The 72,089-nt window shown below is 47.1% G+C and overlaps 1 protein-coding gene and 2 long non-coding RNA genes across 3 annotated transcripts; 2 read left to right on the top strand and 1 right to left on the bottom strand.

The window, feature by feature from the left end:
- Window positions 1–22,660: 22,660 nt before the first annotated feature.
- Window positions 22,661–30,509, top strand: LOC136523939 (cytochrome P450 89A2-like). Its single transcript, XM_066517468.1, has 3 exons — window positions 22,661–22,733; window positions 25,692–25,699; window positions 28,838–30,509. The coding sequence occupies exons 1-3, from the start codon at window positions 22,676–22,678 to the stop codon at window positions 30,308–30,310; spliced, it is 1,539 nt and encodes a 512-aa protein (XP_066373565.1). The 5' UTR covers window positions 22,661–22,675; the 3' UTR covers window positions 30,311–30,509.
- On the top strand, window positions 22,737–25,233 carry LOC136524026 (uncharacterized). Its single transcript, XR_010776172.1, has 2 exons — window positions 22,737–23,065; window positions 25,050–25,233. It is a non-coding gene; the product is annotated as an uncharacterized lncRNA (long non-coding RNA).
- A 22,680-nt stretch (window positions 30,510–53,189) lies between the features above and the next one.
- Window positions 53,190–54,333, bottom strand: LOC136484452 (uncharacterized). Its single transcript, XR_010765977.1, has 2 exons — window positions 53,759–54,333; window positions 53,190–53,647 (listed from the first exon to the last, which is right to left on the bottom strand). It is a non-coding gene; the product is annotated as an uncharacterized lncRNA (long non-coding RNA).
- Between the last annotated feature and the right edge of the window lie 17,756 nt (window positions 54,334–72,089).

Raw genomic sequence — 72,089 nt, 5'->3', positions numbered from 1 at the left:
TTTCTCCTTCTCTTTACTTTGAGCATTTACTTTGAGCAATTCAATTCTTGTCTTTATATTCATAGAATTGTCATGCTAGAGTAGGATTGGAACTTAGGGTGCAAAACTTTTGTGCAGTAGAACATTAGAAACACTTTCTAGGCACAAGGGGTAAAGTGGGCTAAGTGTAGGGTTTAGTTATTGCAAAGAATTTTAGAATTAGCCCAATTCACCCCCCCTCTTGGGCATCTTGATCCTTTCAATTGGTATCAGAGCCTCATGCTCACGTATTTAGGATTAACCGCCTAGAGAAAGATGTCTCACGGGGATGGTCCTCCTCCTATCTTTGAGGAAGATGATTTTCCTTATTAGAAAATATGCATGGATGCGTATTTAGAAGCTCTAGATGTTGGAATACTTAGAGCCGCCTCGCAAGGATTCCCAAAACCTCGGGATCCCACACACCTTCAAGGCGATGAAGTGAACTACAAAAAATGGAATGCAAAGGCTAGAAACACCATCTTTAGAGGCCTTTGCAAAGATGTGTTTAACCGGGTGAGAAACCACAAGGACGCCCATGCACTATGGTTGGGCATTTATGCGCTCCATGAGGGAACTAAGAGCGAGCATGAGGAACACTATCATCTTGTAATAAAAAAGTTTAATTCTTTTGAGATGTTTCCTAAAGAGAGTGCTAATGAAATGTACTCATGCTTGAATATTCTTGTAGAGGAAGTCAATGGGCTTGGACTCACTCAAATGCAACCATCTGATGTTGTAAGAAAAATCTTGAGTGTCCTCCCCATTGACAAATATGGGCATATTATGATCGTGCTTCATCAAGGTGATCTTTCCACCACTACACCAACTCAAATCTTGAGAAAGATCAATGCTCATGAGATGTACATGCACATCACACCACAAGATGGCTCATCCTCTACTAAGAAGAAAGACAAAGACTTAACATTCAAGGCTAGCCAAGAGAAGGGCAAAGCAAGAATTGAGTATGAGAGCTCAAGTGATGATGAAGTTGATGATGCAAGTCTTGCTCTTATGGTGAGAAGAACCGCCAAGATGCTAAAGAAGCTCAACAAGAATGGCGTCAAGTTTGATGGCAAGAAAAAGAAGTTCTTCACTAGCACTAGAAGGAAGCCAATCTCCAAGATGGATTGCTACAATTGTGGAGAACTTGGTCATCTAGCTCATCAATGCCCTAAGCCCAAGAAAGACAAATACAAGAAAAAGTACAAGGGCAACAAAGATGACTCAAGTGATGAAGATAAAGATGAGAAGAAGAAAAACAAGCCATACAAGAAGAAAGATGGCAAGAACAAGGATTTCCACAAGAAGAAGAAAAATGGCAAGGCATACATTGTCGGTGATTGACTCATGGATATTGATTCATCAAGTTGCTCATTTGATGATGATAGTGAGAACAAGAAGGTGGCCGCTATTGTGATTGACTCTTCACTATCTTCATCGACACCACCACCATAATCCTCTATACACCTATGCCTTATGGCCAAGGGTGAACGAAAGGTACAAAGTGATGATAATAGTAGTGGTGATGATCATGCTAGCAATGATGATAGTGATAGTGATGATCAATTTGAATCACCTTCATATGATGATCTTGTCAAGTTGCTAAATCGATATACTAAAATTATTAGAAAGACAAGAGCTAAAAATGAAAAGCTAGAACTTGAGAATGACTCACTCTTAGCTAAACATGACATAGTGGAAAAAACTAGTGTTGAGCTTAGAAAAGAAAATAAAACGATGTCATCCAAACTCAAGGAGCTCAAATCATCTAAAAAGGAGCTTAAAGAAAAATATGACAAACGTGAGGGGATACATAATGAGCTCACCACTAGCTACAATATGCTAAAAGAATAGTATACAAATCTCAAGATTAATCATGATAATCTTGTTATCTCTCACAAGTTTTTATCCAATGAGCCACATGATGCTACTAACCATGTTGTTAAGATTGATATAGCTACATCATGTGATGATTTGATAATTGAGAGCATTGAGCAAGCTTCTAGTAGCAAAGGCAAGCAAGTGGTTGAGTCCAACAACTATGATGAGTATGTCAAGATAAAAAATGAGAATGTGAAGCTCAAGAAAGATCTTGAAAAGCTATCAACCACCAACACCATTGTGATAAAGAACCTTGACCATGATAGTGATCTAGCTCTTGAGAATGAGATGCTCCAAGAAGAGAACAGGAGACTAAAGATGGAGAAAAATCATGATGAACTCAAAGAAGAGAATAAGAAGCTCAAGTTGGAAAAAGAACATCTCAAGACCGGCTTGAGCAAGTTTATAAGAGGTCAACATCTTCAAAGTGAGCTACTCATGAACACCATAAAGAAGATGGATAGAAGTGGCATTGGATATTTGGCAAATCAAGAGAAGAAGGCTCAAGCTCAACAACAACAACAATAACACAAGTCAAAGCCAAAGCCAAAGAGGTGTTTTGAGTATGGACAAGGTCACTTTGCCTATGAGTGTCAAACTCCACCACCACAACCCTTGCCCAAGCATGCTAGACCCTTTGCTTTCAATGCTCATTACATGCTTAGGAAGGACTCTAGTGGAAAAATGAAAGTCATGTTCTTAGGACCTCCCAACAAGAATAGGCCTAAGAAAATTTGGGTTGCAAAGTCACTTGTTGAGAAAGTCAAGGGCCCTCAACAAGTTTGGGTCCCTAAACAAGCTTGATCTCATGTGTGTAGGTGAACTATAAGACCGGTGGAAGTCATTGGGTAATTGATAGTGGTTGCACTCAATATATGACCGGTGATCCTTGTATGTTCACCTCACTAGATGAAGAAGTAGATGGCTAAGAAAGAATAACATTTGGTGATAATTCAAAGGGCAAAGTTTAAGGATTGGGCAAAGTGGCAATATCAAATGATCATTCAATTTCAAATGTGCTATATGTCACTTCATTGACCTTCAACTTGCTATCGATTGGTCAATTGTGTGATCTTGGTTTTCAATGCTTGTTCACCGAGAAGGAAGTGGTTGTATCTAAGAAAGATGATGATCAAGTTATATTCAAGGGATTTAGATACAACAACCTATATCTAGTGGATTTCACCTCCAAAGATGCTAACTTGAAGACTTGCCTATTCACCAAAACATCACTTGGGTGGCTATGGCATAGAAGACTTGCTCATGTTGAGATGAGCTCACTCAAGAAGCTTATGAAGAATGAATTGGTGAGAGGGTTGAAGGATGTGAAATTTGAGAAGGACAAGCTTTGTAGTGCATGTCAAGCCAGCAAGCAAGTTGCAAACACTCATCCTACAAAAGCTTACATGTCAACAACAAGAGTGCTAGAGCTCCTTCACATGGACCTATTTGGACCAACAACCTACAAGAGTTTGGAAGGAAATTTCTATTGTATTGTGATTGTTGATGACTACTCGAGATATACATGGGTGTTCTTCCTTCATGACAAAACCGAAGTTGCATCATGCTTCAAGAAGTTTGCCAAGAGAGCACAAAATGAATTTGAAGTGAATCTCAAGAAGATAAGAAGTGATAATGAAAAGAGTTTGACAACACAAACATTGAAGTTTATTGTGATGAAGTTGGAATCAAGCATGAGGTCTCTGTAACATATACTCCTCAACAAAATGGTGTAGTCGAGAGAAAGAACCGGACACTTACCATACTTGCAGGAACAATGCTTGATGAGTACAATACACCCGAAGCTCTATGGGCGGAAGCTATCAACACCGCATGTTATGCATCCATCCACCTATTTCTTCAAAACTTTCTTGGCAAGACACCTTATGAGTTGCTCAATGGGAAGAAGCCGAACGTCTTATTCTTTTGGGTGTTTGGTTGCAAATGCTACATCTACAAGAAGTGGCAACACAGAGGGAAGTTTCAAAGATGTTGTGATATTGGCTTTCTTGTTGGTTACTCATCAAAGTCCAAAGCATATCGAGTATTTAATCATAACACTGGCTTGGTTGAAGAAACATATGATGTGAAATTTGATGAATCTAACGGCTCCCAAGGAGCACATGAGAATCTTGATGATGTAGGCGATGAACCATTGAGGGAGGCTATGAAGAACATTCTAGTTGGAGACATCAAGCCCAAAGATAATGAAGATGATGTACAAGTGATTGACCCCCCTTCTTCATCAAATGTGCCACAAGATGGTGATAAAGATGGGAGAGTAGAAAATGAAGATACTCATGTCTCTCATGATCAAATGGTGGCACAAGCTCAAGATGTTAATGCTCTACAACCTCCCCCTCAAGTGGTTGATAGAAAGAATTCACCCCTACTACAAGCTCACCCACAAGATCTCATTATAGGGAGTCCTTCAAAGGGTGCAATGACTCACTCTCAAAAACTTACTTCATTTATTGAACATCACACTTTTGTCTCTTATGTTGAACCTAAGAATGTAGAAGAAGCACTTCAAGATTCTGATTGGATAAATGCCATGCATGAAGAGTTGAACAACTTTACTCGCAATGAAGTTTGGACTCTTGAAGAGCGACCACAAGGTGCAAGAGTCATTGGAACAAACTGGGTGTTCCGAAACAAGCAAGATGATCAAGGCATTGTAGTGAGAAACAAGGCAAGACTAGTTGCAAAGGGGTTCTCTCAAGTTGAAGGGTTGGATTTTGGAGAGACCTTTGCACCGGTTACAAGACTTGAAGCCATTCGTATTCTCCTTGCATATGCATCGCATCATGAAATGAAATTATATAAAATGGATTTTAAAAGTGCATTTTTAAATGGCTTTATAAATGAACTAGTCTATGTTGATCAACCTCCCGGGTTTGAAGACCCTAGATATCCTAATCATGTTTATAGGTTGTCCAAGGCGCTATATGGGCTCAAGCAAGCTCCAAGAGCGTGGTATGAGCGCCTTCGGAATTTCCTCATTGAGAAGGGCTTCACCATTGGGAAGGTCGACACCACACTATTCACCAAGAAGCTTGATAGAGAAATCTTCATTTGTCAAGTATATGTTGATGATATCATACTTGGATCATCAAATGAAGATTATTGCAAAGACTTTGGTGAATTGATGTCGAAGGAGTTTGAGATGTCAATGATTGGAGAGCTTACATTCTTTCTTGGTTTTCAAGTCAAGCAAATAAGAGAAGAGATTTTCATCTCTCAAGAGAAATATACCAATGATCTTCTCAAGAGGTTCAAAATGGATGAATGTAAGCCAATCAAGACACCAATACCATCCAATGGACATCTCGACCTAGATGAGGGAGGTAAAACGATTGATCATACTCTCTACCGCTCTATGATTGATAGCTTGTTATATTTGACAGCATCTAGGCCCGACATCATGTTTAGTGTGTGTATGTGTGAGATTTCAAGCTAATCCTAAGAAAGCTCATTTAGTTGTCGTTAAAAGAATCCTTAGGTATCTTAAGCACACACCAAGCATTAGTCTTTGGTATCCCAAAAGAGCTAGATTTCAACTAGTTGGCTATTCCGATTTGGATTATGCCGGTTGCAAAATTGATAGAAAAAGCACATCCAGAGGGTGCCATTTACTTGGTAGATCACTAGTGTCTTGGTCCTCCAAGAAACAAAATAGTGTGGCTTTGTCCACCGCCGAAGTGGAATACATTGCCACGGGTGCTTGTTGTGCACAAATACTTTACATGAAGCAAACTTTGCTATACTATGATGTAGTTCTAGAAAAGGTACCTCTTTTGTGTGACAATGAGAACGCAGTAAAGCTTGCTAATAATCCAGTTCAACACTCTCACACCAAGCACATAGATATCCGCCATCACTTTCTTAGGGATCATGTTGCTAAAAATAATATATCACTAGAAGGTGTAAGGACCAAGGGTCAATTGGCGGACATCTTTACTAAACCGCTAGATGAGGCGACATTTTGTCGGTTGAAGAATGAGCTCAATGTGCTTGATTTTAGTAACTTTACTAGGAAATGAGCTTGTGTTGTCCCTTGCATTGTATTGTAATATACAACATGTTTAATTCTTGGTAATGCATTTAGGGCTTGTCTAACATGGTTAAGATAATCGACGAAAAGCATGTGAAGAAGCTTAACCTTGGATCAAACATGACTAGCAACTAGAATTACTTTTAAGTATTGTATTGCATGTGCATGTGTGTTGCTTTGTCGTTTCTTTTTGGTTATCTTCCCATTTTATAGCCTATTTTCTTAAAAAAGAATTATAGCCTAAGGCAAAATATTTGAAAATTATGAGGGTTTGAGAGAGGTCACTCACATCTATCCCAATTGGTGTTTATTTGGATCTTATTGAAGTTGGGACTTGATTGGGAATAGGCAGCACGAAGGAACATTGAAGAATCGCTGAAAAAGGGCAACCGGACGCTAGATCGGGCTCTGCTTCCAGCGTCCGGTCAGTTCATAGGAGGTGAACCGTTGCTGCACAAGAGTGACCGGACGCTGAAATAGTGCTCATCCTGCGTCTAGTTAGATGGTGACCCTATGTCTGGTCAAGCGAAGAAGACGAACTCAGTATCGATTGAACTCTGGCTGCGTCCGGTCAGGGGTAACCGGACGCGTCCGGTCGTGACTTGAGAGGTTTTGGACCTCTTTGTTGTTGACCGAACACCGGGTGGCAGCATTCAGTTAGTGGAAATCGTGCGAATCCAGTACTCTACTCCTTTCCTTTTCTTATCCGACATGGGGGCCACCATATATACCTAATCTCTGTACGCCGATTTGACCTTGCATCGCCCGCACCTGCACCGACTTCACCGTCGCAGCAATCCATGCCCACGCCGCACGCCCATGCCCTAGCCACGCCTCTTCCACCGCGCACTGCTCGCGTCGCCTGCCCACGTCGCCTGCCCACAGCCGTGCCACCATGCACTGCTCGCGTCGTGCCCGAGCCTCCCTTGCCGCAAACAGCACACCAGCGCCGTCGCCTAAGGCTCCATTCCCGCTGTGACCTATCCAGCGCCATCCATTGCCTCATCGTGCCCTAGCCGCGCCGATTTGACCTAGCCACTGCCTCTGTGTCTTCTCGGACACCACATCACAAACCCTAACCCTAGGTGTATTCTGGTGTTGCCCCATGATTCGTTCCTTTGCTCTTCGATCGTCGGTTCGTCAGGTAGCAAGCCATCTCTTTCAATTTCGTATCTACTGCTTGCTTCTTAGGGTTTCGCATCTCTAGATGTATATTATGATTATTTATATATCCTATCTATTCTATCGTGTAGCGAGTCGGTGCTTTTGTGGTTGTCTTTACAGTTGTCAGTGAACTCAGGGCCAAGCCTGTGAGTACGGATCGAGGACAAGCCTCATGAGTGTCAGTTGACAGTTGATTCTTGTCCGTGGCAGTAGTTCTCTTCAGCTCCAGCAATGGCATGAGTCAAAAATGCCGGAGGTGGTCCCGGTGATGAGGATCCGAGGCCTCCGCCCCGCCTATCTGCTCAGGAGAAAGGCAAGGCGAAGAAGACTACGATGAAGAAGCGTAAGTTTGCAGATACTGACACTGAGAGAGCAGCAGTGGTAGCCGCCGTAGAGCATGTAGAGAGAGGAGGAGCTTGGAGTGGTGTCCGTATTGCAGATCAGGTATCTCTAGCCCAGAGGGTCACCATTGAGAGGGTTGAGAGTCATCATGGTAGTCCAGCTGGGACTATCATGCTTGGAGGATGACGTGTTGCTTTAGAGGAGAGTCAGCCTCAGGAGGAGACCATTGAGCAGCAGACAAAACCAGCAGAGCAGTCAGAGGATACTCAGCAGGCAGACCAGACCGAGGAGACAGAGTAGGCACCTCAGCCATAGCTTCGACACTCTGGTCGTACATGCACTCAGGTGTCACCGAGGCCTGAGACACAGAGGAGGGGTTTGTAACACCTCAGTGTTAAGCATGCATTAACATTTTGCAAATCATGAGCATAATCATTATTATGCATTCATACGCATGACATGAAATACAGAATTGAAACATACTAATGAAACATGTATGTTGCATAGTTTTGTTTTAATAGATTGGATGCTATGTTTGTTTTGCCATATGTGTACCTTGGTTGATCACTTAGACCACTTAGAAGTAATTAGGATGCAATTTGGAGCAAGGTGTATATTCAAAGTTTTCTCCAATTTTGCTTTTAAAAACAATCTTCTAAAATAGGGTTTTTGATTTAAATTAACTTTAAATCTATAGTTCGAAATCTCATTAGATTTTGGCCTTACTCTTTTTGGCAAAGTTGTAGAGTACATTTTTCTGAGCAACTTCTATTTTGGGTCCAAATTTTGAAACTTCTTTGAAAAGGTTTAAAATTTCATTTGAATGAATTTGGGAAAGAAAAGAAAATGAAAAACAGTTCTTACCTTAGTTGGGCCGCCGCTCTGCTTCTGGCCCAACTAGGGAAGCTAGCCTGGCCCGCCCACGCACTCGCCCACGCTCCCGCCCATGCGCCTGCGTCCTGACCGCGGCAGACGCCCACCGCCGTGTGGTCGCCATGCGCCGGCGACGGCGGCACCTGGCCGTCCCGGTGGCCCCCGCGCCCCACGTGCTCGCCTATACCTCCGCACGCGCGACTGACTCCCCTGCACTCTCTCCCATTTTCCTCTCACACGCCAGCAGCAGAGCATGCACACGCGCTCGCCTCCACCACCGCCCGCACCAGCACCTCGCCGGAGTTAGCCGTTCCGGCCGCTCTAGTTCGCTAGAGCTAGCTCCGTCTTCACCATTGCTTCGCTTTGCCATCGCGCAGCTGGTGCTCGTGTCGGTACGCCTTGGTAAGCTTTCACCAGCCGTGAATCTCTCACCGGAGTGAGCTCCTCCTCGCCAGAGTGCTCTGCTCCATGGACATCTCCTCTCCGCTTCGCATCCCGCTCTCTTTTCTCGCGCACGAGCACCACACCGCGTCACTGAGGCTCCCGAGCGCCTCCACTCACCGTGCCGTGGCTGGGGACGCCCCACCGGCGATGACCCGCACCGCCGCTCTGCCATGCACGGCAGCGGCCGGCTTCCTGAACTCCTTGGCCCATGCCACGGGCACCGTTGGGTTCGCGCGAGGGTGGGGAGCACGCTGGTCACCTTAGCTGACCAGAGACGTCACCGTCGGCGAGCTCTCGCCGCCGATGATCTCCTCTGGTTTCTGTTCGACTGACGGGTGGGGCCTAGTCGGCCTTAGGGGCCACTGTCAGCCGCATGGGTGCAAGCCTGGGTAGAGATCCGGGTGGATCTAGCGTTTATGCCTCGATTTTCAAAAAGGGGTTTTAAGAAATGATTTCCAGAAAATGTTGTAAAGGCTTCAAAAATCCATAGTTTGCTCATTTTAGCTCCAAATCGAGTGAGACCAATTTTGTTGTGTTTCTTAGAAGTAGATCTACAATATAAAAATGTTGCATGATAGTTTTGGGATACATTTATATAGGGCTTTAGTTAATTCTTGTAATTGTTGTTTTCTTGGAAAATGCTTAATAAATAGAATATACATCAGAAAAATATTATTCCAATTTGGTTGATCTATTCTTGAGATGTACTTTCTGTGAAAATATATGCCATGCTTGTTCTGTAGAAAAATATGGCTATGTGATTTAGGTGCATTTATTTGCTATTTCTTGTAAAATTGCTAGAGCCAAAAATATGAATAAAACATGTAGGTGAAACTTTTGTACAGTGATTGTATGCTATGTAAATCATGGGAAAAATACCAAATCTGTTGTTTGACACTTTTCATAGTACAAAGTATTTTCATGCTTAATTATCAACCATAGCTTGTCATTTTTGTGTAGGCTATTTTACTTATCCAAATGCCATGAAAATTTTATGGTAGTCTACTTAGAGTAGTACTATGCTACTATAATTTTCTCAGATTTTTCTGTGCTACCAAAATAGGTGTTGTTGTTCAAACCTAGTTTCAATTAGGGTTTAATTAACCTTTTTAATGCATGTTTAGTCAATAATGTTTGCTTTGGTGTATCTTTGAAGCATCTTAGTTTGCTGTGGTGACTTGGCATGTTAGTATAGTGGTTGTAGTAGTAGTATAGTAGTACATGTTCTTGGATGATGTTGGCTACCTTGTAGAAGAGCTTTACTTCTACTATGTCCAATAAAGTTAAACATGTTCATCTACATTCCATGCATCATGATCATTACATGTCATCTCTTTGATGCACCTATGCATGAGCACTTATACATCTGCATCATACAGGATCGTAGGAGGAGTTGCTAGTAGCAGTTCAGGAAGAGCAGACCGGGACAGATCCACAAGAAATCCAGGCACAGGAGGTGCCAGAGGAAGAGGAGCAAGGAGAGGACTTGCCCGAGTGCGTGGATCATCAACCTAGTTTGTTCGAATGAGGCAAGCCCCGGAGCATTCTAAGTCTCCTACTTTATAAAAGCAATTCTTTCTATTTATGAGTTTATATATTGTTGCATTAAGTTGTAGGAGTTAATTGAAACCGTTGATGCATTTATTACTATCCTTGCCTACCTTATTACCTTTTTACCCTGTTAGGTCGGGATCGAATAACTACTTAGCCTTACTTAGACCGGTAGTGATCAGTGATTTCCGGTCACCTACATTTATAGGTGGTTATCAGAAGAATTTAGCTATGGAAAGAATGATATCCTAGAATTAACCATGTGTGATGGATAATTGGAGACCGGACAGAAAAGTTAGAGGCCACCAGACAGGGTTCTAGGGTGCTGTTAGTTTTCCGTCTGTGTCGATTAATGACCGATCATTGCTCGTCCCTCTTGTCATGTTGAACGTATGCCTCACATTTAGCTGGCCGAATAAAGTACATTTCGACCGCGAAGCTAGTGACACTATTCGAGCTGGGATAAACTTGGATTGGCAGACTGGTGCTGAAGGGGGTATGATGGGGACGTGAAGAGTGAGCCCAAGGTGTGTCCTGGCTGTCGGGTGGTCCCTGGGTAGTGCGGTCCATGACTGTTATCCCGCGGCTACTTGGAAAGTGTCATTAGTGATCTGTAGCTCACTTGATCGGTGAGTGTGGTTTGTGTGAGGAATAAATCACCAGCTGGTTAGGAATCGATTCGAATCGCCGTCGCTCCTAGATAGTGAGCACTTGACTCAAGCTACAGCATCGTAGTAATTATGATGGAACACTGATGGTTATCTGGATGGTATGGGATATGCTAAATCTAAGTTGGTAACTAGATGTTATTGGTTAATCAAGTGATTGCTATAGTATAGGTGCTTACCTAGATGGATAGGTCATAATAAAGATGATGCAAAGTACTTAAAATGGTTTCTTCATGATAGCTTATGCTTTTTGCAAATGAGTCAGCTAGCCCACTAAAGAAAGCCTTGCATAATCCTTGGTGTCGCTTTATTTTGGTTTAAGATGGGTAAGTCTAGCTGAGTACCTTCTCGTACTCAGGGCGTTGTTCCCATTGTTGTTGTAGATGGTCAAATGTACTACGGTTATTGCATTAACTGCCTGTACCCGGCGATGGGCGACAACTAGGACCAAGGGCAATGGTCACTCCGTATCTCTCATTTGATGCTTTTGTTGGAGATGCCTACCTACTGGCACTGTATCTGAACCAAAAGTGTGTGTGTGGCTTTAAAACTATTTGCTTCCGCTATTTCAGTTTGAACTTGGGTTGTAATAACTTTATGTTCTAAACTCCGATGTATCCAACTATCATTGCGAACTTTATGTAACATGTGACAGTGCTTGCTAAACTTGTACGATCTTAGTTTGTATGTTGATTGGTTTGAAATCCTTCGTGGTTTCATGGACTACCGGGTTATACGGGCTTAAGTTTGCTAAATTATCTGCTTCGGCGGAAGATTTCCTTACTTAATCTCGTATAATTGGTCGGTTCTGTTACAGCTGGTATCAGAGCAAGGTTTAGCAGGTTACTATTCCCATGAGTATTTAAAACCAAAATTGTGTTTAAAACTGAGTTTTAAAACTTAATAGTGTGCCTGTGGTCATATCATGTATGCCCAGTTAAGGACTCTAGGTGGCTTATTTAAGTACTGACTTGGGGGGTCTTTGCATCATATTTCTATTTCGTTGCTCATACGGCGTGCTATTGTATGAGTGCCATTCACTTGAGTGGTAATGTATGGATCCATTGCCTCTACGCCTCGGTAAGTGAGAGTTGTGAGAGCATGATCGGATACACTGCCGATCTAGGGAAGTGCTTATATGATGCTGGATTATTTACATGCCATACGCGTGTTTGTATGAAGGTATCCAATGTGTGGGGAATTCCGTCCTGTGGTGACGATGCTGTCGATAGGACGATGGTTCGGGTAGTTGCTACCATTGTACATGTATCTGGGGATGCGTGTAGAGCGAGTAGATTACTTTACTGCTTTCGTGCATATTTTTCATACTGTCAGGGTTTGGGCTGAAGTGGATCTTTCATAGGTACATAACAGCGCTATCATGTAGTACGTATTAGCTATGATTATGAGAGACCGTTGTATGCCACCGTCTATGCCACTAGCAATTGTTATTTTTCCTAAGTTTGTGAGAACGTATGGAACGTGCATGCATCATGTTGTTACATATCATTCATGGCATTGTTCCTCCCCTTATAAGTTGATTATCTCATTTTGATAAAAAATGATAACTTAACCTTGTTCTCACGTGGGTAAAAAAAATTGCTACAGATGGCACGCACAAAGTAGACCGCTCGCAAGTCCACCAGAGGCAGAGCTCCCCGTCATCAGCTTGCTCCACGTACCCGTTAGCACCACACATTTCTTGGAGAGTTTAGGATGCCTACACTCTTGTGGAGAGTGCTCAGCTATGTAGGCTATCCTGATGAAATGGAGCCCCGCTATTTTTGGACAAATGAGCAGTTGGGGGAAGGTCTCTTGGTTACTGTGGACGCCGTTGTTCATCCCCGAGGTGACGGTTCTGAGTGGACTGGTTGGCGTTATGAGTCAACTGGCAGGACCGCTAAAGAAGTAGCTGACAGGGCAGCCTTTGGGATACTAAGGGATATCATGGATCGTTTTCCTCAGGAGTTGGCAGCCGCTATAGTTGGAGTCTTTCTGAGGGGCAACCCCTCCACTGACTCATGGTAGCAAGCAAGAGGAAGATCTCTGGAGATTGGTGCAGCAGAAGGACAGAACAGTGATAACCCTGCTATGAGCGCCATGTTCACAGTGATGAAGGCTTTCGATGGAGTAGAAGGTAGCCTGAGACGTGTGTCTGGTGCTCTTGGTTAGGCCCGTGATGACCGACTTCAGCGTCAGAGGGATCACAACGTCGAGATTGAGAGGCTCAATGCAGAGATGGCTCAGTTGACTCATCAGAGGGATCAGGTGACCCAGAGGACTGGAGTCTATGAGGGAGATGTACGTGCACTGAGAGAGCAGGTTGAGCGTCTGACCACCACCAACAGGAATGCTAAGCGCATGTTGATCCATGTGCTCCACCGGAGGAATGAAGCCTGGTCTGCAGAAGATGTTCTGAGAGCTCGACAGGTTGAGCTGGAGCAGCAGCTGGCCAATGCAGAAGAGTACAACGACAACCTACATGAGGAGGTTCATCAGCTGAATAACCAGCTCCACCCTTACGTTCCTCCTGGAGTAGCAGAGATGGATCTAGATGAGGACGAGGATCCCGAAGAGCCTAAGGCACCAGCTGATGATGACAACGATGATGTGGATAGTGACAATGTCGACATCTCCGACTTAGACAGCGACCATGATGAGTAGGCTAGTAGTTGTTGCGCTAGCTACTAGGGTTTCGTTTGCGATGACCTTTTGCATGGTTGGCATGTCTGGCATGTAATAATGAGTAGAAAGACTAAGACCTTGAGGTAACGTTGGAAAACTTGGATGTGTTTGTGGCGATATCTGAACGTCAAAAGTCCAGTGTATGTATGCTGGCAATTTGGTTGTAATGGACGCGATGTGTGCGCTTAAGTAATCTAATTAGTGATGTTGTGTTAATTGGAATGACTTATTGTGCCCCTGTTTTATTGTATGAATTTATTCTCTCCAGTGAATTCAGTACGGCATAATTTTTCATTCACCTGCAATTTCTACAACATCACCTAATAATTACTGTTGCTAAAATATGCAGATGCCGAACACTCACCGTACCGTGTATGACGCTGCTAAGGCAGGTGGCAGTGCCACTGGGAATGAGAACCGTGATCCACCACAACCTCCTCCTCTACCGTACACCGCGGAACAGTTCTTCGCATAGTTCCTTGGAAGTCAATGCAACATGGAGGGCATGCAGCAGAACATGGAAGCTGCATTGCGCCACATTGCTGACAACTCCCGCCGTGGGTTAAACCCAGGTGGGCATGAAGCGAATCAGTATAGTAGTTTCAAGGACTTTATGGACACCAGACCACCAATTTTCAAAGAAGTGGCAGAGCCATTGGATGCAGAAGAGTGGATAAACACTATGGAAGATAAGTTTCGTGTTCTAAGGATGACAGAAGTGTTGAAGACTAAGTATCCAACTCATCAGCTACAAGGCCCTGCAGGAATGTGGTGGAAGCACCACCGCACCACTTTTCCCCCTAATGCCCACATTACTTGGAGGGAATTCACTGAGGCTTTTTGTGGAGTTTACATTCCACCTGCTTTGACAAAAATGAAGTTTGGAGAATTTCTAGCACTGAATCAAGGCACCAAGATCTGTTGACTAAGGGTTTAATTCATCCAAGTTCATCAGAATGGGGATGTCCCGCACTATTCGTGAAGAAGAAGAAGGATAACTCCTTACGGATGTGCGTGGACTACCGGCCACTGAATGTGGTGACAATTAAAAACAAGTGTCCTCTACCTCGGATTGATATCTTGTTTGATCAATTATCAAAAGCCAAGGTGTTCTCCAAGATAGATTTGAGATCAGGGTACCATCAGATCAAGATTAGACCACAAGATATACCCAAGACCACGTTCTCCACCAGATATGGTTTGTACGAGTATCTTGTCATGTCCTTTGGTTTGACAAATGCTCTTGCATACTTTATGTATCTGATGAATTTGGTCTTTATGCCAGAGTTGGATAAGTTCATGATTGTGTTCATTGATGACATTCTAGTATACCTAGAGAATGAATAGGATTATGCAGAGCATCTAAGAATTGTCTTGACTAGACTTATAGATCACCAGCTGTATGCTAAGTTTAGTAAATGTGAGTTCTGGCTGAAGACAGTTCCTTTTCTCGGTCATGTGTTATTTGAGAATGGAATCTCAGTGGATCCTAGTAAGGTACAAGAGGTTATGGATTGGAAGGCACCAAGCACAGTTCATGAGGTTCGGAGTTTTCTTGAATTAGCCGGTTACTATCGTTGTTTTATACCGGACTTCTCAAAGATTGCCAAGCCAATGATAAGTTTGCTACAGAAGGATCATAAGTTCGTTTGGACAGAGGAGTGTGAGGCAGCTTTCTGCACCTTGCGGAATTTGCTAACCACTGCTCCTGTTCTGGCGCAACCGGATATAGAGAAGTCGTTTGATGTGTTTTGCGATGCATCAAAAATGGTTTAGGATGTGTTCTGATGCAAGATGGAAGGGTCATTGCTTATGCCTCATGTCAGTTGAGGAAGCATGAGGTTAACTATCCTACGCATGATTTAGAGCTTGCGGCCGTTGTGCATGCTCTAAAGATTTGGAGACACTACTTACTTGGGAATGTATGCAATATCTTTACAGATCATAAGAGTCTCAAGTACATATTTACTCAGTCTGAGTTGAATATGCGACAGAGAAGATGGTTAGAGCTGATAAAGGATTATAATCTGAATGTGCACTATCATCCGGGAAAGGCAAATGTAGTAGCAGATGCCTTAAGTAGGAAGTCACATTCTCTTGCTGTGCAACCGTTGTTTGAAGATGGGTTCAATTTGTTGCATCCTGCTGTGTTGCATAATATCCAGGTTAGTTGTACCTTGGAGAGCAAGATCATTGAGGGTCAAAAAACAGATAAGGGAATATTCCATATCAAGGAGAAAATGAAGAAAGAACTAACCAAGCACTTTAGAGTGGATGAACAAGGAGTGTTATGGTTTAAGGACCGTCTGGTAGTACCTAAAGATCGAGAGCTCAAGAACAAATTGATGGATGAAGCTCATCACTCTAAGTTGTCTATCCATCCTGGAAGTAGCAAAATGTACCAAGAATTGAGACCCTCGTTATTGGTGGACGAAGATGAAGAAGGAGATTGCAGCGTATGTTGCTCGTTGCGACATGTGTTGTAGAGTGAAAGCTCTTCACATGAGACCCGCAGGAATGTTGCAACCTTTGTCAGTACCAGATTGGGAATGGGATGATATAAGTATGGATTTTTATCACTGGTCTTCCCACCACACCAAAGGGGAATGATTCGATTTGGGTGATTGTAGATCGCCTTACCAAATCAACTCACTTTTTACCAGTCAAGAACGCTTTTCGACCCCCTCAGTATGCTGAGAAGTACATTGCAGAGATTGTCCGATTACATGGTATACCAAAGACTATCGTGTCTAACCGTGGGTCACAGTTTACCGCTCATTTTTTGGAGCATCTTCATAAAGGTTTGGGTACTAGCTTGGTTCGTAGTACAGCTTACCACCCACAGACAGATGGGCAGACAGAGCAAGTTAATGTTGTTCTTGAAGATATGCTTAGAGCTTGTGTGTTATTGTCTAGGGGTTCATGGGAATCATGGTTACCTTTGGTAGAGTTCGCTTACAACAACAGTTACCAAGAGAGTATCAAGATGGCTCCATTTGAACCATTGTATGGCAAGAAATATAGGACACCATTGAATTGGGTTGAGCCTGGAGAGAGAAAGTTTTACGGAATCGATTTTGTTGACGAGGCTGAGAAAAAGGTCTGTATTATCCAACAAAACATGAAAGCGGCACAGTCACGCCAGAAGAGTTATGCAGATAAGAGAAGGAAAACCGCTATAATTTCAAGTTGGTGACTATGTCTATTTGAAAGTTACCCCAATGAAGAAGAAACGGTTTGGAATCAAGAAGAAACTTGCTACTAGGTTTGTAGGACCATACAAAATCATAGAGAAGAAGGGTCCCGTGGCTTATAAGTTACAGTTACCAGAAGCGATGGGTTCGATCTTTCTAGTCTTCCATGTATCACAGTTGAAGAAGTGCTTGCGTGTTCTGAAAGAGAGAATAGAACCTCAGGGCATTCGGATCAAATCAGACTTGGAATACCGTGAGCAACCGGTTCGAGTTTTGGACACTAAGGACCGAGTCACTCGGAATAAAGTGGTGAGAACATATAAGATACAATGGAGTCATCACGATGATGGTGATGCGACGTGGGAAACAGGAGAATATCTGCAAAACGCTTATAAGGATTTTTATAACAAATGGTTCGTAACTCAAAATCTCGGGACGGGATTCTTATAAGGGGGAGGGCTGTAACACCTCGATGTTAAGCATGCATTAACATTTTGCAAACCATGAGCATAATCATTATTATGCATTCATACGCATGACATGAAATATAGAATTGAAACATACTAATGAAACATGTATGTTGCATAGTTTTGTTTTAATAGATTGGATGCTATGTTTGTTTTGCCATGTGTGTACCTTGGTTGATCACTTAGACCACTTAGAAGTAATTAGGATGCAATTTGGAGCAAGGTGTATATTCAAAGTTTTCTCAAATTTTGCTTTTAAAAATAATCTTCTAAAATAGGGTTTTTTGTTTAAATTAACTTTAAATCTATAGTTCAAAATCTAATTGGATTTTGGCCTTACGCTTTTTGGCAAAGTTGTAGAGTACATTTTTCTGAGCAACTTCTATTTTGGGTCCAACTTTTGAAATTGCTTTGAAAAGGTTTTAAAATTTCATTTGAATGAATTTGGGAAAGAAAAGAAAATGAAAAACAGTTCTTACCTTAGTTGGGCGGCCGCTCCGCTTCTGGCCCAGCTAGCGAAGCCGGCCTGGCCTGCCCGTGCCCCCGCCCGCGCGCCTACATCCTGACCGCGGTAGACGGCCGCCGCCACGTGGTCGCCATGCGCCGACGATGGCGGCACCTGGCCGTCCCGGTGGCCCCCGCGCCCCACGCGCTCGCCTATACCTCCGCACGCGCGACTGACTCCCCTACGCTCTCTCCCATTTTCCTCTCACGCACCAGCAGCAGAGCACGCGCACGCGCTCGCCTCCGCCACCGCCCGCACCAGCGCTTCGCGGAGTTAGCCGTTCCGGCCGCTCCAGTTCGCTAGAGCTAGCTCCGTCTTCGCCGTTGCTTCGCTTTGCCGTCGCGCAGCTGGTGCTCGCGTCGGTTCGCCTTGGTAAGCTTTCACCGGCCGTGAATCACTCACCGGAGTGAGCTCCTCCTCGCCGGAGTGCTCGGCTCCGTGGACATCTCCTCTCCGCTTCGCATCCCGCTCTCTTTTCTCGTGCACGAGCACCACACCGCGTCACTGAGGCTCCCGAGCGCCTCCACTCACTGTGCCATGGCCGAGGACGCCCCACCGGCGACGACCCGCGCCGCCGCTCCGCCATGCACGGCAGCGGTCGGCTTCCCAAGCTCCTTGGCCCATGCCACGGGCACCGTTGGGTTCGCGCGAGGGTGGGGAGCATGCTGGTCACCTTAGCTGACTGGAGACCTCACCGTCGGCGAGCTCTCGCCGCCGGTGATCTCCTCTGGTTTTTGTTCGACTGACAGGTGGGGCCCAATCGGCCTTAGGGGCCACTGTCAGCCGCAGGGGTGCAAGCCTAGGTAGAGATCCGGGTGGATCTAGCATTTATGCCTCGGTTTTCAAAAAGGGTTTTTAAGAAATGATTTCCAAAAAATGTTGTAAAGGCTTCAAAAATCCATAGTTTGCTCATTTTAGCTCCAAATTGAGTGATACCAATTTTGTTGTGTTTCTTAGAAGTAGATCTACAATATAAAAATGTTGCATGATAGTTTTGGGATACATTTATATAGGGCTTTAGTTAATTCTTGTAATTGTTGTTTTCTTGGAAAATACTTAATAAATAGAATATACATCAGAAAAATATTATTCCAATTTGGTTGATCTATTCTTGAGATGTACTTTCTGTGAAAAAGATATGCCATGCTTGTTCTGTAGAAAAATATGGCTATGTGATTTAGGTGCATTATTTGCTATTTCTTGTAAAATTGCTAGAGCCAAAAATATGAATAAAACATGTAGGTGAAACTTTTGTACAGTGATTGTATGCTATGTAAATCATGGGAAAAATACCAAATTTGTTGTTTGACACTTTTCATAGTACAAAGTATTTCATGCTTAATTATCAACCATAGCTTGTCATTTTTGTGTAGGCTATTTTACTTATCCAAATGCCATGAAAATTTTATGGTAGTCTACTTAGAGTAGTACTATGCTACTATAATTTTCTCAGATTTTTCTGTGCTACCAAAATAGGTGTTTGTTGTTCAAACCTAGTTTCAATTAGGGTTGAATTAACCTTTTTAATGCATGTTTAGTTAATAATGTTTGCTTTGGTGTATCTTTGAAGCATCTTAGCTTGCTGTGGTGACTTGGCATGTTAGTACAGTGGTTGTAGTAGTAGTATAGTAGTACATGTTCTTGGATGATGTTGGCTACCTTGTAGAAGAGCTTTACTTCTACTATGTCCAATAAAGTTAAACATATGCATCAACATTCCATGCATCATGATCATTACATGTCATCTCTCCGATGCACCTATGCATGAGCACTTATACATCTGCATCATACAAGATCGTAGGAGGAGTTGCTAGTAGCAGTTCAGGAAGAGCAGACCAGGACAGATCCACAAGAAATCCAGGCACAGGAGGTGCCCAGAGGAAGAGGAGCAAGGAGAGGACTTGCCCGAGTGCGTGGATCATCAACCTAGTTCGTTCGAACGAGGCAAGCCCCGAAGCATTCTAAGTCTCCTACTTTATAAAAGCAATTCTTTCTATATATGAGTTTTATATATTATTGCATTAAGTTGTAGGAGTTGATTGAAACCGTTGATGCATTTATTACTATCCTTGCCTACCTTATTACCTTTTTACCCTGTTAGGTCGGGATCGAATAACTGCTTAGCCTTGCTTAGACCGGTAGCGATCGGTAATTTCTGGTCACCTACATTTATAGGTGGTTACCGGAAGAATTTAGCTATGGAAAGAATGATATCCTGGAATTAAGCATGTGTGATGGATAATTGGAGACCGGACGGAAAAGTTGGAGGCAACCAGACAGGGTTCTGGGGTGCTGTTAGTTTTCCGTCTGTGTCGATTAAGGACCGATCGTTGCTCGTCCCTCTTGTCATGTTGAACGTATGCCTCACATTTAGCTGGCCGAATAAAGTACCTTTCGACCGCGAAGCTAGTGACACTATTCGAGCCGGGATAAACTCGGATTGGTAGACTGGTGCTGAAGGGGGTATGATGGGGACACGAAGAGTGAGCCCAAGGTGCGTCCTGGCTGTCAGGCGGTCCCTGGGTAGTGCGGTCCATGACTGTTATCCCACGGCTACTTGGAAAGTGTCATTAGTGATCTGTAGCTCACTTGATTGGTGAGTGTGGTTTGTGTGAGGAATAAATCACCAGCTGGTTAGGAATCGATTCGAATCGCCATCGCTCCTAGATAGTGAGCACTTGACTCGAGCTACAGCATCGTAGTAATTATGATGGAACACTGATGGTTATCTGGATGGTATGGGATATGCTAAATCTAAGTTGGTAACTGGATGTTATTGGTTAATCAAGTGATTGCTATAGTATAGGTGCTTACCTAGATGGATAGGTCATAATAAAGATGATGCAAAGTACTTAAAATGGTTTCTTTATGATAGCTTATGCTTTTCGCAAATGAGTCAGCTAGCCCACTAAAGAAAGCCTTGCATAATCCTTGGTGTCGCTTTATTTTGGTTTGAGACGGGTAAGTTAACGCTGAGTACCTTCTCGTACTCAGGGTGTTGTTCCCATTGTTGTTGCAGATGGTCAAATATACTACGGTTACTGCATTAACTGCCTGTACCCGGCGATGGGCGACAACTAGGACCAAGGGCAATGGTCACTCCGTATCTCTCATCTGATGCTTTTGTTGGAGATGCCTACCTACTGGCACTGTATCTGAACCAAAAGTGTGTGTGGCTTTAAAACTATTTTCTTCCGCTATTTCAGTTTGAACTTGGGTTGTAATAACTTTATGTTCTAAACTTCGATGTATCCAACTGTTATTGTGAACTTTATGTAACATGTGACGGTGCTTGCTAAACTTGTACGATCTTGGTTTGTATGTTGATTGGTTTGAAATCCTTCGTGGTTTCACGGACTACCGGGTTATACGGGCTTAAGTTTGCTAAATTATCTGCTTCGGCGAAAGATTTCCTTACTTAATCTCGTATAATTGGTCGGTTCTGTTACAGGGTTCTCGTCTGCCTCCCAGACCACAGGGTTCGCCTCCGGTGACTCACCTTGACCTGAGGGCAGCCACAACCAAGCAGGTGCAGCAGCTCCGTTTCATGCAGTTTGAGGACTGGTTTCCGCCGAGGCGGGATGAGCGTGCTTCAGAGCACTTATATACACCGCTGTAGGAGGATTTCTATAATGCCTATTTGAACAATGGAGTTGCATTCAGATCTCAGAGGGTTTCCTCTATTGAGTCACTTGTTGCAGCTGTAGGCGAGCAGATTCGTCCCCATCTATCATATCTACCAGGGTTGATAGACCTTCTTGGACAGACTGGCCGCTATGTTCCATCATGGGTCCGTAAGTTCTACTCTTCACTTTGGATTGACCCGAGGCACAGATTCATACACTTTGTATTCAGAGGCCGTGACTAAAGGCTGCAGAGCGAAAGGGTCAGAGAGATTTTCAGGATTCCAGAGTCACCCATATGTCTTCACGAGGTTTGCCGATTATGGCCTATCAGCTTCTGTTTTAGGTGCTATAGAGGTTCGATTAGAGGCAATGAAGAATACTAGTTACTGCACAGTGGATCACAGGCCCAACAAGGCGTCTCCAACTGTCGATTGTCACCTACTAGCCACGGATTGATACTACGATGGTATGGTTTGCTTCATACATTCGTGTAAATCGTTGTATCAATCGTAGTACTATTTTATCATGATCAAAAGTTTAATAGAGCAACACCTAACTTCATTTTATTATGATTGTGGTATCAGCTATGGAACCTTCTACCAGTCAATGCTACGAATTAAGGACTACTATGAAAAGTATTATCAATCCATCATTTGACGTCAGCGATGCTTGATCCAAATCCAAATGGCCCTCAATTCTGTACTTGCAACTTGCTGACGAAGAAATGAGAATCCGTTGGCCCTGTTCGTTTCACTAAAGAAAAATATTATTTGTTCGTTGAAAAATACTGCTAAAGTAGTTCGCAAGTAATTGAAGCGAGCAGGGCCGTTGCTGTTCCGATAGTCCCTCCCAAACCCCAAGCACCGCTAATCACGGAAAAAAATTCAATGAGCTCGTGATGTACAGCGGCGCCGTGCAGCACCACTCGCCTGCCGTTGATTCGTCGTAATCCACGGTCCTGATCCCTCGGTGCGAAGCTCCGTACCCGCACATGCTAGGCCCACCTACAGGATAAAGCCTACACAGCAGCCTGGTATGCGACACTGCCGCATAATATTTTTCTTCCGCTAATCACCCCCCACGTGGAACACTCCCCAATTCCCGTATAAATAGACACCTCCAATCCGCCTCCATCCACCCACACCAGGCCAAACCCACACCGTCTCCAGCGCCGGCCGCCGGTACACTCTGAACCGACCAATGGACGCGACGCGACTCTTTCTTGGCGTGCTCCTCCTCCTCCTCCCGGCCGCGCTCTGTTAGAATTGATCTCATCCGTCTTGACCCAACGGTCGAGACGGACCCCTTGACCGCGTCCTGATCGGGGACGTCCAGCCATCTCGTGGCTAGTGGGCCCCCGTCGCACAGTGCCTATAAAGAGGAGGTGGGGCAAACGGCACACGGTACGAGGTTCACCGCCGCCACAGCCCCACTGTCCTAACCCTAATCCGATCCAGAGGGTGGCACTGCCAGCGGCGGGAAGCGCCACTGCCTCCACCACCACCGCCGGTCTCCACCGCTACTCCGACCGTCGCTGCCTAGTGCAGAGCTTCACCAACGAACCAGTGAAGGCAGGGAGCTCCTCCGATGGTCAGATGATCCTACATCTCCCTCTCTCTCTGTTATCTACTCCCTCTGAATCTCAAAGTCACTGATTATCCCAAATAGAAAAGAACTCACCCCACTGGATCCGCACCTAGACGATCTAAAGAAGTTAACAATGGTACCAGAGCCAGTTTTAGTATGGCCGTATGTGGATCCAGATCGGGGCAAAGAAAAGAACAGAACGGAGCTAGATCCGATTTGGATCGAAAGAAAAGGAAAACAAAGGGTTCATCGAACCCTAAACCCTAGCTGGGTGAAGACGGAAGGGGCTCGGCTTCAAGACTGCTTGATCCGAACCCTAAACCCGCGACCAGATCTCGGGGAAAGAATGGATCAAGAAAGAGGAATCGAAACCCTAAAATCCCAGTCTAGTTCGTAGATCTAGATTGGGGACAGGAAAAGCAAAGAATAGAGAGAAAGGGGAGGGGTACCCGTAACCCTAACCCTAACCCTAAATGAACACAGAGAGATGGACGGAGGGGAGGGACCTACCTGGTTCTCTCGTCGCCGTCGCAACCGCCATCGCGCGGGGAGAAAGAGGCCCCGACGGCGCTGCCGATCTCCTATGCGAGCTCGCCGCCGGTCCAGATCAGGGAGCCGCGCCGCTGCTGTCTTGTGCTCGCGCGCGCGCGAACTCGAACCAAAAGGGCGCCGGTCGCAAGGCCATTCGACGGGGCCGCGCGCAGCCGCACGCGTGCACCGGCGAAGGGCCTCACGGCGGCGCCATCCTCTCCCGCCGAACGCTCCCTTTTCCTGGCACCGATACGTCGAGCTCCCTTGCGGCGGCTTGCCGGTGGCGTGAGAAGAGCGGAGGGAGAGAAAGGAAGACAGAAATGAGCTAGGGTTTTGGGGAGGGGCGACCGGCGGGCGGAGTTTTGATCCCGCGGAAGTCACGCATGGCCGTCCGATCAAAATGCATGGCCACGATTCGCCGGGCTGAATGAGGCCCAGGCGGGGCGACGAATTCCCGGCCCAGGCCCAGGTTGCGGCCTGGGCGCGGGGGGGGGCGAGCGTTGCGCGCTGGGTGCTGAGCCGCGGGCCGCGTCTGCTAGCCCACGGGCCGAGCGCGGAGCACACAGAGCTGGGCCGCGGCAAAGCCACGCGCAAATGGGCCGCAGGCCACTTTTCTGAGGTGGGCCAAAAGAATAGAATTGAAGGGTAGCTCATGGTTTTTTATTTTATTTTTCAGAAGCTATTTTGAATAAATAAAGTTAAGTTTAAATGTTTTATCTCTACTCAAATTTGATCCAACGTGATAATTTGTTTAGAGAACAGATGAATAAAGTAAAAATGCTTCTGAAAAGTAGGAAAAGAAATTTTGTCAAGTTTCCGCTGCAAAGTTAAAGGTTTATTGTCTTCAAATTTGAAGAGCAGTTATAGTTATTCAGTAAATGATGAAAAGTTTATCCTCCAGTTAAAATTAGAATCAGCTGGAAAATTTTAATTGGAGGAATAGTCGGTTGATAGTTAAGATAAATTATAATATTGTTATTTTCTGACCAACGTTGATGATAACAATATTATAAGTTTATGAGTTTAAGTTTAAAGTTGAATTATGGTATTGTTATTTTCTGACCAACGTTGATGATAACAATATTATAATTCTATGAGTTTAATGTTTAAAGTTTAAATCTCTGATGAATTTTGCATCAAAGTGACCAATTTTTCAGAAAAAAGATAAAGATCAAGGAATGCTCTTAAACTAGAGAAATGTATTTTCATGTTTCCGCTGCGATAAAGTTGATTGTCTTCTAATTAGATTCGAACCAACGGGAGAATTTAATTTTGAGGAGCAGTACTATGTTTTCAAGATTATTGAATTTCTATACGTTATTTCCATTTCTGCCCAACGGTGATGTGGAATTAATGTAGAAGAATGATGTTTTATTCTATTTCTGCCCAACGGTGATATAGAATAGAACATAAAGTTTTCAAAGTTTAATGAGCATTATTGTTGAATATTTTTCAGACAAAAGACCTCCATGCTTTCATTCTTGAAGGCAGAAAGAGAAATGAGCTGGGTACTTGTGACTCAGATGATGAAATGCCTAAGGGCAAGTTATGTATGAAAGAATGTCATTGGTTAAGGGACTGTGTTCCCTTTAAAGAATGGCTTCAAAAGAAAAGAATTCTAGGATATTGATCCAAGAAAAGAGATAGATCAATGAGAGTCTTCATTGAGAAATGTCTTTTATGTACTCTCTGTGGAGAAGAATTTATTTTCAGTTTCACTTATGAGAGTTGTAAAAGTCATATACATGCTTAATTTGACTAACATTGGATTAAACATGTGTGTTAAAAGAATATTCGGATTTATTTCTGAATTTGATGATTGAACACGAGCCAATACTGGCAATTATGTCCGTTCAAAGGAATATCTCGCATGGCGGGAAAAAGTTTATGATAGTACCCGCATGGCGGGAAAAGTTTGAGAAAATACCCGCATGGCGGGGTAAAGTTGGCATAGTACATATGTTAACCAATCCTGCATGGCGGGAGAATTTGGCGAAGTACTTATCCCGCATGGCGGGAGAAGGATGTGATGACTCATGTGCTCTAAGTGTATCCCGCACATGGAGAGAATTTTGAGGTAGCTTTTATGCTATCATAGTATTGACCGTACACTCTGATTGTGTCATAGTCATTAAGTACTCAATGAGTTTAAGAACAAAAGAAAGTTGCATGTGAACCAAAAGATAAGAATGATATGCAAGCATGACTTGCAGAAGTATTGTTAATAATAGACTATATTGAGTTTGAAGTGTAATGAGAAAAATGTACTCCCATACGAATTTTGTTTGCATGATGTAATCATGTGGATGAAGTAAGTAATCAAAGTTTCCTCATTCACAAGAGTTCTGAATGTTTCGAAATTGTGGTAGAAAAGTTCATACCACATTTCGAGGGGGAGAAATGTAAGATTAATTAAGAAAGACAATTAAGAAAGATACTTTCCCATACTTCAGATAATGCAATGCATACTACGCATTGAAGGTAAAAGTGATCTATAAAAGATGATTGTGATCGTTGAGAAAGTAAGACGATCATAATAATGATACCCCTAAAGTAAAGAAATAGCTAAATTCCTAGACCTTTTATAGTTCCGATGGGAAGATAGCAAAGTCGGCTAGTATTCATACTGGACGAGTTCAGAGTTATCAAGGCGGTGCTAAATGCGCCGTATGAGTTTTTAGCAGATTAAACCCAAAATAAGAAATTTGAAGATACACCATCTTTACAGAAGATGGAGTAATCTGGGGGAGCATGGTATGTAGATAACTAAAGCTTGAATAGAAGTGGGATTACATATCCACTACAGTGTTTAGAGCAACAAATTGCTTAATACATGTTGATGTTGTATGACATATACAACACCTGATGTTAGCTCTTAAAGAAGATGAATAAGTAAACAAGAATCTTATGATACGGGAGGCTATAGAACATTTGCCTTTTGGCAATAAAGAGCAACAATAGCCCCATACGAAAGAAGTGCCACGAGGCCCCAGAAGGTCTCAAAGAATAAGAAAGAAATTCAAATGGAGGATAATTCCACCTCATTTGAAAAGCCATGAGAGAGCGTTCACTCATCTAAATGGCAAGAAGTAAAGGAAGATGAAATGAAATCGATAAATACCAACGATGTTTGGGACTTAGAAGAAATTCCCAATGGAGCCAAAACAGTAGGCTGTAATGGGTCTACAAGACAAAGATGACTCCAAAGGGAATATAGAAAGATATCAAAAGGGAATATTGAAAGCTATAAAGCGTCACTTGTGGTGAAATGATTTACACAAAGAGAAGGAATAGATTATAATGAGCATACAATGATTCTTTTAGAATCATAATGGTGTTAGTGGCACATTACGATTTATAGTTACATCAAAAGGATGTAAAGACACATTCCTCAACGGGGATTTGTATGGAAAAGTTTACATGGCATAACTCAAAAGGTTTTGTCGTAGAAGGAAAAGAACGTAAAGAGATGTTGCCTAAAGAAATCCATTTATGGATTAAAGCAAACTTCAAGACAGTGGTTCTTGAAGTTCGACAGTACAATAAGAAAGTTTGGGTTTTTAAAGAGAATGTAGAGGACAATTGTATTTATGCAAAGTTTAAACATGGGAAATTTATTTTCCTAATCCTGCATGTGGGTAGCACCTTACTCGCTAGTAGTGGTGTTAATCTACTGATGGAGAAGAAGCAGTTCTTGTCCTCAAGTTTCAAGAGAATGATCTTGGTAAAGCGTCATTCGTTCCAGGAATTGGAACTTACCGAGATAAAGGAAAAGGGGTATTAGAACTGTCTCAAGTGTATACTTAGAGAAGATTCTAAAGAAATAAAGTATATATGTGAGTAAACTTGCGCCTGTTTCTAAAGTAAAGGGTAATAGTTTTCGGAACTTTCAGTGTTCCAAGAATGAATATGAGATCGATCAAAAGGACGTCCTATATGCTTCAGCTGTTGGAAGCTTAATGAATGCTTATAAGCAAGAACTTACCCTGACATAGTTCATGTATCCGGGATATTTTGGCAGAAGTCCAATCCAGATATAGATCACTGGAATGGAGTTGAGAATGTTTTGCAATTGTGCAAAGATTTATAGGCCTCATGGTGAGTAAGTAAGAATAAGTACTCTCAAATAGTTGTGGGTACAAATGTTAAATTTTGGCGAGATGTTTAGTGAAACCCACATAGTAGCTAACACTCGTAGTTGGAGTTTTATTGTGGAAAAGCTCCAAAGAAACAGTTGTGGTGTCATCAAGGATGCATACCCACAGTATAGCTTGATATGAGGCTTAAAGGACAGGCGAAGTGGTTAAAAGAACTTACACCCGGAATTGATAATGGTATACAACAGCAATAACCATTTAAGTAGTTCGCTCCTATAACAACGGGTCAAGTGTGCTGCCAAACACATTGACGATAAAGTTGTACGTTGTGAAGGAGAAAGTCCGGAATCATACTAAAAATATTGAACATAAAAGTAACAAGCAAGTGCTTGCGGATCCGCATACAAAAGGCTTACCACCCAGTGTGTTTAGAGATCACACAGTCGACATGGGTTTATGGTATAGCCTATGTTTTCCGGACAATAAAGGGCCCAAAGTTAAAGAATCTGTTTCAGAAGAGAGATGTGTATTGTAGCTGTTAAGTCTATCGGCGATTGACCGTGACGATGAAGCATGCTCTATACACTAATCTGTGATGGAACAAATAAAAGCGAAAGGGATTAAAGTCAAAGTTTAAGGTTAAAGTATGAGTTGAGATCAAGGGGGAGAATGTTAGAATTGATCTCATCCGTCTTGACCCAACGGTCGAGACGGACCCCTTGACCGCGTCCTGATCGGGGACGTCCAGCCATCTCGTGGCTAGTGGGCCCCCGTCGCACAGTGCCTATAAAGAGGAGGTGGGGCAAACGGCACACGGTACGAGGTTCACCGCCGCCACAGCCCCACTGTCTTAACCCTAATCCGATCCAGAGGGTGGCACTGCCAGCGGCGGGAAGCGCCACTGCCTCCACCACCACCGCCGGTCTCCACCGCTACTCCGACCGTCGCTGCCTAGTGCAGAGCTTCACCAACGAACCAGTGAAGGCAGGGAGCTCCTCCGATGGTCAGATGATCCTACATCTCCCTCTCTCTCTGTTATCTACTCCCTCTGAATCTCAAAGTCACTGATTATCCCAAATAGAAAAGAACTCACCCCACTGGATCCGCACCTAGACGATCTAAAGAAGTTAACACGCTCCTCTTCCAGCTCCGCGCGCGGGGCAGGCGCCGCCTCCCCCCGGGCCCACCGTCGCTGCCGCTGCTCGGCAGCGTGGTGTGGCTCACCAACTCGCCCGCCGAGATCGAGCCCCTGCTACGGCGCCTCTTCGAGCGGTACGGCCCCATCGTGGCGCTCCGCATCGGGGCGCGCCTCTTTGTCTTCGTCGCGGACCGCCGCATCGCGCACGAGGCGCTCGTCGACCGCGGCGCCGCGCTGGCGGACCGCCCGACGCTCGCGTCGGTCAAGCTCATCGGCGAGAGCGACAACTCTATCACCCGCGCCAGCTACGGGCCCGTGTGGCGCCTCCTGCGCCGCAACCTCGTCGCCGAGACGCTGCACCCGTCGCGGGTGAAGCTCTTCGCGCCGGCCCGCGCGTGGGTGCGCCGCGTGCTCCTCGAGAAGCTCGGGGAGCCCGGGCCCGACGCCGCGCCGCCGCGCGTCGTGGAGACGTTCCAGTACGCCATGTTCTGCCTCCTCGTGCTCATGTGCTTCGGCGAGCGCCTCGACGAGCCCGCGGTGCGCGCCATCGCTTCTGTGCAGCGGGAGGGACTCATCTACCGCTCTAAGAACATGCAGGTCTTCGCCTTCTTCCCGGCCGTCACCAAGCACCTCTTCCGCGCTCGGCTCGATAAAGCGCGGGCGCTGCGGCTGCGCGTCAAGGAGCTCTTTCTTCCGCTTATCAACGCGCGCCGGGAGTACAAGAAGCGGGGAGGCGAACCGAAAAGGGAAACCACGTTCGAGCACTCGTACGTGGACACCCTGCTCGACATCAAGCTTGAAGAGGACGGTGATCGCCCGCTCACCGACGATGAGATTTGCATCCTATGTTCAGAGTTCCTCGACGCCGGTACGGACACCACGTCCACAGGGCTGCAGTGGATCATGGCCGAGCTTGTCAAAAACACAGCCATCCAGGAGAAGCTTCACAACGAGGTCAAGGCCGCCACGGACGACGACAAGGAAGGGGTCTCAGAGGAGGACGTCCACAAGATGCCATACCTCAAGGCGGTGATCCTCGAGGCCCTCCGGAAGCACCCGCCGGGTCACTTCGTGCTGCCGCACAAGGCGGCGGAAGACATGGAAATCGGTGGGTACCTGATCCCCAAGGGCACAACGGTGAACTTCATGGTCGCTGAGATGGGCCGGGACGAGCAGGAATGGAAGAACCCGATGCAGTTCTCGCCGGAGCGGTTCCTCCCCGGCGGCGATGGCGAGGGCGTGGACGTGACGGGGACCAAGGGGATCAGGATGATGCCATTCGGCGTGGGCCGGAGGATCTGCGCGGGGCTTGGCATCGCCATGCTACACCTGGAGTACTTCGTTGCCAACATGGTGCTGGAGTACGAGTGGAAGGAGGTGCCCGGCAGCGAGCTGGACTTCGCCGAGAAGAATGAGTTCACTGTCGTCATGAAGAAGCCTCTACGCCCGCGCCTTGTGCCTAGGAGGTCTCACTTGAACTAGAACTACTTTACTGTTCTATTGTATGGTTTCTTGTTTTGTGACGTATACTAGGTAAATACCTGTGCGTTGTAACGGGTAAACATAATACCAGGATAACATATGCATAAGTGTTTGTTATACGGTTGCATATAAAAATATTGTAATGGTAATGTTTCGAACATCAATAAGTCTTAATGAAGGATAGATAATTAAAATATAACTCTAGGTTTTGATGCGCAACTGAAACAACAAAGTTCACTTCTTTAGCAATTGAATTTTTTCTAGAATTTTCTTTCTATGCCAATAGTTGGATCACAATCATTTCGTATCCTTTGGCCATCCTTTCAGCCAGCTTCAGCATGCTGTTCCTACCCTTCGTGCTAGGCATCACTGCAGCAAATGATTCTTTCATAAGGATCTGAACTTTTTTGGGATCCAATTGGATAGAGACCATATGGTTTACAGTGTAATGCATGTTACAGACTACAAAGAGCTTACCACCGATGTCACTGGTCAGAAAGTTGCTGGCCATGAAACTGGCAAGGTCCTCGCACTGGCGATCCAGCATTCCCACCCACCAGTGTGCACCGAAGGCGAGCCCCTGCTCTTGAGAGCAGATTTAACTTTCTCCTGAGTTCACGCACAGTTTGTAGATGTTGTGCACAGCCGTCCACCTCGACATGCTCTACCCAGGTCACCTGATATTTGGAGACAGTACAAATCTCATTTTGTTTAGATCGTGCGTTGCAACGGAATACATGGTTTATTGTATGATTCTCGGACATCACTATCTACGTTTATCGAATTTATTAATTGGGCTTAATCCAACCTTAAGTGAATCAAATAAATTTTAAGGTCGCCGTCCTCGGATTGCATGTTTGGTTGGTGGAGATGCACGGAGACGAGAGGCGAGTCTGTCCACTCAAATTATGGAAACTATACATATTGTTCAGCTGCTGATCAATTCCTTCACAATCAGGAGAACAAAAGATCAAGCTTGTGTGGTTATTCATTTCATATAAACCAAAGGAATCAATGTGGGTAAACGTAGAGAAAGATATTAGGAAACTGGTACGAAAGTGTCACATCCGATTTTAAGGATAAAATAGGAAGCATAATCTTATGTGTGCCCAGAGATCAGCCACACACATAAGCCGATAAATTATAGATAGTATCATCAAAGTGTTTATTACATCACGTATAATAAGACAGAGTCTTCACATAAATGTAGCGAAAGTATAAAGAAAAATCTCTCGCGAAAGCTCCATATCACAGGGACGTCAACTGGTTGACCACAAGTCTAGTAATCCTCAGGAAAGTCGTCATTACCATAGCCATCTGTTACTCATCCGGGTTTTTTATCCAAATAATAAAAATAAACAAGCGTAGGGACGTGTCGTACTCAACAAGTGTAACATTGGGTTCATGAGGCTCAAAAGCTTGACACGGTTTTAACAACATTTAGCTTTTAGTTGTCATAGTTTTAGCATAAGAGTAGCAACAAGTTGTTTTAATCCCAAAGTAAAACACATGATCAAAGTAAACATGAGTAATATATAGCAAAAACAATTACTTAATAGTGATCATCTATTCCATAAGGATCCAAGGCCGCTCGTGACCGTGAGCACAGCAGATATACTATTTTTACACTCTGCAGAGGTTGTAAACTTTTACTATGAGTCGTAATACCCATATGCCCGGGTTTATAACTGTCAAAATACTTTCAAGGTGAGCAAACAGGGTTCACTATGAATCCTTTCAAATGTCCGTCTAACAAGTTAGGGCCATTAGATTCATTCAGCAAACAGATATAGGAACCCCCTATCGAATGACACAATTTCATCACGGCTATACACATAAGAGTAGAGGCTGTCCTATACCCGATTCGGCAAGTCATTCTTACGTCATAAAGGTAACCTCTAACAAGCTAGATAAGGTCCTCATACTGAGCTAAAGCCAGAGCCATGTAGCCCTCATAGCTGTACTGTAAGTACTGGATGTTCGCTTACAGATAAGTCCTTAGAGAGGAATCTGAAGCATTTAGAAAGTAGCTAGCCCCCTTTTTTCAAGTTGCTAAAAAGTCATATTTTAATGTTTATTGCATATATCATTAGTCAAGTTACAAGATCATGGTTTAGTTGAGCACTAGCAAAGCTACCCAATGCATATTCCATAGGAGACAAGGTATAAGTTCAAGTCTAGAGAATCCCTATCAAGGTGACACATGCAATATGAATTAAATTTGTCAGGTACCATAAAAAGGGGTCCCCTAAGCAAGAACTGAAAAAAATCGCTTAGACCTTGTAAAAATCGAAGCCAAGAGACAACCACCGGCAAACCCCCACCTTATCCGAGGCTCGGCTAGACCGCCCGGCCCACCTCAAACAATATCCGGGCTCACCCGAAGCGGGCTCGGCCCAGAACGAAACCACGAGGCCTCGGACGAGGTACCGATTCTTCGACTCACCCGAGGCCCCGCGCGTAAGGCCTCGGACGAGGTACCGATTCTCCGACTCGCCCGAGACCCCGCGCATAAGGCCTCGGACGAGGTACCGATTCTCCGCCTCGCCCGAAGCCCCACACCGCAAGGCTTCAGACGAGGTACCGATTCTCCAACTCGCCCGAGACCTCGCGTGTAAGGCCTCGAATGAGGTACCGATTCTCCGACTCGCCTGAGGTCCCACCCGCAAGGCCTCGAACGAGGTACCGATTCTCCGACTCACCCGAAGCGGGCTCGGCCCAGAATGAAACCACAAGGCCTCGGACGAGGTGCCGATTCTCTGCCTCGCCCGAGACCCCACACCACAAGGCCTCGGATGAGGTACTGATTCTCCGCCTCGCCTGAGACCCCGCACCGTAAGGCCTCAGATGAGGTGCCGATTCTCCGCCTCGCCCGAGACCCCGCACCGCAAGGACTCGGACGAGGTACCGATTCTCCGACTCACTCGAGGCCGGCTCGACATCAACCCCGTCGCCTCCGCCTTGACCGACTTCCCTGATAGGATGTCACATCCAACTAACGCGTCCAACCACTCCCGCGATGTCAGTCGAACGACGGCTCGATACAGCGGAGTGGCCGACGAGATGGGAGTCACATTGACGCCATGTCGTCCGAGACAGGACGGGGCAGAGGTTACCGGCTACTGTGCTCGGCACTGTGCCCACGACTGACACCCGTGCTGCACTGTGCTGCCTAACCCCTGCTCCAAGGACAGCGCGGCGTGGAAAGTTAAGTCCGAGTCCTTGTAGCCTCAGAATCGATGTACAAAACTAACTGCTCCCTCCGAGCCTCGGCTACCCGCCTCTGGGCTCCTGTAGCCTCAGGACTCGCGCCCTCCAAGCCCCCCATGATGGTTCAGCCTCTGCACCGACTAGGCCTCGGCTCTCTACGTTGTCAGCACTCTGGGACCGGCACGTCGTCCGTAGTACACGCCATACCCTGCGTCAAGCTGTAGGGGCTCCCACGTCGTGCACAGGGCTAAGCTCCTATATCCTTGGAGTCAGTACACCCGCGCCATCGCATCAACCTGGCCTCGACACTCCGCGCCGGTCAAACATATAGTAACCAGCACGCCTCCAACAGAAGAAGGCACGCACGCCACCACAAGAGCTCCCACGTCGCACAGGATCAGACGTGACTGGCGCGTCGCTCCAATGCACCGAGGACAAGGCCGCTCCATCGACCATGCCACCACAGTGACGAGCTACAGGGCTCGGACATGCTGCCTCCGTTCACAAAACGCCACGTAGCAAATCCATGTACCGCCCCCGTGCCTCCCTTCGACTATAAAAGGGAGTGACCGGGGCCGCTTCTAAAAAAGGAGGACACACACGGGCAAGCAACGCACAACGCTCTGTAACACGCATGCTTCCTCACTGCAAGAGATCAATATCTCAAGCAACCCACGCCACTCTACGTAGAGACCTAGGACTAGCTCCCTCTCTCGCTCAGCTTGTAAGCCCCTACTACAAGCACCTCAGTGCAAGGAATACAAGATCGCTCTCTCAGACTGGACGTAGGGCACCTATTGCCTGAACCAGTATAAACCTTGTGTCTCTTTGCATCACCATCCAGGATTAGGGGCACGTAGTATACTTTCACTAGTTGGTTGAGGACCCGCCGGACACAAAACACCGACAGTTGGCGCGCCAGGTAGGGGTCATACTGTGTGTCAGCTTAGTCATCCCAACAAGTTCCGGATGGCAGACTCCGTGCGACCACTGCGTCTCGGGACGGTGATCTGGTTCGGGAGCCTAGAGTTCATGTCTCTAGGATATGAGTACGATATGGTACTCCTCCCACCCAGAGCCCCATCGACCGACGACGACATCATGCACCAACAGCCCAGGCGTAGGTGGTGCTCGGGCCACCGCTCTCGTCACGCTCGCCAGGCATGACGCGGGCGGGATCACCCCAACACCGCGTGAGCTCAGGGCGATGCACCGCGCTCTGCCAGTATCCCATACCCGGCTGTTGGTACAGAGTCCCTGGCTAGGGACCTATCTAGCTTAAGCCTAGGTAAGGGAAAGACGTTGGTGGCGCGCAGCAACACCCCATCATCAAGCTCTACCCCGCCACCTCCTAAGGAGTCAACTCCGGCGGAGCGGAGCTCGGCGACGACACCATCCATGTACCCCTTCGGGTTGGGCAATGCCGCTGCCGCCTATGCTTCTGCCTATGCTTCCGCTCACGCAGAGCCCCCAGGACGCCACCAACGTTTTACCCTCGACCTCATCGCTACAACCTCAACCCACACCCACGCTGACTCCTCGGAGGAGGATGAGGCGTGGGCCGGAGCGGACTTCTCTAGGCTTTGTGACCCTAAAGCCATGCGCCGCTTCATGGCCGCGAGCGACTACTGCTTTGGCTACTCCGACTCCGATGACGAAGGCACTTACGATCCCACTCGTGAGTGCTTCAACGTTGAGCTCGGGATGCCGAGCGTGAGTGATGAGGACGAAGGGACAGGCAATCGCTCCCCACCCCGCGAGGGGGCCGGCGACGCTGCACCTCCACGCGTCGAGCTCTCGGCAGCGCGGAACAAGAACCTCGCCCTGAGGAACTTCGACGCCTAGACCTAGAGCAGCTCCGTGAGCTTCAGGCCAAGATCGAACAAGACCGATTCCTTCTGCAGTAGCTCTGAGACACTCTCGAGCAAGAGCAGCGGGGTCACGGTGATGGCGGAGCAGCCTAGCAGAGGGCTCGCGACGTTAACCACCACATCAACAACGACGAAGGGGGCGAGTAACCCCCTATCTTCAATCGCGCTAGCCAGAACGTCATGGCAGCAACGATGCTACTCCAAACGATGCCCGAGCCCTCTACCTCGGAGGGGCGATGGGCCCACGGTGAGCTCCGAGACCTCCTCGAGACCGCCATGGTACAGCAGGCCGAAAGTTCTGCCTCTCGATGGCGCGGGGGCGCCTCAGAACTACCCACGGCACCGCCTTAGCAGGATAGAGAGGCCTCGGTTTGTCCCGAGCCTGCTCGCGCACTGACAGCCAACAAGGCCCCCTCGGTGCACGACCGCCTCAGCGACTGACGCGAGGCGCAAGGCGACCACGATGTGGTCAGTAGGCGACGGCGTCACGACAACGATGGGCCCACCCAAGGCTACCACATGCACCGAGGCGGTCGCTACGACAGTGGGGAGGACTGTAGTCCTTCTCCTGGGCCACCTGGCCCTCGAGTCTTCAGCAAGGCCATCCGCGGCGCCCACTTCCCGGCCCGGTTTCAGCAACCGGCCAACCTCTCGAAGTACAGCGGCGAGACCAACCCCGAGCCAATTACCGCCTGGCTTGTCAGCCAGGCGGCGCGGACAATGACCTACTCATCATCCGCAACCTCCCCTTGTTCCTGTTGGACTCGGCGCGAGCCTGGCTCGAACACCTCCCTCCCTTGCATATCAACAACTGGTGTGACTTGGTAAAGGTCTTCGTCGGGAATTTCCAGGGCACATACGTGCACCCCGGGAACTCCTGGGACCTCAAGAGTTGTCGCCAGATGCCAGACGAGTCTCTCCGAGACTTCATCCAACGCTTCTCCAAGCAATGCACCGAGTTGCCCCGCGTCGGTGACTCAAAAATTGTCTAGGCATTCCTCTCCGGCACCTCCTGCCAAGACCTAGTCTGAGAGTTAGGCCGGAACGTACCGACCACGGCGGCCACGCTCCTCGACATCGCCACCAACTTCGCCTCGGGCGAAGAGGCTGTCGGGGCCATCTTCCCCGACAGCGACGCCAAGGGGAAGCGGAGAGACGAGGCCCCTGGGGCCTTGGCACCCCACCTCCCCAAGAAAAAGAAAAAGGGTCGCCAGGGGAAGTGGGAGGTCCTCGAGGCCGATCTAGTCGTGGCCACAGATCGTAAGAATTCCCGAGGCCTCGCCAGAGGCCCCGGGCTCTTTGATGACATGCTTAAGAAGCCCTGCCCTTACCACCAGGGCCTGGTGAAGCACACCCTCGAAGAGTGCACCATGCTCCAGCGTTACTACACCAAGCTCGGGCTCCCCAATGACGATGCCGAGAAGAAGGGCATCGGCAACAGGGATAACGATAAGGAGGACGGGTTCCCCAAGGTGCACAACGCCTTCATGATCTTTGGCGGGCCTTCAGCGTGCCTCACGGCACGTCAGCGAAAGAAGGAGCGCCAGGAGGTCTTCTCGGTTAAGGTGGCCACTCCCCGGTACCTCGACTGGTCTTAGGAGGCGATCACCATTGATTGGGATGACCACCCCGATTATGTCCCAAACCCCGGGCACTACCTACTCGTCGTTGACCCAATCATCGGCAACACCCGGCTCACCAAGGTGTTGATGGATGGAGGCAGCGGCCTCAACATCCTCTACATCAACACCCTGGAGCTCCTGGAGCTCGACCAGTCACGGCTTTGAGGCAATGCCGCGCCCTTCCACGGCATCGTGCCAGGAAAACGCACGCGACCCCTCGGGCGCATCGACTTGCCCGTCTGCTTCGGCACTCCCTCCAACTACCGCAAGGAGGTCCTCACCTTCGAGGTGGTTGGGTTCAAGGGGACCTATCACGCCATCTTGGGGCACCCGTGCTACGCCAAGTTCATGTCGATCCCCAACTACACCTACCTCAAGCTCAAGATGCCGGGCCCCAACAGCGTCATCACTGTCGAGTCCACGTACGAGCATGCATACGACTGCGACGTCGAATGCGTCGAGTACGCTGAGGCTCTCATGGAGGCCAAGACCCTCATCATCAACCTCGACTGACTTGGTAGCAAGGCGCCCGACACCAAGCATCGTGCCAGGACTTTCGAGCCTGCAGAGGCCATCAAGCTCGTCCCAGTCGACCCCACCTGCTCCAACGACCGGGCGCTGAGGATCAGCGCCACCCTCGACAACAAATAGGAAGTCGTGCTCATCGACTTTCTCCGCGCGAATGCCGATGTATTCGCGTGGAGTCCCTCGGACATGCCGGGCATACCGAGGGAGGTCGCCGAGCATGCCTTGGACATCCAGGCCGGCTCCAGACCGGTGAAGCAGCACATGTGCCGATTCGATGAGGAAAAGCGTAGGGCCATCGGCGAGGACGTGCAGAAGCTTTTGGCGGCCGGATTCATCAAGGAAGTGTCCCATCCAGAGTGGTTAGCTAATCCTGTATTAGTTAAGAAGAAAAATGGGAAGTGGAGGATGTGTGTAGACTACACCAGTTTGAATAAAGCATGTCCAAAGGTTCCATTCGCATTACCTCGAATCGACCAAATCATTGACTCCACTACGGGATGCGAAACCCTGTCTTTCCTTGATGCGTATTCCGGTTACCATCAAATCAAGATGAAAGAATCCGACCAGCTCGCGACTTCTTTCATCACCCCATTCGGCATGTACTGCTATGTGACTATGCCATTCGGTCTCAGAAACACAGGGGCCACATACCAACGGTGCATGACCCAGGTCTTTGGCGAGCACATCGGGCGAACCGTCGAGGCCTACGTGGACGACATCATGGTCAAGTCCAGAAAGGCCAGTGATCTCATCGATGACTTGGAGATAGCCTTCAAATGCCTTAGAGAGAAGGGCATCAAGCCCAACCCCGAGAAGTGTGTCTTCGGGGTCCCCCGAGGCATGCTCTTGGGATTCATAGTCTCGGAGCGCGGTATCGAGGCCAACCCAGAGAAGGTCTCGGCCGTGACCAACATGGGACCAATCCGAGACCTCAAGGGAGTGTAGAGGGTTATGGGATGCCTTACGGCCCTGAGCTGCTTCATCTCACGCCTTGGCAAAAAAGGCTTGCCTCTGTACCGCCTCTTGAGGAAATCTGAACGCTTTTCTTGGACCCCCCCGAGGCCGAAGAAGCCCTCACCAAGCTCAAGGCACTGCTCACCAATCCTCCCGTCCTGGTGCCGCCAACCAAGGGTGAGGTCCTCTTGCTCTACATCGCTACAACGACCCAAGTGGTCAGCGTGGCCGTAGTGGTTGAGAGGCAGGAAGAGGGGCATGCTCTACCCATCCAACGACCTGTTTAGTTCATCAATGAGGTGCTCTCCAAGACTAAAACACGCTACCCCCACATCTAGAAGCTGACCTACGCCATAGTCTTGGCTCGACGCAAGCTGCATCACTACTTCGAGTCCCACCCGGTGACCGTGGTGTCGTCTTTCCCTCTAGGAGAGATAATCCAGAACCAGGAGGCCTTGGGTAGAATAGCCAAGTGGGCCGTCGAGCTCATGGGGGAAGCCCAGTCTTTTGTGCCTCGGAAAGCAATTAAATCCCAGGTCTTGGCCGATTTTGTGGCTGAGTGGACCGACACCCAACTGCCACCTACTCAAATCCAGGTGGAATGCTGGACCATGTACTTCGATGGGTCCCTGATGAAGACCAGGGTAGGCGCGGGTCTACTCTTCATCTCACCCCTCGGAGTGCACATGCGCTACATGATCCGGCTCCACTTCGCCGCCTCCAACAACGTAGCCGAGTATGAAGCCCTCGTCAATGGCTTGCATATCGCCATCGAACTTGGAATACGGCGTCTCAACATACGGGGCGATTCGTAGCTCATCGTCGATCAAGTGATGAAGGAGTCGAACTGCCATGACCCCAAAATGGAGGCATACTGCAAGTTGGTACGTCGCCTAGAAGACAAGTTCGACGGCCTCGAGCTCAACCACATCGCGCGAAAATTCAACGAGGCCACGGACGAACTGGCAAAGATGGCGTCGGCATGGGCCCCGGTCCCCCCGAACATCTTCGCCAGAGACCTCCACAAGCCTTCCATCGACTACGCCTCGGTGGCCGAAGAGGGCCCACTGGTCGAGCCCACCATAGGGCCTGAGGCCCCCTCTGTCACCGAGACCCCTGTGGCCGAGCCCGAGGCCATGGAAATCAATGCGGAGCCTCCCGAGGCCAACCAGGGCATGGACTGGCAAGTCCCATTCCTTGATTGCCTCGTTCGAGGAGAGCTTCCTGCAGATAGGACCAAAGCACGATGGCTTGCTCGATGAGCCAAAACTTACGTCCTCAGCAACGGCGAGTTGTACAGGCGAAGCCCATCTAGCGTCCTCCAACGGTGCATCACCACCGAGGCAGGCCAAGCCCTACTTTGGGACTTGCATGTGGGGGCCTACGGGCACCATGCAGCACCTCAGACGCTCATCGGAAATGCCTTCCGCCAAGGGTTCTACTGGCCAACGGTGGTTACTGACGCCACCAAGCTAGTACGCTCTTGCAAGAGATGCCAGTACTATGCATGGTAGACGCACCTCTCGGCCGAAGCCCTCCAAACCATCCCCATTACATGGCCATTCACCGTGTGGGGGCTGGACAAGGTTGGGCCTCTGCAGAAGGCCACCGGGGGCTATACCCATTTGCTGGTAGCGATCGACAAGTTCTCCAAGTGGATCGAGGCTCGTCCGATCACTCGAATCAAATCCGAGCAAGCGGTGCTGTTCTTCACTGATATCATCCACAGGTTCAGGGTTCCAAACACCATCATCACTGACAATGGGACACAATTCACCGGCCACAAGTTCCTGACTTTCTACGATGACCACCACATCCGTGTGGCCTGGTCGGCCATAGGACACCCTAGGACAAACGGCCAAGTAGAACGTGCCAATGGCTTGATCCTACAGGGCCTCAAGCCAAGAATATACAACTGGTTGAAGAAATTTGGCAAGAAATGGCTTGTCGAACTCCCATCGGTCATCTGGAGCCTGAGGAACACTCTGAGCTGAGCCACGGGGTTCACACCGTTCTTCCTGGTCTATGGAGCCAAGGCCATCCTCCCTACTGACTTGGAGTATGGTTCCCCGAGGCTATAGGCCTACAACGAGCAAAGCAACCGCACTGCCCGTGAGGACGCCCTCGACCAACTAGAGGAAGCCCGAGACATTGTGCTACTACACTCGGTCAAGTACCAGCAAGCCCTACGATGCTATCAAGCCCGGCGCATTCGAAGCCAAGACCTGAAAGTGGGCGACCTGGTGCTGAGACTGAGGCAGAGCAACAAGGGCCGCCACAAGCTGACCCCGCCATGGGAAGGGCCATACATCGTCGCCCAAGTGCTCAAGCCCGGGACCTACAAGCTAGCCAATGAGAAGGGTGAAATCCTCACCAACGCTTGGAACATAGAACAGCTACGTCGCTTCTACCCTTAAATTTCCAAGCGTTATATACATTGTTTCTCGAAATACAATAAAGAAGCGTTCTTTAGTTGTTCTAATTTTTTGAGAACCCCCCCCCATCGATGGGGGATCGACGTTACGATAACGCTATAAGGGAGACTCGGCTCTGCCTCTGCAGAACCGAGCCTCCCTCGGGGCCTAGAAGGGGGGACCCCCCCTAAGTCCCAGACACCGTTTTTTAGTCGTTTTTCGAACTCTCGCGTACTCTGACAAATCGATTGCAAAAAACCTAAGGACCGAAAGTCTGTCTCAGGGCCAAAAGGTTAGCTGAGCCGCGAGATGACCTACGCCTCCTGGCTATGGCAACTCCCTCACCACCTTTTACCCAAAGGGAAGCTTAGGCTCCGAGGAAGTTTTTTGCAAGAGATATGTTCAAAGATGAGACAGAGGGTAGAGGCTCGGAAATACAATAAAAAATGATTAAAAAGCATATACACATAAGTACTTTAAAAAGGCCTTGATGGCCACAAGCGTCATGGTACAATGATATAAGTCCTAATCTATTTACATGGCCCCTTTGGCCCAGGTCAAAACTTAGGGTCGCCAGCATCGGCGGTCGGCGTAGGAGGAGCCACCTCCTCTTCGAACAACCTGGCCAGTGCCGTGCTAGGGGCCTCAGCCACCTCCACCAGCTTCATGACCTCCTCCTCAGCCTTCTCGTCATCCTCAGCCATGACGTAACCATCGCTGACAGCCTCAAGGTCGATGCCGGCGTAGTGCGAGGAGACGACGGCCAGGGCGCGCTTGACGCCCGTATGCAGCACCCCCCGGAGCCGCTCGTGGATTCGGCCGCTCAACGCGATCAAGCAGCTCCCGAGGGAGCTACTCAACTCAACCCCCCTGACCTCCAGGGCCTCATAGGCGGTATGGGCGGCGCTCTGCAGCGTGTTGTGCTCCTAGATCTTGGCCTCGAGCACCGCCTGCACTACGACGGAGGCCTCAGCTGCCTGGGTGACCTCCTTCTCCAACCCTACTCCAAGACAGGCGGGAAGGGGTTAAGCACGAAAGAAAACAAGTCGAATGGGGGCGCAAGCCTATGAGACTCACCCTCGGCTTTCTCCCTCCAGTTTTGGACCTCAACCCGAGAGGCCTCGGCCGCCCTAGAAGCCTCCCTCTCCAGCTCTGTGTCGCATCAGGGAGTCAGGGGTCGAACGCAAGAAAAACAAATAAAACAAGGGGCGCCGCTCAACAGGACTCACCCTTGGCCTTTTCCTTCTAGGCTAAGGCCTCGTTCACCTTGACAGCCTCCGCCAGGGCACCTTTCATCAGCCGGTGCGCGCTTTGCTCCGCACCCAGCTCCCCGGCGACGGCCTTGGCAGAGGCCACCACTTGTTCGGCCCGGGACCTGAAGGTGTCCCGCTCGTCGGCCACCCAGGTTAGCTCCTCCTCTAGCTCCTTGATCCGTGCTGCCAAAGGGGCGGCCTGCTCCCGAGCCGTGGCTGCCTCAGCCTTCATATCAGCATAGCGAAGGTGGAGGTCCTCCACCTCCATGCTCTGCACCAATAGAAGCTCATTAGCATTGGCGAGCAGGTCCTTCTGCTATCGGAGCTAGTCCTAGATGTCCCTCTCCCACCAGAGGAACATCAACTTCCTGAGGGACCAAGACTCGAGCTCCTGGATAGGCAGAACAGACATCAAGCACTATGAGAAAACTCCAGAAAAAGACAACACAGCACGATAAAAGAAAGCGCATACCTAGGCAACGCGAGGTAGGTCGTCAGCCACGACGGACAGCGCTGTCTACAGCGACCACTCCACCAGCTGGCAGAATTGCTCGAGGGAGCCCCAGCGCCTCCCATCGTCCGCATCCTCAAGGGCGAACAGAGGCTCCCCCTCAGGACACGTGGGTATCCCACCTGTAGGGCTCAGGTTGTACCCGGACGAGGGCCGAGCTCCCCTCGTCGGAAGTAAGAGCTGGCTGCTCCACGGTGCTAGCCGCGTGGGCGTCCGCCACCTCCTTCCCCCGGGAAGTATCATCACAGGAGATTGAATGAACCTCCACCTCCTGGGCGCTCTCCTGCGACGGCGACGGGTCTTGGACCGGGGGCGTTACTGAAGCTTGCCCCGCCTCTGTCTCCACATCATGGGCCGCTGGCTCCGCCGTGCCCAAGCCAGCCTCCGCCACCTCGGCCTTAGTGGCCCTGGAAGCCTCGGCCTCCGCCACCTCAGCCTCGGTGGTCCTGGGAGCCCCGGCATCCGCCACCTTGGCTTTGGAAGCCCTGGAAGCCCCGGCCTCCGCCACCACAGCCTCGGAGGTCCTTGGGGCCTCGGCCTCGCCCTCGGTGGCCTCAGCAATTGAAGGCGCCTTGGCTTCACCTAACTCAAGGACCCCGGCCTCGCGGGGCGTAGGTGCCTCCTCCCCCGCTTGCTTCATGGCTGCCTTGGTAGCCTCTCCTTGGGTGACCGGCTCCTTCGGGTCGGCCCTGGCCGATGCCGCGCCACGATGTATGGCGGCCTGCGCCTCCACCACCCATCGGGCGGTGGAGCTGGTGCTCACCTTGAGCGCCTCACGTGGCGCCAGGGCGGGCGCTTCCACCTGACACTTCCAGCTGAAGGCAAAGCACTCACAAGGTCAGCATACGACCAAGGAACGAGTGGGAGATGCTGCAAACTCCACTGACAAAACACTTACCTCGAATGGGGACACAATAGCTTCCACACCGTGTCCCTCATCCTCGACAATAGCGGTGGCGACGGCGTTGGCACGGCCCCCGTGTCCGCCGATACCGGCCGGGCCTCACTGGGCTCTGCCCCCCCTTGACCCTCTGTGGAGACGGTTGAGTCGCCCCCGCCATTGCCCGCTCCACCTCCGCCATTGAGCCCATAGGGCTGACAGCGCGCTTCCCCAATGACTGTGTCTTGGGCGTGTTGGCCTCGGCCCTAGGGCAGCGATCGCCAGCCCCGAGGCGCCCTCTCCTCCTCTTCCTAGAGACGCCGGGCCGCTCGCTAATGCCTCGGGCGCCATCTCCCTGACGTCAGGGAGATGGTCTAGAGGACCCCGCCCCGCCTCACTCTCGTCATCATCGCTCGAAGAGTCCATCGACGACAGTGACGGAGACGGTTCCTCCGAGAGACCGCCGTGCCTCTGTTGCCGGCGATGTTTCTCCAGCTCATCGCGCTCGAGGCTCTTCCTCTTGCGCCTTGCCTCCTCAGCATCCTTCTGCTCCTTGTACGCCTCGGCATGTGCCCTGTTCACCACCCGCCGCTCTGCGTCCTCGGGAACGGGTGGCGGGGAGGCTTGCACATCCCTCATCCCCTGCAGGAACGGCAAACGCAAATAAAGGAACAAATTGAAAATGTAAGGAGCAAGGAGGCCTCGGGGGCCACAGCGACGTGTGACTCACCAGAGAGATGTACCCCCATGACGGGCGCATCGAGAACGGGGTCAGATCACTGCTCCTCTACCGCCCCTCCACCGTCTCTCTCACCCGACGTAGAACCTCCTCGTCGGAAAGGGTGACGATGGACAACCGGATGCCGACGATCGCCTCACTCGGTGTCATCTCGAACAGGCGCTGCCGCTGAGCCATCAGCGGCAGCACCCTCCGATGGTGGAAGGCCACCATGACCACGGCCGCCATGAGGTCGTGGCTCCATAGCCTCTCTAGCACCTTTAGAAGTGGCTGCAGCTTGGGCTGATCAGCCAACGGGACACCGTACCTCCACTTCTCCGGCTGGCTCTCCACAAGCCGCCCGGTATAGGGGGGAAGCCCGCTGTCATCATTGCAGAGGTAGAACCAGTTGTTGTACCAGCGGCGGTTGGACGACACGAGCTGGGCCAAGATGTAGAAGGGCTACCTGTCTTGGCGCACTTGGAGAGTGCAGTCGCCGGCCCTCAATGCCTTCCGCATGCCCGTCGTGCCCGCTGGCTTGGTGTTGAGCCCCGCCCGGAAGAAGTGGAGCCACAACTCCCAATGGGGGGTGATGCCCAGGTACCCCTCGTAGACGGCAACGAAGATGGCTGCCTACGCGATAGAGTTGGGGTTGAAGTTGTGGAGCTCCATGCCGTAGTAATGCGGGAGCGCCCGCATGAACCGGTCCGCCGGCAAGCCGAGACCACGCTCATGGAAGGCCACGAAGCTCACAACGTAGCCATCGCGTGGCCTCGGCTCTGACTCACCCCTCAGAGCAATCCACTCCAGTCTGTTGGGGTCGGTGACCGGGCGGAGGAGACTGTCGTCGATGAGCGACTGCAGCGTCACCGCAGACCATGGGTGCGGTGGAAAATGGGGCTACGGCGGTAAGGCAGATCCTCTCGGTGACAGACCCCAAGGATCTGCCTGGATGACAACAGTGCCGTTGGCCATGGGTGCGGTGGAAAATGGGGCTACGGCGGTAAGGCGTGCTCTCGCTATCCCTCTCTCTCTCTCCTTTCCTCCCCATTCTTCCTTCTTCTCCCCGGTGCTCTCTTCCTCTGTTCTTAGCAACCGCTCGAGGGCAGAAAGGGTGAACGCAGGCAAGGTAAGGAGGGGCGGGGCACGGCTCGTCATGTATTTGAGAGGGAGGGAAGAGGGCAAAATGGACGGGCGACGAAACCAGGGAAGTTTCCCTCAGATCTAGCATAGTTAATCTGGATCTGACCAAACCACCCACGTATCCACCTTCTTCTTATTAACCGCGCACACACAGTAACGTCCCATCCGCAGACGTCGCGTCGCAGTCGACCACAGCAATGGTAGGCGTCGTTTCGTCTCCCCGAGGAACCACCTCAAAAGGCGCACCCGCCGTCGTCAGCCGATGGGAAGGGAATATCCCCCACCCGATTCCTTTCAGACTAAGGAACTGGGCACCGAGCCCGTTATGGTCTAGGGGTTTGAAGGCTAGGCCCCCGAGGGTCTCGACAGCCGCCCCAGGACAAACAGAGTCAGGGATGACTATGGGCGAGCCCGTACATGGCCAAGGCCCAAGCAAGCAATTGCTTGGGATGCCCTAAGTCATGTCCGAGACCGGCAGGAAGGTCTCTGAATGGGATCCCACCGTAGGGAGGCACCGAGCCCCCGGGGCCAATCGAATGGCCCTGGGACCCACTAGAGAAGCCCTCTAGTACTTTGGGAGTGCGTCTCTAGACCGCTAGCCAACCCCTATCGAATGGGGCACAGGCCTCCACTCGGACTTACTCGATAACAGCTCACCGGAGGTGTCACTGCTCGCGCCCACCGAGGGTAGCCTAGCATACTCCACCCCTCCTTCTGAACAAAAAGGATGCGCGAGGGCCGCACAAAAAAGACAGGGAAACTCCTGATCGCCTTCTTGCTCCGAGTAGAGGCTCGGGGGCTCTTCCTGCAACCAAGCCGAGGCCCAGCAACCCGAACTCGCACTCGGGGGCTCGGCAAACATGATAAAAGGCACTGAGCCTGTTACGGTCCTGGGGTTCGAAGGCTGGGCCCCCGAGGGTCTTGACAGTCGCCCCAGGACAAACAGAGTTAGGGATGACTATAGGCGAGCCCGTACATGGCCGAGGCTCAAGCAAGCAATTGCTTGGGATGCCCTAAGTCATGTTCGAGACTAACAGGAAGGTCTCTGAATGGGATCCCACCGTAGGGAGGCACCGAGCCCCTGGGGCCAATCGAACGGCCCTAGGACCCACTAGAGAAGCCCTCTAGTACTTTTGGAGTGCATCTCTGGACCACTAGTCGACCCCTATCGAATGGGGCACGGGCCTCCACTCGGACTTACCCGGTAACAGCTCACCGGAGGTGTCACTGCTCGCGCCCACCAAGGGTAGCCTAGCATACTCCACCACTCCTTCCAAATGAAAAGGATGCGCGAGGGCCGCACAAAAAAGATAGGGAAACTCCTGATCGCCCTCTTGCTCTGAGCAGAGGCTCGGGGGCTCTTCCTGCAACCAAGCTGAGACCCAGCGACCCAAACTCACACTCGGGGGCTCGGTAAACACGATAAAACCCCTCACTCAACATGAGAAAAGCCCCTGGAGGAATAAATCCACTCCTCCAGGGCCTCAGGGGCTACACCCGGTGGGTGCGCTCGCGCGCACCCACCGAAGCCTCAAGTACGAAACACCATCCTGCCAGGAGCTGCCGCGAGCCAAGTCTCATCAAAACCTCAGGGAGAGCGCTCACACTCTCTCCGAGGCTCGAGGGCTACTGTCGGGTACTATAAAAAGAGGTCCCCTAAGCAAGAACCAAAAAATCGCTTAGACCTTGTAAAAATCAAAGCCAAGAGACAACCACCGGCAAACCCCCACCTTATCCGAGGCTCGGCTGGACCGCCGGCCCACCTCGAACAATATCCAGGCTCACCCGAAGCAGGCTCGGCCCAGAACGAAACCACGAGGCCTTGGACGAGGTACCGATTCTCCGACTCGCCCGAGGCCCCGAGCGTAAGGCCTTGGACGAGGTACCGATTCTCCGACTCGCCCGAGACCCCACGCGTAAGGTCTCGGACGAGGTACCGATTCTCTGCCTCGCCCGAAGCCCCACACCGCAAGGCCTCGGACGAGGTACCGATTCTCTGACTCGCCCGAGACCCTGCGCGTAAGGCCTCAGACGAGGTACCGATTCTCCGACTCGCACGAGGCCCCGCCCGCAAGGCCTCGGACGAGGTACCGATTCTCTGACTCACCTGAAGCGGGCTCGGCCCAGAATGAAACCATAGGGCCTCGGACGAGGTGCCGATTCTCCGCCTAGCCTGAGACCCCGCACCGCAAGGCCTCGGACGAGGTGCCGATTCTCTGCCTCGCCCGAGACCCGCACCGTAAGGCCTCGGACGAGGTACCGATTCTCCGACTCGCTCGAGGCCGGCTCGACATCAACCCTATCGCCTCTGCCTTGATCGACTTCCCTGATAGGATGTCACATCCAACTAACGTGTCCAACCACTCCCGCGATGTCAGCCGAACGACGGCTCGATACAGCGGAGTGGCCGACGAGATGGGAGTCACATCGACGCCATGCCGTCCGAGACAGGACGAGGCAGAGGTTACCGGTCGCTGTGCTCGGCACTGTGCCCACAACTAACACCCATGCTGCACTGTGCTGCCTAACCCCTGCTCCAAGGACAGCGTGGCGTGGAAAGTCAAGTCCGGGTTCCTGTAGCCTCGGAATCGATGTACAAAACCAACTGCTCCCTCCGAGCCTCGGCTACCCGCCTCCAGGCTCCTGTAGCCTCGGGACTCGCGCCCACCGAGCCCCCCATGATGGTTCAGCCTCTGCACCGACTGGGCCTCGGCTCTCTACGTTGTCAGCACTCTGGGACTGGCACATCGTCCGTAGTATGCGCCATACCCTACGTCAAGCTGCAGGGGCTCCCACGTCATGCACAGGGCTAAGCTCCTGTATCCTCGGAGTCAGCACACCCGCGCCATCGCATCAACCCGACCTCGGCACTCCGCACCGGTCAAACATACAATAACCAGCACGCCTCCAACAGAAGAAGGCGCGCACGCCACCACAGGAGCTCCCACATCGCACAGGATCAGACATGACCGGTGCGTCGCTCCAATGCACCGAGGACAAGGCCGCTCCATCGACCATGCCGCCACAGTGACGAGCTACAGGGCTCGGACATACCGCCTCCGTTCACAAAACGTCACATAGCAAATCCATGTACCGCCCCCGTGCCTCCCTTCGACTATAAAAGGGAGTGACCGGGGCCGCTTCTAAAAAAGGAGGACACACACGAGCAAGCAACGCACAACGCTCTGTAACACGCACGCTGCCTCACTGCAAGAGATCAATATCTCAAGCAACCCACGCCACTCTACGCAGAGACCTGGGACTAGCTCCCTCTCTCGCTCAACTTGTAAGCCCTACTACAAGCACATCGGTGCAAGGAATACAAGATCGCTCTCTCAGACTAGATGTAGGGCACCTATTGCCTGAACCAGTATAAACCTTGTGTCTCTTTACATCACCATCCGGGATTAGAGGCACGCAGTACACTTTCACTAGTCGGTTGAGGACCCACCGGACCCAAAACACCGACAAAATTTATTAAAGTTGATAGGAAACAAGGATGATCTCATGCTATACTTGCCTTGAATAAAGTGTTCCTGCTGATCCTGCTCGTCAAAGTAGTACTTTTGATCACCCACGAATTGTTCACCGTCTATACTCGATAATCACAGCAACATACAAGCATCCAGAAGCAATCATGCATAGCAAACAAAGGCTATAGATTAGAACAATACACCAATTAGTATAAAATCAAGATGAAAAGTTTGTAAAACAAATCTACGTCCTGCTACGAACACACAGACGCAAAGATCATGAAAATCGGAGCTAAAACGAAGAAGTTATGAATTAAACAAGATTTTCTTTATTAAAATAATAGATTAAACCTAAACTTGAATTTTAAAAGTTGAAAACATACATAACAGTAGTATGAGCATGTAGACTACGCAATTATAAACCTAACGTAACTTGAACGGATCAAATCGGTGTTAAAACAAAGATTTTAGGACTAAAACAAGATTAGTGGCAAAACTGTAAATAGATAAAAATGTATTTTAGATCTAACCGATAAAACTACGTTTTCAGAAGAAGAAGCATATTTTGAATCTAATCTGAAAGAAAATACGTTTTCAAAAATAGAAAACATATTCTGGGGAATACGTCAAGGACCGCGGGTTTGAACTTAGAATCTTGCGGGGGGATTCTTTTGCAATTTTGCCGGCCGAATCGGTATCATAAAATCTAGACCGTTAGATTAATATCGGACGGCCCAAAACAGATCGGGAGGGGATGGCCGACGGCGGCAAGCAGAGCGGTGACGGCGCCAGCCAAGCATGGCGGTGCGCACGAAACTTAGCCTACGGACAATGGCTGGATGAACCAAAGGCACCGAAAGATAGAAGAAGGAACGGAGAGCTCGGCTAGGTAGCTTACTGAGGCACGGAGCGATGGAGAGCGGCACAGTGCACGGCGTAGCGGGTGGCTCGTCGGCGGCTTGGGTTTGGAGGTGCTGCATCTCGGCGATTTGGCGAGGGCTGCTGCTAGTTCTAAGACGGAATAGAGAGGCGGTGGGGTCGGCTACTATTTAAGGTCGAGGAATCTTGGGTGGCATGGCAAAGCGAGGCGTGGCGCCGGAGGAGTCAGAGTCGGCGGCGGCGGAGAATCCGGCTCGGTCACGCACGAGGAAGAAGAACAGTGCGTCGCTGACACGTGGGGCCAGTTGGTCAGTGACTCGCGCGGGGAAGAGAACGGCGCAGTGCGGATGATGCTGTTGGGTCGGTCTGCTGCGGAGGGAATGGGCCGCCTGCGGAGACTTGGGCTGTAGCGGGGAAGTGGGAGGAAACTAGGCCGCACGGGCGACTGGGCCACGCGGGGAGAACCAAGCCGAGCTGGGCCATATCCAAGAGAGGGAGAAGAGGGAAATAAAATTCTTTTGCAAATTTTGTCAACACAATTTTAAATCCAATTTAAATCCAAATTTAAATTCTTTTGCAAATTTTGATCAAACCAAAGTATCACAAATAAAATATGCAGCAGCATGTATGCACATACATATATGTAAACCTTATATTTGATTTTATTATTAAAAAAGTTATCATTTTTTTCTAAATTTAAATGCTCACAAAATGCATAATTAAATTATTTTCTTCTACTTTAAAATCTTGCAAATTTTAGGTTGTTACAAAAAGTATAAACAAACTAATTCAGTCATGCACCCAAATATTTGAATTTTAACTATTTGGTACCTGTATTTTTTTGGTTTTTAATTAAAAATAATGTATTTGTGCAAGAGAAACAATAAAGTAAGATAAACCTGTAATATAGAGAAAAAACATTGTTGTTGCCTGAAGCACAGCAGATCTGCAATCTACTTAAAAAATCAAATATTAAATCTTTTTGGAAATGTTTTTGTTCTGAAAACTTATTTGTATTGTCATCTAAAATAATTAATTATGAAATTAGTAGTATTTTTTTTGTGAAAACGAAATACTTAGAACATTATTTTGATGTAGTATTTAATCTGGTGATGATCTATTTGTAGTTCACTATAGATGGTATATATAGCTGGCTAGTTCCATCGGACTCATAGAATAGCTTAGCACGTCCATATAGAATAAAGGTAGGGGCTAGATTGAGAAATAGACAAGCACTATGCTGCACATTCAGTCCATGAGCCGTGGACCAGAGGTGGGATGATGCTGCGGTCCACCATGGACCGTGTCCACCTCCAAGGGTTATAGGTTCTTTTATTCGTGACCATAGATCTTAGAATGGACGTCTAAAGATGTCTTTATTTATATCTGTATTTAGATGGTATATCTTGATTTATTTTTCTAAAGGAAAACAGACTTATTTAGGTGTGATGTAAGCATGATGTCATCAAGCTAATAAGGAGCATTGGAGCAGGGCACACACGGGGCTGCTTGTTTCGCTTGCTCTCGTGTTGTCCTGTGCCCGTGGAATGGGCAGGGCGTGCGCCTGCCCGTGCCTACGAGTGGGCTGGATTTCTCGCACGAAGAGAGGCGGACGGGCCCAATGCGAATACAGGAAGGAAGAAAAAAATACAAAAAAGGAAGAAAAAGATACGGATACGTCGGATAAAAACTAGAATCCGAATAGATTTCAGAGTTTGAAGAAAAAATTTGTGGCAAGAAATTTTGCCTCTTTATTATTAGGTATAGATATAGATATAGATATACAGTATAGATCTCATGATCTGTATCTGAACCATAATCTACTGAAAATGTGTGAAAACTAAAAAATTCAATCATGTACAGATTGCAGACCTTTTCGCTCTTAATACTAGTAGACAGAGATCTCTCACAATCTTGTCGTGTTTGGAGATTTGGAACGAAAGAAATGTGCAAGAAACAGGAGAGAAAAACCAGTCCATAAATTAGTTTGTGTTTAGATTTCTTATTTTTGCTACTGTTGTGGTTACAGTTAGCCTGTACTCTTTCCGTCCCTAAATAACTATTGTCATTGGTGTATGTCATATAAGTTTGACTCGATTCATAGAAAATACGTGCAATATTTGTATCTCGAAATAAATTTATTAAAAAACTAGATTCAAAGATCTTTCCAATGATACTAATTATGTACCATAAATATTAATATTTTTTAATATATATTTAGTTAGAGCAAGGCTAATAATATAGCCTGCTTGCTAGCTGTAAGGTTCCTTACAGCCTTCTCTCAGCCCACTCATATAGTAGTTAGCTCTTTACAGTTAATACATGGTTCACTTGTCTCTCTCACATACTTTCTTGGTTCTTGTGCCCAAACCGGCTGTAAGCTTACAGCCCGCTTCTCCTCTCTCTCCTGCCCTCTCTCATCCACCTCAGCATTTAGTCAGCCTGCTATTATACTTGCTCTTAAAGTTGTTTCTCGGGAAGCAAAACTAACAGATATTTAGGGACTAGGAGAGTATCTCTGAACTAATCATAGGAATACATAAATTTTTAGCACCGGTGCATTTTTTTTTTTTTGTTGTTTTTTAGTTGTCTGCATGTTTCCAGAAAATCTAGGACTTATGCACCACCCGCCGCCTGAGTTGACAAATCAAAATCTGAACATCAAAATTGAGGACAAAAGTGCTTTCTAACGATCTCACACGGATGTCCTATGTCTGAATATATCAATAGATGAAACAAAAATTGAGGGTCGCTCATATATTAGACCTGTAGCCATGGTGCACATATTTAAACAAAAATCGATCATATTAATTCTGAGAAGCAGAACACAACAAAACAGTTCAGTCACATGAATAGAGACGATGATTCTGTTTGCTTCACAGGTAATGTCAAATCACCACCACCAATCAAACGAACCAGCAAATCAAAGATCACACGAAATTTTGTTGGACGGTGAACACGGGTAGACAAAGGCCTGAAATTGAGGTTACTCTGAAACACAAGACTGAACTGATCCTATATAGTTATAAGAATCAACAATTACAACTATGGGCATGCCAAGTCCAGGTTCTGAACATGTTGAATTTTATTTAGATAAACAAGCAGCACGCACCTAACCCTGTTTTTTTAATTATTCGTGGGGTTAAACCAGCTGCAAGATGAACTGAAAATGTATGACGCTTGATTGTCCACCGTCCGACACTAAGGAGCAGGAAGTAAGAAAGAGAAATACAGCTCTTGTGTCCACTGATCTGCTGCAGCCTATTCGTTTGGCTGGGCTTGTTCGTTGCTGGATCGTAAAAAAGTACTGCTGGCTGGTTTGGCGTGAGAGAAAAATACTGTTCCGGCTAGAAATTTACGATCGTTTACGAGAGAATAATCCCAGGCGAACAGGCTGCTGAATGACAAGAGTATACTGAAAGATTGGTGCTCAGTTTAATTTTAACAATGTCAATTGACAGTTTCAGTCGTGGTACATGGAAGTTCAGAAAGTGAAAGCAAAAGAATAGCTCAGCCTCTCATACTTCCTGCGATGTTCCACTATCTTGTTTGCATTAGGCTCCACCTTCAACATCACCGAATACCGAATACTAAATGTGGGTTCAAAGAATTACACGAATTCGCGAGGAAAATTTGGGAATCCTATAATAGTATCATCAAGACCTCCCGTCTTGAAACAAAATGTACGTCTGCACCTAGCAAAGCACATCAGTAGGGTTCTCTGGCAGCAGCTTAACCCAAAACTTCTGTGCACCAGAACTCTCATCATGCGTTTCAGCATTTGGAAGGGCCATTTCCTATCAGCCGATAGGTCCCACACCCTCCGACGACACCGCCACCACTACTCCACGGGCCACGGCTGCTCCTACCAAATCTCTCATCTGGGTCATAGTATCACAGAGAGGCTAAGGAATTTAGATCGAGCAGCAGGACATGGAGAAGGATATTGCTTAGGGATTTCAAATCATTGATTCGGGGATATGGAGACTCACCTTTGAAAGATCGCTGGAGCTTGCACCAACAACTGCGCCGTCGCCGTCGCTGCCGCGTGCCCGCGACTCTGTCCCGCCGTAGTTGATTCCGGTGCCGGCGGCTGCCCCGCACGGCCGCACCGAGGCTGGACCATACCGTACTTCCGCCCGGACATTTCCGGCAGCCCGGCATCCCGCTTCGTGGTCTCCCGCCGTGCCATGGCCTCACTGGTGCCGCCGTGCCGTGGCCTCCTCTCTGGCTTCCGTGCGGTGTCCGGTGGCGGCGCGGCGAGCTGGGGGTGAGGGCGACGATGGGGAGTGGCGGATGCGGACGACGGTGGCCGGCCGTGCGTGGAGCGAGGATGCGAGCGCCCACGCGATTGCGATGACGGCTGCGCAAGATCGGTGGTGTCGCGAAACTGCCGGGCGGCAGAATCACAGAGCGAGGTTTTCTTTTGTGTTTTGTCGCGAGGGGATGCCGCGACGGGCGTAGGAGCGCCGGGCCCCACCTATCGGGCTGAGAAGCGAGGTGAAACCGGGCGGTCTTTCACGAATCACGAGGGAGGCGAGGCGAAAGCGCCGGTGAACGATTCTCTTCCATAATTTTTAGTTGTAAAATATATTGTATACAAGGATAAATGCGTTGCAACGGGAACAAAATAATATCACAATGATTTCAAGTTTCAATATGTGTACCACCACATGATGTTTGCAACAATACTCATCACTGTTACATGAGTTTTCTCAAATCATAGCAAGTAGAATAAAATTAATATAGTTAGGTTTTTTATTTAAAATTGAAACAATTAGTTCCTACCGTAACAACCATGCTCATTACGACTATCTATTCTACCATTCATTGTCTGTGATATGCTTAAGATAGTCTTGTGGCTCTACATGAGTTGAAATTCTCCTAGAATTCCCGTCATAATCCAACAACTGGATTACAAAGTTCATTTGTAGCCTTCGACCATCCTGTGCAAAGTCAGATATAGTATTATAGATTGATGACCAACATATTAGGTTTCAGACTAAACTGTGGTAGATAGAAACATGCAAGGCTGAGAGGAATATCTTCAAATAAAAAAAGTGCAAAATCAATTTTGTCGGACAGTGAACAGTGGTAGACAAAGGCCTAAAACTAAAGTTACTCTGAAACACAAGACTAAACTGATCCTATATAGTTACAAGAATCAATAATTACAACTATCATCATGACATGTCCAGGTTCTCAACCTTTTGCTGGATTTTATTCAGATAAACACGCAGTACGCACCTATCCCTGTTTATTGAATTAATCGTGGAATTAAACCTGCTTGATAAATCAGCTGCAAGATGAACTGAAAGAGCTGAACCTTGAAACTGAAAAATTGAATCACAGGGCAAAGATTATGTCAAAAGCTTCAGAAAAAATCCAACATAATTAAGTTGAGGCGATAGCTGGGATATGTGCTCTTGACTTCTTGTGTGATAACATGGCACGGAAAGTCTTGTTCTCTTGTCGGGCTTGTCTTTCTTCTTAACTAATGATAGCTTGATTACTTCCTACCTACAGGCAGATTTATTAGGCATCCCTGTTATTAGACCAGCGCTGACATATAGACCATCAAACCACATCCATATGAGCTTCATGCCAAATCAGGACCAACGCATGGCTTCTATTCTGTTTTATCAAATCTATTTTTTGCAGTACATAATAAATATAAAATACTTATTTGCATCGGAGTTCCTATGCCGGAGGAGGCAGCGATGATGGAAAATCAGATGCATGCAGTCATATTCACTATATGACAACTCGAGATGAATGATATGCATAACCTGATTGATGGATTGTCCGATAATCAATTGTTGTACATATTACCACAAACACACGTGCTACATGTAATGGTTCATGGATCCGGGTCACTATTACTATCGTCTGCAGTACACATCAGTCATTTGTATGTACATTTATTAGTAATTACAGGCATACAATCGATCAGAAGATGGTCTATGATGACACCGATTTTGAATGGTAGGAACAGAATTTTGAAATGCTTAGTAATAAATCCATAACAGTGAATAGGGTGTGCTAACCTCATTACGTGACTCAATACCTTCAGGATTATCAGCACTGAAAAAAATTGTAGACTGAACCAATTAAAATGTGAAATTGTTACATCGCTCTAGAACAGGATATTAGTTTTAGTGGCATAAGCTTAGATAATGGTATTGAAAAATCTAACAGGAAGTTCAAGTATATTACTGAGCAGAGATGACATTGCCACTGGCGTCCCTGAGAACTGAAAGCTCCTTCTTGGAGCCATCATTGCCTTTGGCCCGTGCCATGTCGGCCCTGCACATATGCATTGTCTACATGATCATGCAGACCAAGATACAGTCATGCACAAGTGTGCCAATATACTAACTGTAATAGAAAAGATATCCCTTCTTCTAATCAATGGGTTATCATCATGTGGAGTTTCTCAATTTGGCCATACAAAGCATCGCTGTTGTCATTTCCCTCAATCACAAAGACCATTTCGTTTTTTCAGTCATTCCTGCACTGTTGCGTTCAGTTTTTCAACGCCTTGAGTTCAGTCGTATGAGTGTTTCCATTCTATGTAAAAAGAGGAGGGTGTTGAGTGTGTTACCTTTTGGTATGCGCACTGGATGACGTACTCTCAGATTGTCCTAATCTTTCTTTCATTTGGTTCTCCATCCTACAACGCCAAAACTTCAATTGTCATCCAACTCCCCCACGGACTGTCATCCAACTCCCCCACGGACTGAGAAGATGAGATGCCAAAAGCACAGAATTTGACTACGATGGCAGCCAGAAAATGCGCCGAGCAGAGGCCAGCATCTGCATGGACCTCATTGGCCCGCTGCAAATTGAAATCAGTGGCCACCTTATGGTTTGATCTGACCGGGGTGCATCCCGGCATTGAGGAAGCCTTGCAAGGGGATGGTCTGACAGGCAAGAAGGGATGCTGGAGAGGAATTGAGGAAGGAGACAGAGGCGGACGGCAGGAAGGTAAGAGAACTCACTGATTCCATCTTCCACGAGGTAATTGAAAGTGTTGAAGGTGGGACCGTCCGTGGCCATCACCGAGGGAGCGCTGCCGCCACTAGGAAGCGCAGCTGCCTGCGCCGCCGCCGCCCAAGCGCCTGCCTCTCGGACTAAGGATGAAAACGGTCGGAAACGGTCGAAAAACTCCTAAATTGTTTTCTACGTTTATATTTGAAATACGAAAACGAAAGCGAAAATGGTAAAACCGGACACGAAAACGAACGCAAACTTACGAATTATCGAGAATTTCAAAAACGAACCAATTCGAGCGGATTTATGTCGAACACGATCGATATACGAAAACTCAATACGAAATACCAACCCGTAGACCAAGTGCATACATGATCAAGTTCAAGTGCATATAATAATTAACAAGTGCATATTATAGAAACATGAACTCGAACTGAGTCAGAATAATTTTATTAATCTTTTTAGAATAGATGTGGTGTTTTATTTTAAAGATTTATTCAGATTTTTCTTTTGAGTAAGAAATATTTATTCGGCTGATGCAAAAACTATCAAATGATTGACTTTGCAGGTGGGGGTTAAATCGATGAGCTTGATGGACTATGGCCCATGTGGGCTTTCATGTAGATGCTGTTGGTTTTCTGACATTTAGCGTCATCTAGTGAGGTGAAGAGAGATGAGGTTGGGCGCCGTCTATAAGAGAGGGCAGCTGGCCACTAGTAGAAAGAACGCAGCTGCGTGGTGAACAACCTGTAATTGGGCTGTATGACATGTGCAGTTGGCCAAATTCGGTCCGAATTTTCAATTCGGAATATTTCAAATTAAAAGTAGAAAAGTAGAAAACAGTCGAAAAATATTTAAACCGTTTTCTACTTTTACATTTGAAATACGAAACATCTGAAATGTGAAAGCGAAAATGGTAAAGTCGGATAAGAAAATGCGGATTCGATCGGATTAAATATAGAAAACGATGCGGTTCGGTTCGGGATATTTCTGTTCCGTTTTCATCCTTATCTAGGACATCAATGCCCCATCCCCACGCCGCAACCACAAGCTAGTCTCGTCATCAGACCCACGTCGCACGCACCCAAACGACCTCGACCCATACCGTCGGAAGCCCAAGACGCCCGAGTTTCTTGTTCGATTTAATGTGGGCCAGGCCCATATATTATCTAATTAAATCAAATAAATTATAAGGCTCATATTAAATATTATGTGCAATATTATTAGTCCCATATGGGATATTGACGGGATGTTGACTCAACTTATATGTGTGGACTGTGTTTGGCTACATTGAGAAAGTTGAAAAAACATGTGGCATGGCGTGTCATGACCGAGCCCGAGCTTGACACGAACATGGTGCATGTATGAATTGGTTTTTTTGCCACTCGAACCAATTATGGATAGGAGCTACTTGGGAGTTTCAAAGTTACGGGGGTTACTCCTCGTAGTGAAGGGAGTTTATGTCCCTAATGAGCAAAGTTATGAGGTAATGACGGGAGTTTCTGCACCCAAAATGGAAATTGATCAAAAAGATTACGGGAGTTTTCTGCCCCTAATGAGTAAAGTTATGGGGTAATGACGGGAGTTTCTACATAGCTCCCGGCGTTGCCCTCCCGTGGTGACCCCTCCACTCCTCGGCTGGCTCCACTCCGTGTCCTGGCTACGAGATAAAAGAAAGACCTGCTTCAACATTCACTCAACACAAGTCTCTGACGCACATAAGTTTCCACACTTTCACTGCATCCAATGCTTCCCCATCCCGGTTCCTACAAGCACAGGAATAGGGAGAGCAGGCTTCCAAAACCGAGTCGTCTATGAGTTCATCTACTCGGGTGAAGGGCGGCCATCAGGAATTTGGGGAGCGATCACGCGACTGCTCGATCAATCCACGACCTACGACTTCATCTTCTTCCCGACGTTCGTAACTGTGGTGGGAGTTCGGCACTGCAACCTCTCTACACTGCATCGAGCGGGACGACTACACCAACATGCGCTATGTCAACTAACGTAATTGGCTCTGGTGACGCTAGGTATGTTCTAATTCATCCCCTGTCTTCAACGATTAAAATCATGGCTATTAGTATCATCTATATGTTCGCGTCACTGAGTTCACACGTGCACATATATGAGGCCACAAAATTATTCTTAATCTTTTCTAGATTAAATTGCTACGGAAATTGCCTAATTTTCTAACATTTCTGGTTTTTGCACGGGCACGGCCCAGGTGGACGAGCGCGACCATGACCATTGCCTAACTTTCTAACAATCTAAAAAACCTGATAGGTATTTTTCGGTAGTCGGCTTTGCCAGTATGCTGAAACCAAATGTTTTTGAGGGCACTCATTACAAGAGGTGGCGGTAGAGGTGCATTATATGGTTGACTGCTATGGGGTTGTTTGGCAAAGGTGGATGTGCCAATTAACAAGAAGCGAAAGCTTGAACCAAAAACCGTTGATTGTGTCTTTCTCATTTATGCTATTCATAGCGTGGGTTATAGATTTTTAATAATAAATTCTGGAGTGCCTAATGTGAATGTTGGCACTATTATGGAATCAAGAGATGCTATATTTTTTAGAGTAAATTTCCTATGAAAAATACACCTAGCACTTCTACTCATGATTCTATAACACTTCGATAGTTGCATGAACCGATAAAACACGCCGATGTTAAAACCCATGTGGAAAATCCTGACGAGGATAATAATATAGTCACTCGAAAGAATAAGAGATGGAGGACTGTAAAGTCTTTTGGTGAAGACTATATTATATATCGTGTGGATGATACTCCTAAAACCATAGAAGAGGTATATTCCTCTCTTGACGCTGACTTATGGAAGGAAGCTGTTCACAGTGAGATGGACTCTATTATGTCTATTGGAACTTGGAAGGTTATTGATCGTCCTTACGGGTGCAAACATGTGGGATGTAAATGGGTATTTAAAAAAAAGCTTAGGCCTGATGATACTATTGAGAAGTACAAGGAGAGGCTTATGGCTAAGGGTTATACCCAGAAAGAAGACGAAGATTATTTCGATACTTATTCACTAGTTGTCCGTCTGACGACTATATGAGTGTTACTTTCCTTAGCTGCCTCACATGGTCTTCTCGTTCATCAGATGGACGTTAAGACAACTTTTTTGAATGGAGAGCTTGAGGAAGAGATCTACATGGATTAGCCGGATGGATTTATAGCAAATGGTCTAGAGGAAAAAGTGTGTAAATTATTGAAATCTTTGTATGGCCTAAAGTAAGCACCTAAGCAGTGGCACGAGAAGTTCGACAGAACTTTGACATCAGCCGGCTTTGCTGTGAACGAAGCTGATAAATGTGTTTATTATCGGTAAGGTGGGGGAGATGGTGTGATCTTGTGCTTATATGTGGATGATATACTGATTTTTTAAAATAATATTAATGTGACCAAGGAAGCGAAAGATTTCTCGTCAAGCAACTTTGAGATGAAAGATTTGGAAAAAGCTGATGTTATTCTTAACATAAAGCTACTGAGAGAAGGAAATGGTGGGGTGACTCTTGTGCAATCTCATTATATGGAAAAGGTGTTGAGTCGCTTTGGATATAATGACTGCACACCTGCTCCAACTCCTTAGACCCAAAAGTGCTATTAAGGAAAAATCGCAGAATAGCACGGGATCAATTGAGATATTCTCAAATTATTGGCTCGCTTACGTATATAGCTAGTGCAACGAGGCCTCACATCTCATTTGATGTGAGCAAACTTAGCCAGTTTATTTCCAATTCGGGAGGTGATCATTGGCATGCTCTTGAGAGGGTATCGCTCTATCTAAAAGGGACTGTGAGCTTTGGCATTCACTATACTGGGTATCCGAGGCTACTAGAGGGTAATTGTGATGCAAATTGAATATCTGATGCTGATGAGATTTACGCCACAAGCGGATATGTGTTCTCACTTGGAGGTGGTACTGTTTCATGGAAGTCTTGCAACCAGACCGTCTTAACGAGGTCAATAATAGAAGCAGAACTAACACATTAGATACCGCCACTATTGAGACCGAGTGGCTTTGTGAACTCCTTATGGATTTACCAGTGGTTGAAAATGTAACACCCCAGTGTTAAGCTTTGCATTTGGCACCTAAATTTCATGAGCACAAGCATCATCCAAGCATTCATGAACATGAGCATATGAAATTTCATCTCATTCTTATACCTTATCACATGAAATATTGATTTTATATATATGCTTATGCTTGCAATCATGTATGACCAATGTATGAAATGGTTGTAAGGGCACCAATATACCTTAGACACATCTAAAATGGTGAATGGAACAACTTTTGTATTCATGACATGGACCAATTTTGCTTCTAAGTGTTGGTGTACTTTGAAATATCATTTTCATGATGCTAGTTTGACCAAAGTTGAACAATACCTTAGAGTGTTTGCATGGCTGTGTGACCTAAATAAAAGTTGTAGTTAACATCAAGGGTAACAAACTTTATTTAAGGGTCATGAGCTGAACTAGTGTCTAACTTAGTCAAAGAGGGCTCACAAAAATCAACAAAATGCTGTTTTGAAACTTAGAAAATTTTGCTAAGTCATGTGCTGACTACAGTTTCAAAGTATTCTACTTTGGAGCTTTGTAGTTTGAAAACCGTTGGGAATTAGGCCAAACTCCTTTAAGCATTTTTGTAGCACTCACTTAGCTCTACAAATTTGATTAAGGAAGTTTTGAAAAATTCACCACGGATTATGAGTTATAGAGTCACGAAGACACGCTATCAGTAGGGTTAAACGACGTCTGAATCGGTGCCGCGCGTGCGCGTCGTGGCCGACCGGCGTAGGACGTGCACGCCATGTGGTGGCCATACATTGGCGCTAGACCCATCGGTCAGTCCGACATAGGCAACAAAGCCACACGACGTCGCTGCCCTTTCTTGCTCGCCCGCATTTGTGCTCCTCTGCCTCGCTTCACCTCTCTCTCATTGCGCCAAAGCAAAGCCACCAGGTACCGTGCCATCGCCGCCGAGCTTCGCTGAGCTCGCGCACCACCATCGCAGCACCATTCCCTGATAGCTCGTGCACACCACTCGGCCATTTCCCACTCTACCTCACCGACCACCCATCTCCTTAGCCTGAGCCAAGGTAAATGCCTAAGAGCAAGTCCGTCATCACCGCACCCTCGCCGGAGCACCGCCGAGCTTGAGCTCGCTATGGCCATGCTCCACCGAGCCATCTCGCTCAAGCGTTCCGCTTGTTAGGGATAGTGTAGGGTTAGGGTTAGGTCACGCCGTTGGCCGTTGAGCCAAAACCAGCACACAGGCGCTGGAACGCCACTGCTCACCGCCATGCTCGCTTTGTCATGCCGCCATGCACATGGCCAAGCTTCACTGCCGCTCCACCCTGACCTAATCCACGTCATAGAGCTTAGCTAGGGTTTGTAGATGCCATAGCCGTGCTCACCTGGCCATGCCATCACCGGGGATGGTCGGCGTGCTAGCTCCGGTGATCCTCCAAGCAAACGTAGGGTACCTGTAGATGCGGAATAGGATGGGGAACACGTTGGTGCCAACCTTATCGCCGGTGACCTCGCCGTCGGTGAGTTCTCGCCAGTCAAAGCCGACCCCTGCTTCTGTCTCTCTGTCGTGTGGGGTCAGTTGACCTGCGGGGCCCAATCATCAGCGCCTCTGTGGTGTATACGCCGGGTGCACCTAGCATTTAGGGCTTAGTTGTTTTTGAATTATTTTCATAGATTTGAATACAAACTTAAAAAATTCATATCTGGAGCTACGAGTTTCCAAATGAGGTGAACTAAATTTTGTTAGATTCATCATGAAGTGTACTATTTTATGAAAATATTAAATCTACTGCTTAGGGTATTTTTCTGGTAGAATTAAATTGAGAAAGATAAGTGCTTCTATATGTGTTTATATCTTGTAAATTGCATAACTTGAGCAAGAAAGGAGATAAAATTGTGATTCCAATTTTTCTGGTCTTGTGTTGACATGCTTTAGCTAGAAAAAAATATTAAACCTATAGTAAGTATACTTAAAATATGGTCTTCCTATTTAATCTTAATTAATTGCTAGTTTCTAGTAAAATTAATAGGGGTAAGAATACACAACATATGATCATGCAAATTTTTTACACAGTATTCTTGTGCTAGGAGTAAAGTAATAAAATATTAAATCTGTTGCTTGGCACTTTTTATTAGGCTAAACTATTTTTGCTAAAATAAGCCTATATAACTTGTCATTTTAGTAGAGATGGTATCCAAATGATATGAAATTTATACAGTAGACTACTAGGGTCATATGTAGGCTACTATAATTTTCTTAGAATTTATTGAGTATTTTAAATATTTATCCTTTAAATCACCTTGATATATAAAGAAATAAATAAATGGAAATAAATAAATTAGTTGGTCTTAACCATGATATTTTATGTGGTGTTTGTGATGCATATAGCCTATTGATATTATCAGATAGGCTTGGGAATGATTGGTTGTAGACAACTAGCTAATTATTGTTTTGTAATTCACTTAGACAGTTGCATGTGTAGTTTCTATTGTAGTAATAATTTCATGATGATAATAACCTTTTATGTGAAACTTGTTAATAACAAAGTTGTAGATAACTTACTTATATACCTTGTGTTAATTTTTCATAATCATAGGCCTTATGGTTTAAGAATTAAAGCTGTTCGAAGTCTGCTGTCAGAAATGCTTGCTCTCTAGATAGATCTAAAAGATTGAATTGTTTACCTAGATACCTGTTGAATCACATTAAGATAATTATAGCAGGGTTGTAGGAAATTTCATAACATTTCTAGAAAGTCCACAACCATATTATTTAGACATGTATAACTCCAGTTATGGTCAAAACAAGTGGCTGTTGTCTTGTAGTTCAGAAAATTGCTTAGATGAGAATTTGTTTAGTTACTAGAGAAGAGATATGCACCTACTCAGTAAAATAAGATGTATCTTGTTATCACCTTAATACAATGTTGTTGAAAACACCTATGAAAATGCATTTCATCATACCCCACCATATCATACATGTCGTTATATAAGCATCCACGATATCTTATTCCATGATCATGCATATAGGATCGTCCGAGGAGATAACTCTTTTGGAGTTCAACGAAGAAGAAGAGGAGGAATAATGGGAGACACCTAGGGCCATAGCGCCAGAAGCAGAGGAGCAAACTCTTGAGTACCTCCCCGAGTGCTCAGATCATAGGCCAACCTCTTTCCTCAAAGGCAAGCCTCGGTGTAGGGTCGAGATGGCGACTAGAGGGAGGGTGAATAGTTGTTTCTTAAACTTAATCGCGCCGGCTAACCGAAACCAATGTGAAATTAAAACAATCGGTCTAGCTAAGACTATACACCTCTATCTATGTTCTCTAGCACCTTGCAAAGATTCTAATTAAGCAATTAAGGTGCTGGGCTAGTTAGAGCTCATCTAACCAATTCTACAAGCAAGGTCACACAAACCTATACCACTAGTACTTTACACCCTAGAGAGCTCCTACACAATTCTAGTAAGCAAAAGCACAAAGCTCCTAAGCTCACTAGCTATGCTCAATAACAAGGCAACTAATGCCAAATTAGAGAGTGCAAATACTTAGCTACACAAACTAAGCAATGTGACTAACAAGGTTACACAAACCAAATTAGCCACGCAAGGGAGCTACTTCTATGCTACACAAGCAAGAAGGTAATTAGTGAGCTACACAAGCTAACTAATTACAAGAGCAACTACACAAGCACAATGTAAATGAAAGTAATTACAAGCTTGTGTAAGGGGATTGCAAACCAACGGGAAGAACAATGTTGACATGATGATTTTTCTCCCGATGTTCACGTGCTTGCCAACACGCTAGTCCCCATTGTGTCGACCGCTCATTTGGTGGTTTAGGGGCTAATTGGCATCACCTGCCAAGCCCGCACATTGGGCACCGCAAGAACCTACCCAGAAGTGAGGGTAGCTCAATGACATAGTTTACTAGAGTTGCTCTTCGTGGCTCCCGCGGGGCGAGCACAATGCCCCTCACAAAGCTCCTCTCCAGAGCATCGCACAAGCTTTTTGCAGGCTTCAACAGAGACCACCACCAAGCCATCTAGGAGGTGACAACCTCCAAGAGTAACAAGCACTACCGGCTTGCAACTCGATCACCTAGTGCCACTCGATGCAACCTCATGATGCAATCACACTAGAATCGCTCAGTCACTCAATTGGATGAACACTATCAAGCTAGAGTGAGTTAGAGGGCTCCCAAGCACTACCACACATGCCACCAAGACTTTAGTGTGCTCAACCACCAGCCCAAGGCTGAGACCCCTTCTACTTATAGCCCCCATGAAAAGAGAGCCGTTATACCCCTTTACTGGGCACTACTCGGGGTGATCGGATGCTCCGATCAGATTGACTGGATGCACCTGGTCCAGCGTCCGATCAATAGATGCACGCCATGTGTTGCCTCTATTCAACCTTAGTCGCTTGATCTCAATGGTCAAGTGATGTCCAAACGTAGGACAATGCCAAGACCGGACGCACCTCTACCGAGTCTGGTCGTTTCTAGAGAGGTTCCATCCACGACCGGACGCGTTAGTTTGATCATGACCGAATGCAGGACCCTAGCGTCGATCACTTCTAGTAAGGTTCCACTCGTGACCGAACGTGTCTGATCATGCCCGGTCGGACTCATCCAGCATCCGATCACTCACTGTCTCCTTTGTGCGCCGCCACATCAGCACGACCGGACGTTGAATAGTGTTTAGCCAAAGTCCAGTTGCCTGTGTCCGATCAAGAGACCGAGGGAGGCCTTCACTGCATGCCATTGACCGGACACAGGACCCCAGCGTTCGGTCACTATGTGACCAGCGTCCGGTGCACTCTATGAAACCCTATCTTTTCTATATAGGGCGCCAGTGGCACCGTCGGATGGTCCGCACTCTACGGGCGGACACTCCGCCAGTGAAGTTTTGAACCCTTTTCATTACCGAGTTGATCCACATCAACTCTATCTTCTTCTCCTTTGTAAATGTGCCAACACCACCAAGTGTACCACCATGTGTATGTGTGTTAGCATTTTCACAATCATTTTCCAAAGGATTAGTCACTAAACTTGCCACGCCACTCGATCCTAGCGACGATACAAAGTTAGATCACTCAAGTGGCACTAGATGACCGATATGCAAACAAGTTTGCCCCTCTTGATAGTATGGCCATCTATCCTAGACTCGGTCATCAACTTCTCTACACACCTATGCCCGGTGAAATGAAATGCCCTAGGTTATACCTTTGCTTTACACATTCCATTCTATCTCCTCCAATGTCGATGCAACATATGCACCAACATGATCAACAATGATAAGATCCACTTCATATCATCACGTGATCATATTGGTTTATCGATCTTGACTTCACTTGCTTTTCATTGTTGCCTTCGTCCATCGGCGCCAAGTCTTCCTCAAGCTTCACCGCCACGCGGTCCATCGCTTCAAAGCCTCCGACTTGCCCTTCATGCTTGCAACCGGTCCATCAAGCCAAGTCATGTCTTGATCTTCTCCACCTTGATCACATGACTCTATGTCATGTCTCATGTGCAATAAGCTCCTTCATCATCATATGTGTGAGCTTTGCAACATCTCCAAGCCATTTCCACCTTCATGGCATATGTTGCTCACACACATGTACATGTAGACTAATCACCTGTGTATCTCACATAAACACAATTAGTCCACCTAGGTTGTTACTCAATTTCCAAAACCAAACAAGGACCTTTCACCCAGAGCATTCTAAGTCTCCTATGTTTTACAAAACTTCACTTGAGTCCTTTTTATATTTGATGCAATTGGTGATAAGAGTTGAACTGAAATCCACTTGATGCATAGAACTACCTTGTCTAGATATATACACATTTTACCCTGTGTACGTCTAGGATCGAATACATGCTTAGCCATGCTTAGACCAGTAGAAGTCGGATGATTTTATATCACCTGCGAGATATAGGTGGATACCGAAGTACGGTTTGCTATATTTGCTATCGTGGAAAAGAACCATGGGGTAATTTAAATGGAGGCCAGACGGAGCCTATGTGTAGGTTGACTCTTGTGAATTTGTCTGTGTCGATTAAGGACCGTACCGTTGTTGGGCGCTTCTGATAGGATTGAATGCATGCATCTCACTTAGCTGGCCGGATAAGCCGAGTAGCTCAACTTAGGCCAGGCCCCGTTTTATAAAAGTGCGCACTCTGGATGGTAGTAAGGGTGTGTAGAGAGCCAGACATGAGCCCAAGGGCAGGCTGGACCTAAACGTCCTGGTAGCTGGTTGTCTATGCTTGTGCGGCGCTGGGCGAACCCGAGAAATGTGGACCTAAGTTATACCAAAGGTGACCTAAGGTGACCATTGATCTAGTCTGTCTGGGTTTGTGTTAGGAATAAATTCCCAGCTGGTTGAAATTGATTCGAATCGCCGTCTCTCCCGGACAGTGAGAAACTTGGCTAGTACCAACATCGTAGTAAGTATATTATGGAATGATGGTTATGATGAACATAGAATTATTATACCAGCTATATTTACTATTGTTATGCTACTAAATGATATACCACATGTTTGGCATAGGTTAGTTGCTAATTTAGAGATGAATAGCTATAATTAACTTGATGAGCGAATTATAAAATGTATAGCTAAATTAGTGGCTTTTTATGCAAAATATTGTCAAGGTAGCTCTACTTATAAAGCCTTGCATAATCTTTGGAGTTACTTTATTTTTGGTTTATAACGGGTAAGTCTAGCTGAGTACCTTCTCGTACTCAGAGTTTTATTCCCATTGTTACAAATGGTACAGTTTATCATGGCTATTGCAAGAACTGCTTCTGTCCCGCTGTGGACGAGGAGTAGGACCCTGGGCAAGGCGTCTCATGATAATCCCTCTCTTATGCTTTTGTGGAATTGTGATCAGGAGCTGACACCGTATTTGAACAATGATGACAGATGTTGGTTTCAAACTTATTTGCTTCCGCTACTATTTTATTTGAACTTAGTTTGTAATAACTTTAATTCATACTCTGATGGATGAACTGTATTTGTAAACTTTATGTAACGTATGACATGTATGTTGAATCATGTAAGATCTTGGTTGCATGTTAGTTGAATCGAGGCCCTTCACGGTACTCGATGGACTACCGGGTTTATATGGGCTCAAGTATGACAGTGCGACCGCTTGCTGGCTACCATTGTACTTGTGCTCTTATAAATTGGTCGGTTTTGCTATAGAAAACCCTATACTGGCTATTTTCATGAACTATGATAATCAGACAGTGATAATCAAAGTGAACAGTCCTAGGGATAACATGAAGTCTACAAGGCATGTGAAGAGGAGATTAAAATCTGTTAGAAAATTGAGAAACTCCAGAGTAATAGCGTTGGACTATGTCCATACATCTAAGAATCTGGCAGATCAGTTTACAAAGGGACTGTCACACAATGTGATGATGGTGCATCCAGGGAGATGGGCTTGAGACCCACATAAAGTCATTCCATAGTGGTAACCTGTTCTATGTGATCGAAGATCATGTGAAGTAGGATGGTGGAACAAGCTAGTGGTTGACTGATGGAGAAACCCCTTATATTAAGGTCCAGATCATTTGAGATGTACGTTTCTCCTATGCTGTAAGGCAGGATGGTTTATACCTTAATATGATCCGAGTGGCTTATTTAAGCAGGGATGTTGTCCTATAGAACATCCTAGAAGGAACACATCTATATGAGTTCGACTGCTAGTCACAGCCTATGAGATGTGGGTAGTCTCTAGATACTCATGAAAGGCCTTTAAGTGTTACTTATATGCTTCAACCAGAGGGGATGCTTGTAGCAGCCTAGTACCAGAAAAGAACTTTGGTGAAACTCACTTCGCACAAAACTGTCAATTCAAGGCATAGTTCATTGTTCAGTTGTGAATGAGTGTAACCCCTGTTCTAGATGGATGTTCAACTTAACAGCCTCCGTTGAAACTCTGGTATATCAAAGAAATGTGGATTTGAGATTATTTAACAAGTGCCTTATAATTTGGTGGGGATTGTTGGATTTAATGTGGGCCAGGTCCATATATTATCTAATTAAATCAAATAAATTCTAAGGCCCGTATTAAATATTATGCGCAATATTATTAGTCTCATACGGGATATTGACTGGATGTTGACTCAACTTATATGTGCAGACTGTGTCTGGCTACATTGAGAAAGTTGAGAAAAGGCGTGGCATGGTGTGGCATGACCGAGCTCGAGCCTGACGCGGACGTGATGCATGCATGAATTGGTTTTTTTTTGCCGCTCGAACCAATTATGGTAGAAGTTACTTGGGAGTTTCTAAGTTAGGCAGTTTGACGGGAGTTTCTGCCCCTAATGAGTAAAGTTATGAGGTAATGACGGGAGTTTCTACATAGCTCCCGGCGTCACCCTCCCGTGGTGACCCCTCCACTCCTCGGCTGGCTCCACTCCGCGTCCTGGCTACCAGATAAAAGAAAGACCTGCTTCAACATTCACTGAACACAAGTCTCTCACGCGCATAAGTTTCCACACTTCCGCTGCATCCAAGACTTCCCCGTCTCGGTTCCTGCGAGCACGGAAATAGGGAGAGCAGGCCTCCAAAACCGAGTCGTCTATGAGTTCATCTGCTCGGGTGAAGGGCGGCCATCAGGTTTTTGAGGAGCGATCACGTGACTGCTCGATCGATCCACGACTTACGACTTCATCTTCTTCTCAGCATTCGTAACGGCAGTGGGAGTTCGGCACTGCAACCTCTCTGCACTGCATCGAGTGGGACAACTACACCAACAGGCGCTATATCAACTAGCGTAACCGGCTCTGGTGCCGCTGGGTATGTTCTAATTCATCCCATGTCTTCAACGATTAAAATTATGGCTATTAGTATCACCTACATGTTCGCGTCACTGAGTTCACATGTGCACATATATGAGGCCACAAAATTATTCTTAATCTTTTTCTAGATTAAATTGCTACGGAAATTGCCTAACTTTCTAACATTTCTGGTTTTTGCACGGGCACGACAACGATGGCCAGGTGGACGAGCGCGACCATGGCTCTAGTAAGGAACGGGGAAGCGGCAGCATAATTCTAGGCGATCCTAGGACGCGAAGATTGCGCAACGTCCGGATGGGCCTTGATTGCGCTGGTTTTGACTTTCCTTTGCACGGAGGGGGCAGACAGGTCACAAGGTTCGCAGGGTTTGTAAGGGAGGCGCGCGCGGGATTGCCGGAGGGTGACAGGGCGATCGGGGTGAAGCGAAGGAGCGCCGGGCAGAGCGAAGGGTGCGACGTGCGATGGTGTAGCCGGTAGAGTCTTCTCTTCATATTTTTTAGTTGTAGAGATAGAGAAGAGATATAGAGATAAACATCAGTGTACTATTCATAGCTGTCAAACATTACGGTTCTTGAATAATTATTCGGCAGAGACTGTTACGTTCATTGAGTAGTTTTCATCTTCGTGTCGACCGTGGATGGCTTGTGGATATGGAAAATCATTAGCAAAACTATGCCAATCATAAACAGCACAGCTGCTCTTCTGAAAACTTAAACTATTGATGCATGAAGTTTGTGACGGCTTTGATTGGATTGGTTGAACTTTTGGGTTATTACTTAGTTCCATTAGCAGAGTGAGTCTATATATTACAATGTTTCCTGCTTGGTTTCATCTTGATGAAGATGAAGACTATAGATGATTCGTTTTGTATTGAAATCACTAGCGCTGTAATTCCATTGGTACGAACAGAGCTACTCCCAGATAAATGAACTGTTGATGAATGTGTCTTGAGTTTTTTCCTGATTAGTTACTTTGTAATCGGCAAGTTCGCAATGAACATGTATGTCTTTTTCATAGTATTTTGTATTCCAAACTGACATTGGCAACTAGTTGCCTATAATTACAATCCATATTGGTTCTGGTATTTCTTGTTTAGGGATGTACTAGATCAGGATCCAGCATACTGTAGAGTTACAGTTGATCAATCATCATCAGAGATCCCCGCTAAAAAACTAGCACAGCTAAGACAGTCAGAACAACAGAGCTTATTGTTTATCTGAACCCTGCTGAGACCCGTCTTCAGTGAATCCGATTTGCCATCGTCGTGTTGGCAGTTTTGAGCTATTTTTCAGCTATGGAATAGTGTTTTTCTCTCACAATATTTCAATATAAATATCAGCATAAGCCAAATTTCAGCATAAACGAACAGGGTTAGATTATGTGTGGCTGATTGGACACGGACGTGCGAAAGCTACAGAAGCATGGGCAGGGGAGCTGCCGGCTGGAAGCTAGTCGACGGCGCTTTGGGGGGCAACCCCGAAAGTGTGAGAGGCTGAAACCGAAAGGAAGACGGAGAAAAACAGAGATGTCTCTCTCGATTCACGTTGTCCGCAGGCGCTCCACTGTACTGGAAAGAAACGGAAAGTAACGTGTACGCGTCCACACCGCAGAGAACGACCCATTCAAACAATAGCGTGACAGCTAGGAAATTTAAAACTTGTAAATGGAGTACTATTTTTTCTAAAGGAACCGGACAGGAGAGCTGTCAATATTAATACTTCCTCTATCCTCGAAAATATCTAAATCTCGAGTAGCAAGGTAAGATTAGTGCGAAGGTAAAAATTACACATGTGCTCCTTCAACGTGCTGGTTCACAGAAGTTGCATCCGGATAGTTCCACTCAGGTTCAAAATATTTATTTTACTCGTCAGGCAAACAACCGGAGGTGTGTAGACGAGAATGACCATGGATATAGATGAATAGGGATGTTGGGCGATGGGTGCATCTGGTGTTTATATTTTTTGACAGATAGGTCCCGTACAAAAAAATATAGTGCAAATACTATGTTTACATTCTTTTTTTGACAAGTTTTGAAACACAAGATTTCTTTTCTTTTCTTTTTTTTGGTGTGTGTGTAGGGGGGGTGGGGGGGTGGGGGGTGGGGGGACGGGACGAAGGGAGTAACAAAAGATCTAGATTAAGCAACCAATAATTCCGTATTACACAAGAAAACAACGAGAGATGGAGTACTATAAGAGCAATAATTCTAAGAGACCATTCAAATATTGAATATTGATGCCTTGTACCTGTAAGTAAGGCTTCCTTTTCCGGATTATGGCCACCACTTCTTTGTACACTATATCCAATCCCTCATTTTTGCTTCTCTACTTTCACTAACCTCTATTTATTTATATCTTATACTAGCTAAAAAATTAACCATTTTATATGTAAAAGATATTATGGTCAAGAGCTACGCTTCAAATGTTAATTTTATCAACGGTTATATTTTTTCCAACTAGATATGGTTCTACT

This window comes from Miscanthus floridulus, chromosome 1 (assembly GCF_019320115.1).
Source record: "Miscanthus floridulus cultivar M001 chromosome 1, ASM1932011v1, whole genome shotgun sequence".
Lineage (NCBI taxonomy): Eukaryota > Viridiplantae > Streptophyta > Magnoliopsida > Poales > Poaceae > Miscanthus > Miscanthus floridulus.
Note: the sequence above shows the minus strand (reverse complement) of the source record. Positions and strands in the feature narration are given on the sequence as shown.

Coding starts and splice junctions, on each gene's coding strand:
- LOC136523939 (XM_066517468.1), top strand. CDS start 22,676: ATGGACGCGACGCGACTCTTTCTTGGCGTGCTCCTCCTCCTCCTCCCG.